Source organism: Gastrolobium bilobum, unplaced genomic scaffold, assembly GCF_033153095.1.
Source record: "Gastrolobium bilobum isolate Gb01-03AN ecotype WA unplaced genomic scaffold, APGP_CSIRO_Gbil_v1 utg11457, whole genome shotgun sequence".
NCBI lineage: Eukaryota > Viridiplantae > Streptophyta > Magnoliopsida > Fabales > Fabaceae > Gastrolobium > Gastrolobium bilobum.
In genome coordinates, this window is record NW_026895651.1 from 30,622 (window position 1) to 102,710 (window position 72,089).

General features: G+C 36.4%; 3 protein-coding genes and 1 long non-coding RNA gene across 4 annotated transcripts; 2 read left to right on the forward strand and 2 right to left on the reverse strand.

Moving 5' to 3' along the window:
• Nucleotides 1-2,962: 2,962 nt before the first annotated feature.
• LOC133286788 (uncharacterized) lies at nucleotides 2,963-4,330 on the reverse strand. The gene is made up of 2 exons (XM_061484242.1): nucleotides 3,589-4,330; nucleotides 2,963-3,342 (listed from the first exon to the last, which is right to left on the reverse strand). Exons 1-2 carry the CDS (start codon nucleotides 4,328-4,330, stop codon nucleotides 2,963-2,965), a joined length of 1,122 nt encoding a protein of 373 aa, XP_061340226.1.
• Nucleotides 4,331-17,856: 13,526 nt separating this feature from the next.
• On the reverse strand, nucleotides 17,857-18,653 carry LOC133286747 (uncharacterized). Its single transcript, XR_009748169.1, has 3 exons — nucleotides 18,450-18,653; nucleotides 18,076-18,152; nucleotides 17,857-17,976 (listed from the first exon to the last, which is right to left on the reverse strand). It is a non-coding gene; the product is annotated as an uncharacterized LOC133286747 (long non-coding RNA).
• A 2,176-nt stretch (nucleotides 18,654-20,829) lies between these two features.
• Nucleotides 20,830-23,342, forward strand: LOC133286764 (cytochrome P450 72A68-like). The gene is made up of 5 exons (XM_061484212.1): nucleotides 20,830-21,169; nucleotides 21,317-21,534; nucleotides 21,721-21,965; nucleotides 22,442-22,829; nucleotides 22,911-23,342. The coding sequence occupies exons 1-5, from the start codon at nucleotides 20,890-20,892 to the stop codon at nucleotides 23,340-23,342; spliced, it is 1,563 nt and encodes a 520-aa protein (XP_061340196.1). The 5' UTR covers nucleotides 20,830-20,889.
• Nucleotides 23,343-46,604: 23,262 nt separating this feature from the next.
• Nucleotides 46,605-52,128, forward strand: LOC133286752 (cytochrome P450 72A68-like). The gene is made up of 5 exons (XM_061484207.1): nucleotides 46,605-46,887; nucleotides 48,043-48,263; nucleotides 48,443-48,687; nucleotides 51,228-51,615; nucleotides 51,697-52,128. Exons 1-5 carry the CDS (start codon nucleotides 46,605-46,607, stop codon nucleotides 52,126-52,128), a joined length of 1,569 nt encoding a protein of 522 aa, XP_061340191.1.
• Nucleotides 52,129-72,089: the final 19,961 nt, after the last annotated feature.

Sequence of the window (72,089 nt, forward strand, 5' to 3'; positions counted from 1 at the left end):
ACCCAAACTCTGTGATTCAGTTCATAGCAGTCTTCATCAGTTAAATTTACACATTCCCTTCGTAATTATTTGGTACCAAACAATTCGTCAATATGATAATCAGTTGTTGAAAAGAAATAAAATTTAAAAGAAAACCAATATACTTCAAATTGGCGTTACTGGCACCATTGTTGGCGCTAATGGCGTCACATTATTATTATTATTTGGAATAGTACATCTCTCCCATTCTAATTAAAATTTTGTCCTCAAAATTTTGACATATCTGTTAAGAAAAATTCTGGATACTTTTGTCGTAATTCTTCTTCTTTTTCCCACGTTGCTTCATGTGGTGAAAGTCCTTCCCACAATACTTTGATTAATGGAATTGTTTTATTTCTCATTTGCTTCATATTTCTATCAAGAATCTGAATTGGTCTGGTCTTAATTGTCAGATTCTCTTTAACTTGTACTGAATCTAAATTAAGATTATGAGAGGGATCTGGGACATATTTTTTAAGCTGAGAAACAAGAAAAACATTATGGAGATTAGAAAGATGAGGTGGAAGAGCAAGTTGATAAGCAACTGGCTCTATTTTTCGGAGTATTTGAAATGGACTAATATACCTAGGACTCAATTTCCTAACTTTGAGGGTTCTACCTACACCTGTTGTAGGAGTAAGTTTAAGAAAGACATGTTCTCCTTCCTCAAAAGACAAAGGTTTACGCCTGTTATCAGCATAACTTATCTGTCTGCTTCGAGCTTTTTCATGATTTTCCTTTATCATCTGAATTTGTCTCGAGGTTTCTTGGACTAATTCTAGTCCCAACAACTGTTTTTCTACTTTTTCATACCAACACACAGGAGATCTACACTTTCTTCCATAAAGTGCCTCATAGGGAGCCATTCCAATACTAGAGTGGTAACTACTGTTAGAGGCGAACTCTATTAATGACATGTATTTATCCCAACTTCCTCCTTGCTCCAAAATACAGACTCTCAATATATCCTCTAAAGTTTGGATGGTTCTTTCCGTTTGACCATCAGTTTGACGATGGTAAGCTGTACTCAGTCTTAACTTAGTTTCGAAAACTTGTTGCAAAGATCCCCAAAATCTAGAAGTAAATCTAGGGTCTCTATCTGACACAATACTTAAAGGTATACCATGACGTTTGACAATTTCTTTTATATACAACTGAGCTAATCTCTCAATAGAATATTGAGCCTTAATTGGTAGAAAATGAGCAGATTTGGTTAATCGATCAATGATTACCCAAATTGCATCATACCCTTCCTGAGTTCTTGGTAAACCCATCATAAAATCAGTTGCTACACTTTCCCACTTCTATTCTGGTATGTCTAATGATTGACGTAATCCTGAAGATTTTTGATGTTCAATTTTTATCTTTTGACAAACCAAACATTTTGAAACATATTCAACAATATTCTTTTTCATTCCTGGCCACCAAAATATCTTTTTCAAATCTTGATACATTTTGGTGGAACCAGGGTGAACTGTGAATTTACTACTATGTACTTCATTTAAGATTTCTTTCACCAATTCTTCCTTCCTAGGTACAACAATCCTTCCTTGAAACTTTACTAAATCATCATCTTCTTTGGTAAATTCTTCCTGTTCCAATATTTTTTCTAAACTAAGATCCTCCTGCTAAGCTTCTTTAACTTTATTTACTAACTCATTTTGAATCCTTATTTCACTAATACCTAAACTTTGAGGCAATACAATTACAGATAATCTTATGTGTCGAAATTTTTCTAATAATTCCATTTCTTTGATCATTAAATATGACATATTAAAAGATTTTCTACTTAAGGCATCAGCCACCATATTTGCTTTTCATGGAAGGTATTTTAGTTTAAAATCATAATCTTTCAAAAATTCCATCCATCTCCTTTGCCTCATATTCAACTCTTTCTGATCAAACAAATATTTAAGACTCTGATGATCACTAAAAACTTCAGATTTAACTCCACATAAATAATGCCTCCAAATCTTGAGTGCAAAAACTACTGCAGCTAATTTCAAATCATGAGTGGGATAATTTTCCTCACAAGGTCTTAACTGCCTTGACCCATAAGCTACAATTTTTCTTTCTTGCATTAAAACACAACCTAACCCCTTTCTAGATGCATCACTATAAACCTCAAATTTTCCTAAAGGATCGAGAATTATTAAAATTGGTGCAGATGTTAACTTATTCTTCAAATCTTAAAATCAATTTTCACATTCTTGTGTCCAAACAAAAGGGATTCCCTTTCTAGTTAACCTAGTTAATACAAATTGTGAAAATCCTTTAATAAATCTTCTATAATATCGTGCCAATCCTAGGAAACTCCTGATTTCAGTGATAGTCTTAGGTCTTTACCAATGTACTGCAACCTCAATTTTACTAGGATCAACTTTCACACCTTCTTTGGATATAACTTGTCCTAAAAATTTAACTTCTTCCATCCAGAATTCACATTTTGAAAGTTTGGCGTACAATTGTTTATCTTTCAAAAATTTTAATACTATCCTTAAATGCTCCTTATGCTCCTCTTTATTCCTAGAATATATTAAAATATCATCTATAAACACCACTACAAATTGATCTAGGTAAGATCTAAAAATCCTATTCATATAATCAATAAATACAGTTGGAGCATTTGTTAATCAAAAAGGCACCACCAGATACTCATAATGTCCATACCTAGTCCTAAAGGCTGTCTTTGGAATATATTCAGTCTTAATTCTAATCTGGTGATATCCTGACCTCAAATCTATTTTAGAAAACATTGTGGCTCCTCTAAACTGATCTAAAAGGTCAACTATTCTAGGCAAAGGGTATTTATTTTTAATGGTGACTTTATTTAGTTGCCTATAATTCACACACAATCTCATACTTCTATCTTTTTTCTTGACAAAGAGCACTGGTGCTCCCAAGGTGACATACTTGGTCTGATGAACTGTTTTGATAGAAGTTCCTATAATTGTTTCTTTAGTTGAACAAGCTCTACAGGTGACATCCTATAAGGTGCAATAGAAATTGGCCCTACTCTAGGTATTATGTCAGTGGAGAATTCAATTTCTTTGTTTGGTGGTAAACCTGTAATTTCATCCGGAAAAACCTCTGAGTATTCTGAGACAATAGCGATATTGGTCGCATTAGGTTTAACCTTTGCTTCTGAAAGATTGAAGAGAACATATCCTTGTGCTCTACCTAACAAACTCTTCTTAAGTTGGGAAGTTGACAAGAATAGAGATTCACTGGGAAGGTCTGACTCTTTTGTGAAAATTATACTTTTATTATGACAATCAATGACCACACAATTAGCAGACAACCAATTCATACCAAGAATCACATCTATATCAATCATAGGCAAACAAACTAAATGTATCTTAAACAATTTTCCTTCGAGTTGAAAATGACAATTTTTACAAATTTGGGATGTGGTTAACTTTTCTCCAGTAGGAAAAAGGATTTCAAGATAAGAAGGTAAAATGGAAATGGATAATTTTAACTTTTGAGCAGAAGATCAAGATATGAAAGAATGAGATGCCCTAGAATCAAAAAGTACAGTTATATGAGAATCTTGTATTAAGTCCGTACCTTGAACCAAGTTTGAAGCTTGATCTTCTTTCTGACCATCTAGGGTGAAAACTCTAACTCTTGTTATAGGTTGGTTTAATGAGTTCTGACCTTGATTCTGAGGACAATTCCTCAACATATGTCCAGGCTTCCCGCACTTAAAGCACACACCTCTTCCTTTCAAGCATTCTCCAGCATGATTTTTCTTGCATTTTGGACATCCCTGAATCTGGGAATTCATCCGACCCGCATTCTTTTTCCCTCCATTGCTAGCAAAATTGTTTCCCGAGTTTTGCACCAGTGAAAACCTCCCTTTGTTATTGTCATCACTCCTTCTTCGATTTAGGGCTCTGTCCTTCTCTCTTGCATCTTCAGCCGCCTTCATACTTGCTTCTATGTCTCTGCACCTGTTTATTATCATACTTTTTAGTTCAGGTTTTAGTCCAAATTCAAATTTAGTTGTCAGCCATTCCTCATTAGGTTGATTCTGTATATAATTAGAATACCTAGATAATTCCTCAAATTTTGCCACATATTCTCCAACAGTCATGTTTCCTTGTTTTAGTTCAAGGAATTCTATTTCTTTTCTGTTTCTTATACTTTGAGGAAAGAATTTTTCCAAAAAGGCATCTTTAAAGATTGCCCAAGTTATCTCGGTTCCTCGACTTTGGAAATATCTTTTGGTATTTGTCCACCAATGCTCTGCTTCTCTAATCAACAAGTATGTGGCAAAGTATACACGAAGAGTATTAGGACAATCCATTACTAGGAATATTTTCTGAAGTTCTTTTATCCATTCCATTGCTGCCTCAGGGTTATAGTCTCCACGAAAAGTGGATGGTTTATGCTTACAACATTCTGTAAGTCCTTTGTAATCAGAATTAGGTCCTTCCGGAGCATTGACAATTCTAGGCCCACTTTCACTTTCATTATTATGGGTATGATTTCTGGTAGCACGGTCCTCCCTCAACTCTTGAATAATTTGCTGATTAGTTACAGCCTGTTCTCTAAGAGCTTCTGCTACACGGGTAAATACATCAATTACTGGGTTGACTTATAGTTCAGAAGTTGAAGAAGATATCTGCCTTGTATCTACCATAGATCTACATATATTGTTTTATGATAGTGAGTTGATCAGGCTCAGTGAAATAATTCAAAATATGCATGATCATTGATAGAATACCCAACAACTATAATAGTTTAGGTTCTTTATTCACCTGAACCGCTGCTCTGATACCATAAAATGTAACATCCCTTAATGTTAACTTTTGTAAGGAATATTACATGTTTTCTTATATGTATATGTTTTCGCTTTATGCATAATCAATGAGAAATAAGAATGGAAAGGAGTTAATGTTATTAATTAATATATATTGATGATAATAACAGTAAAGAAAATTATATAAACATCTACCAACATTACTTTATAGATAATGTTACGCCAGGTACAAAAGGAAGTTATTTTATATAGGTTCTACAGTCTACTAAATATTACATCATTTCAGTTTATATTTTACATACTGGCATCACATAATTATACAATACAAAAGTCTTATCCTAATCTAGTCTATAGGTGTAGGTCTCCACACTATCAGCATAGAATATTGAAGCATCTCCTTAAATTCCTACTACAATATAAAACTCCATGCAGTCCTCGTAAGAGTAAATATTGATACTCCATCCTTCACCCGATAAGCTTAGACTAGGCATTATGATTTTCTGGAAAGGTTAGCACAAAACAAACACACGTGAGAAAATTCTCAGTAACATTGAGGTTTTCTAGCTATAACCATTTCCAGCCGTAATAACGAAAAATACTATTCTCTCAGATAATTTAACAAAATGAAGTAATATAATAAATAATACATTGTGTAATATTTAACTGAAGCTAAATAATTTTTCAACTTTGTGGTTCTCTGCATATGAAAGATTCATTGTGGAGGAGATCAAACCACGATAAGGCGTCCCTTACCCTATAATCGTCTGAACCTAAACTCTGTGGTTCAGTTCATAGTAGTCTTCATCAGTTAAATTTACACATTCTCTTCGTAATTATTTGGTACCAAACAATTTGTCAATATGATAATCAGTTGTTGAAAAGAAATAAAATTTAAAACAAAACCAATATACTGCAAAAGAATAAAATCAAACAGACGAATATATAAAGAAAAGAGTTTGGTAAGATGACAGAGGTATTAAATTTAAACATCGTTTTTCCCAAAATGATTGGAAAGAACACGAGAGAATGTTTTTAAACCTCTCAATATTACCTTTTGTGTCGTCGCTTTCCTCCTTTTCTTTTTCTGTTGATCTCTCTTTCTCTCTCTCTTATTCACTGGTCTCTTTTTTCTTTTTCTTTTCTTCTTATGTACAACGATACACATATATATATATATATAAAAGAGACTGCTTACGTTCGAGTTAGATTCGAACGAACTAGTTAATTTGTAACTAAGTAATCATTACTATTCAGATAATAACTAAGCATGTATACGTTTATAGAAAGATTCTCGTAAACGTTTATCAGATTGTTCCACGTTTACATAATACGTTTTATTTAGTTTCTGTAATATATTTATTTATCAATTATTATATTATTATTATTATTATTTATTTTATTATTAACATATTATATATTATATACATTTATCTTAATATTTAATTACTTATTTCTTTTATTATTATTATTATTATTTATTTATTTTATATACGTAAACATATATATATATATATATATATCTATATATATATACGTCCACGTTTTTTGCGCAAAAGTTGGCGCTGAAAGAAAAATGACCCTGAAGGTCGAAGCATGTGAGAGGGAAAAACAAAATTTTTCAAGCAGAATAACACATGCAATCAAGATTCATGCTTTAAGACAACATGATGTTACCTTTGTTTGTGATTCAAACACCAAGGAGATCAGTGTCAGGTTTGAAGGGTTCAAACCCTCTAACGTTGATCCACACCACCCCACGTCAAGATGCAAGAACTCTTCTTAAAAAGCCACCAATTGATCACCACACAAGCTTGCTAGGCGTCCAATGTGTGAAGGAGGAGGCTAGGTAAAGGTGTTTAGAAGAGTGAAGTCTTCAGCATGAAAACTTCACAAAAGTGGGGCATGGATGCTCTTAGAAAAGGCTAGGTTAATTCCAAAACACTTAGGGAAAAACCTAACAAAAGTGGCGCACCAAAAGGATGAGAGGAAGCAAGGATGCAATCCGATTTTTTTCGTAAAATTTTGACACAAATGGAGCACATAAAGGGAGAGAAAGGGTTGAGTTGTTGCAATTCAAAATTCCCAACAACCTACCATACAATCCTCATGAGACTAGATCTTTATCTAGTCAAAATTATGACCTAATGGCCATCATATGGCCAGCCATCTATGCGCCCCATTCAGCCTTAAAAGGGATCCAGATACGTTGAGCAGTTGCATTCAAATTTGAACCAACTCACTCACTGATTCTCTCAACCAACCAAATCTGATTGGAGCTTATTTGGTTGACTAAATGACACTTATAATCACACCAAATCAGTGCCCCAAACAACCCTTGGTGATCTCCAAAGATCTCCTCTTGATACAAGGGATTTGTTCCAACAAGATCTTATCTTATCCTTTTGTTATGAAACAACTTTCATAGCCAATTCAAATTCAAATTCAAACATTTAAATTCAAAATTCAAATTCAACATTTAAATTCTAAACTCAAAATTCAAATTTCAAAATTCAAATTCAAAATTCAAAATTCAAATTTCAAATTTCAAATTTCAAATTCAAAATTCAAAATTAAAAATTCAAATTTAAAATTCAAAATTCAAAATTCAAATTTCAAATTCAAAATTCAAAATTCAAATTTCAAATTCAAAATTCAAAATTTAAATATTTGATAATTAATTTAACTAATTAAATTAATTAGTGATGTCTTGGACCACCCAAGCCCACTACATGATCCAAGCGCCCTTTTCCCTTTTAGGTGGGCTTCTAAACTTCTTCTTGGGCTAAGAACCATTGTTAGGCCCAATACCTTTAATGCTAGATCATCATGACAATAAGGTGTTAGTGTGTGACCCATTAGGTCCAACATAGCCACTGACATAAATGGGCTCGGGCCCAACAAGCCCACAACCCATTTAATGACAACACAGAACACTAGCAATGCTTTGTTGCCCCAGAACTAGTTAGATTAATGACTTGATCATCCTATTACACATATTTGGTTGCCATATGTATTTCCTTTCGTCTCGGTTACCTTCCCTTTAAACTTAGGGTGAGGAAATGTATCAACCCTTGCGGTTTAAGGTAAGCTTTAATTCGAAATAGGGAATCTTCAATTCAATTTACTGACTCTAAAGGCATATCATCTCATGATCTCTTTTACTATACATAGATTCCCGAGTCCTGTAAATGTCATCCCGATTTTTCCGGTTTACAGATAACCTAATCCCTTACAGAGATTTGACGAATTCCTTTAGCTTATCACCCTAGGCCTGTGCTCTTTCAGGACATGTCCAAAAGTATATCTATGAGTTTCCATGTTTCAGGCAGACGAAGTATACAATCAAAACATGCCTTCTAGAACACAGTCTAGGTGACAACTTATGGTCTAAGGAAAGACATACCCAAATATTAAGAGACTACTCTAATGATACTTTTGTAAGATTTTCTTATAGAGTCTCTTTGTGGGTCAGTTCATTGCGAGCTATACCCTTATAGGTCCACCCATGACTTTAGCTAAGACATCTCCATATCTGTAGCTCATGAGGTCTTTACCTTGTATCCGAATACAAGTAGATAAGTCGTGCTAGTCTTATCCGAGATTACTAATCCCCATTCTCAGTGTCTCTAGACTAGGAACATAAAATAAGGAATAAACATCTGGTATCCTTAAATCCTCATGATCGTGATCTCATCACAGATACTCAAGAGATACCTATTATATTCCAAGGGATTTATTCAGTTACTCATATAATCTATTAACAATAATATTGAGACAAAATATGAAACAGGATAAAGAGTGCTTATTATTTATTTGTGACAATATAAAAAGGTCTACATATGTCCTAATCTAATCAAAAGATTGTCTCTAGGACATCCATATACTAACAGGAGCGAATGGCGTCTGATACATATCCACGCTCTTCGCATGGGAATTGGCGCAAATGGCACCACTCTAGATACTCTTGGCGCTATTGGCGTCATTTTTTTTTGGGGTGCTCTTGGAGCTAAAGGCGCCACAATTAGCGCTACTGGCGCCATTGTTGGCGCTAATGGCGTCACATTATTTTTATTTTTTATTTTTTTGAATATTACACCATGCACCATCGGCAAGACGACTATAGAGAAAGTTTTATGCGATCTTCGTGCCAGCATAAATGTGATGCCTCTCACCCTGATGAAAAAGCTAGAAATTAATGAAGTAAAGCCAACGAGGATGAAGGTTCAACTGGCTAATCGCTCAACAAAGCATGCACATGGTATTGTGGAATATGTGCTCGTCAAGGTAAACAAATTTCTAATTCCTGTTGATTTTGTTATTCTTGACATTGATGAAGATGCTAGTGTGCCTATGATCTTCGGGAGGCCATTCCTAGCAACCTCAAGAGCGCTAATCGATGTACCTAAGGGCTATGATGTACCGACACTGACACGGGACACGACACAACACGCCGACACGTTAATTCTAAAAAATGGCATATTTCGACACGTTGGGACACGTTTTGATTTAAATAATATTTTTAATATATATAATATAATTTATATTTAATACATATAACAGCTCATAATAAGTCATATAACCAATCAAATATTCAAATTTCATAACATAAATATAAAAAAAATAATTTTGCGTACCTTTTTAATTTTCATGACAAATTTCATAATAGAAAAAAATTGATATATAAATAATTTTTTTTTATTTTTTGTTAATAAAATAAAATTAAGATTAAAAAAAAAACGTTTCCGAGCGTTGACCACGTGTCAGAAAAAGTTAACCGTGTGTCGGAAAAATGTGTCGAAGCGTGTCAGAGAGTTGACCGCGTGTCCCAAAATGTTGACCACGTGTCAGACGCGTGTCAAAACGTGTCGGACACGTATCCGACACGCAATGTCTTAGAAAAATCCTGTGTCCGGGTATCTGAGCCTAAGGGTGAGCTGATAATGTGCGTGGATGGAGAGCAAGCAACATTCAAGGTACTTACAATTGAAGCTCCATTACTTACATCTCAACCTAAAGATCAAGTCAACTATATTGCGGAGAAAAAGATAGAGGAAGGGAACAAGAAGGAAGTCCATCAGCAGCATGAAGAAAGCAAGCCAAAGGTTAAGATGGAAAATCCCAAGAGCAAGGAAAAACATGTGAAAACTACGTTTAAAGTTCTTGAGAACCCTCCTCCTCATCCACATGCATATTGTTGGGTTGTTTACTGATGGTGGAAAATATAAGTTCTGATGGGGGACGTTCCTCTGTTCTTGCAGAACACAGATTCGTTCCCTTAGTTCCAACCCAAGTGCGCAAGTGCACACATCAAGTAATAAAGGGAGTACTAATGCCCAAATTATTGTTCCCACGAGGATAGAGTGCTAATTATTGTTTTATCACTGTTTATAAAGAGTGAAAATGAGAAGAAAAGTTAGTAAATGAACTGTCTGGTCAAACATTCCCTACTGTCTTGACAATGTTCCTCAGGAACAGTAGGTTCAATCTGATGGCAAACAGTTGCTCGCTGCGTTATGTATGTGATCCTTCCTGTTTAGAAGAAGGTGAGATAACAATCATTGGAGTTTTTATAAGTACTAAATAAAATAAAATAAAACTACTAAAACAGAAATAACTATAATCAAGAGACAACAGGTGGTGGTTAAAACAGTTTAACAGAAGGAACGGATTCACTGCTTCACTCTTAAAGGGGCTGTTTTCTCTGCTCAAGACTTAGCACCTTTTGGCTTTGTCCCAGTTTCTTTGCCTGCCAACTCTGATTCCTCAGCTCATGGTCTAGATGCCTCACAAGTTTCCATATTCCTATGGCTCCCTTGACTCCAACAGGTACTTAGTTCAGAACCTTAAAATGGACGAGTTGGCCCCTTATTCCTAAGGTGACCAGTAGCGTTTTTTCCATGACATCTACTTTCCCCCAATGGCTAAGCTGTCTGAAATCCCTTCCTTATGGAAGTTCCTTTCTCAGTATGTACCCAATTTCCATTGGCGCACAATGAATATAGCTTACTTAGCCAAAGAAATACAAAAAGCTTCGGTCAAGAGTTTTGAAAACAGTTCTTTAAGAGTTTCACAGTTTACCCGTTCCACAGATAGTTCAGCTCATGGCTGATAGTTTAAACATAATTATTCTCAACTGAGATCACATAGACCCGAGATTCAGTCAAGAGATAACGATTGGAACGAAGAGAAAAACAATTATATTAATTTAAAAGACAGTTTACAAAAAGAAACCGAAAATGGAGAAAGATGGGTATTTGCTCGTGAGGAGTCTTGATGGTTGTTTACAGAGAAGAGAAAAGGGGTTGTCACTTAACTACAGTTACAACTTAAAATTAAACTAAGTTACTAACTACTACTACTACTAGGTGATCTTCTTCCTTCTGGACTTTAATTCCTCCAGAATCCGATGATGTTTTTGTATGAGGGTGGTCCTTTTTATAGATGGAAGGAGAGTGGAGAGCTTGTAAATCCTTTGGAGCAAGTTGCTTGAATGAGGGGACGGGACGGTTGCAGCAGAGTATGGAAGCTGCGCAAATTGTTGGATGGAACAAGGTTTGGTGATGATTAGCCGTAGTATACAGACTTTCCCATGCCTTGCTTTCATTTTTAGCCAATGAGAACTCTTGATTCTCTGCTCTTCACGTTTTCAGCTGCTCAGTTGGTGCACCGCCTTGCTTTTTAGAAGTCTTTAACCCTACGTCACCTGCAAAGTGTACAGAGGCATTAAATGAATGGAGCAGGTGCATTAAATGCGTCTCAGTCCGTTCCCCTTTTAATATATTTTAAAGGAATACTTTACCAGATGTTCCCCCACTGTGTTTTTGTCACAAATGTGTAAAACAAGTGATTTTCATGCTGAAGTTGCTCATCAACTGAGGGAACGTGTGGTATTTTGCCATCAAAATGAGCTTAGATGGGAACGAATTTACGTCCCATCACATATCATCATGGAAGGATACAATACTGGACCCAGAAGATTGGGTCATCAATGGTAACATGTTTGCAACCACCATAATCACAAGGGGTACGTCAGGCTCGTGACGTTAAACAAGCACTAATTGGGAGGCAACCCAAAACTCATTTTCATCTTCATTTATTTAATTTTGATTAGATAGTTTAAATTTCTGCAAGTTAGATAAATGGTGGAACTAAGGACAACAGGAGGAAAATTTTAAATCTGGGAATTGGCGCTAGTAGCGCCACAAGACTGAAAAGGTGAAAAGATACAGTAAGTCCGCGCTGACAGCGCCACGATGGCGCTATCAGCACCAGAATCCCTCAAAATATTCGCGCTTACAGCGCAAGATCCGCACTATCAGCGTCAGAGTGTCAAAATATTACAGTAGCTCCGTGCTAACAGCGCACAATCCACGCTATCAGCGCTAGAGTCAAAAGTCCATGTCACATACTTCACCATTTACTTTGACTTAGTGTTTTATTTCTGTTATTTTGAGATTATGGTTTGGTTATGTCTCTTCATCCATTTTACTGTTATGATTTTTCTGTTTGACGTTTAACAAGTGTGTGCGTGTTCCACCTGCGCAGAAGTAGCTTCACTCGACTAGTTTAGTTGTTGCTGAGGACAGCAACATTCGAAATCAGGGAATTGGGCACATACCATATGTGATACCTGCTAACTGCGGAATTGCACAACAGAGACGTCTAACAGAAAAATTTATCTGTTAAAAAGGGGAGACATCTTAACCTTTCAATTTTTTTATTTCTGCTGTTTTTAATTTTTTTTAGAAAAACAAAATAATCTTTCAATTTTTTTATTTTAATTTAATTCAATTTTTTTAGAAAAAAAATTAAAATAGTGAATTCCTGAACAAGCATTCCTAGATTTTTGCAAAAGCTCACTCAGCAATTAAATAGATTGAAACATAACAAGCATGATATCTATGGAGCATTAAATTTTTAGATAATCTGAGAGTGATGATTGCTCGTTTGTATAACTGCCTTGATGAATAATTTTTAGATAATGCTTGATGTGAAATTTTGAAATTAGATTATAGCTTGAATTAAACCTGTGAGGATTGAGCCTAAACAGTAAAAAAAAATTCAGAGAGGCCTCACTATAATAGTATTCTAGAACTTGATCTGTTTCTCTAGCTTGCATGCATTACTGACAAGATAAAGGCACGTTTATTATTGTTAACTTAGAGACAAATAGCCTACCTAGAAGAAATTTTCCATTGTTAAGCCCTTTTGAGCCTTAGACCAATTTATTCAAAAACCTGATGAAAATTACTTAACCTTGTTCCCATTGACACACCTTGAAGGAGATTGAAATGCTAATCAAAGGAAAAAGTCAAGGTACTTCTCAAAAGAAAAGTTAAGTAAGTTGAAAGAGGAAAAAGAAGAATGGTTTGCAAAAATGCAACTCAAAAGAGAAAATAAAGAAAACATCTGCAAACAAGGAAAGAAAAGAAAAATGTGGTAAAAAGGGAATAAGAATCCCAAAATGACGAAAAGTGGCAGAATTAAAGACTGAGAAGAAAGCATTGTCAAAAAGCTCAGTATTTCAATCTCAACAATTAATCAGCCTCTGTCCAAAAGATTCTTATCCCCAAACCAGGCCAAGTTATAACCTATCAAAGACCTTTTGATCAGTCTATGCATGTCAAATGGGTTCCTCAATTTTAGGAACTTGAGAATATGATCAAGCCTATGAAATTACTACTACACTGATGGAATGAATGTAAACCCATCAAACACTAGACTGATGAGAATGTATATTTATCTAGTGAGGAACATTCAAGTTATGATCTTAATATCTTAATAAAACTGAAAGGCATTGTTTGAAGGTTTTCAACAAGGAGTTATACATGCATAGCAGTCTGATCTCTTAAGATATTCATGTTCCATGTTTTTCTTTCCATAGAATTCATCCTTGTTTCTACTTTGATATAATACATTGCTGAGGACAGCAACGTTCAAATCTGGGAATTGTTTGATATGCCTCCAGCATATATACGATTTTAAGCCAAAAAGATAAAGAATCTTGATCAATCTTTGATAAAAAGGGCTATAATTGCTATTAAATGGATAAATCTTAATCGGATCTCTTGTCACTGATTTTCTACTAATTTTATAGGAAATGGACCAGAAAGAAACCCAAATTGGAAGCACAAGCCTGAAGCCCCGCGCTCATAGCGTGGGTCTGGCGTTATCAACGCCAGCATTACTTTTCAACCAGAAGCACCACGCTACTAGCGTGGCAGTGGCGCTCCCTGCAACAGCCAATTTTGTCAACCGCGCTATCAGCGCGAGAACCACGCTAGTAGCGTGAACATGCAGTAGGCTGAACAACACTCCCACGCTATCGGCGCCAACCTGGCGCTAGTAGCGCGGTAGGTACGTGAGAAATTTTTAAACAAATCTCAGGCTGTATCAGATAAAGATTGGACCAAGATACACGATGACGATTTGATCAAGATTTCTAAGCTAGGGTACAAAGTCTATAAATAGAGACTCAGACCCCAGAAGACAGACATCTTTGGCTCAAGCGAATTATGAAGATCAGAGAATTGAGAGAATTCTTGGAGACTCGCGCTGAAGATCAGGATTCCACCGGAGTTGAAGACTGAAGACAATTGATCCTTCATCTTCTTCTTCTTTTCTTTTTCTTTCATGAACAATTTTTCTTATTTTAATTTGTTTAAGTCATACATGAATATGTCTGGCTAATTTCTTTTTGTAGTTGAGATCACGGACCCGATGTGAATCCTTTATATTTCCTATATTGTTTTTATAAGTTAATTAGTTTGTTTGTTTTATTCTACCTGTGTTAATTTTTCCATATCCTGATTAGAACTGGCCACTCTAATTATAAAGCTTTGAGGGTTAGAGCTCACAATAGACATATCGGAATTTTAATCTGGACAAGGGTAGAATAACAATTTGTGCATTACCTAGACATATGCTTACATAGATTGCAGACTTTTAATTCATTTGTTTAATGCTTAATTCAAGAGGAATTACTAGGACACTAGGATTCTAGTTGGGTTAAAAGGTTGAAATCATTAAGACATTAGGGTTCAACTATTTTATAAGGAAATAATGAATTGTCTGAGCAAACGAATTAGTTAATTATAAAATACAATATAGGAATATAAGGGAGGATCGGAGGTGAAGTGCATCCTGGCTACAATCTTTTTACATTTTTTAATCAATCTCATAATTTCTTGTCATTCTTGATATTCTTGCATGCGTTTGAATTTAATTGCTTTTAAAATTCTATTTTTAAATTACGACAATCAATCAAATTCACAATCAAACCTATTTTTCTTCCAAATCAAAGGGAATAGTTAAATTAGTACTTGGTGCACTAATCCGTCAGGGAACGATCTTTACTTATCACTTTATTACTTGAAACAAACGGTATACTTGCAAATTTTGCAACAGTGTCATCTTTAATTTCAGACTACAACTTAAAAGATAAAGTCTCAATTCATAGTGATAAGAATACAACCATAAGATAGGGATATGGAGGTTCTAGTAGGCAGAAGACTGTGTTTGGTGTTGATTCGAAAAGAACTCAGAGGCTTCTGGGTTTAAATGCTCATATAGTACTATTGTTGCAAATTTGAATCGTGTTTGTGAGAGATAAAATATGTCAAATGAGGTGTTATTGCGTAGATCTCAAAAATTTATGTGTAATAAAAAAAAATGTACTTGATTCGGATACCCCAGTCAAAAGTTATGGCCTCCCAAAGTTTTACGATTTAGCTGTTAATTTTTTGTGCTACGTGTCAACACTAAATTAGTCACGCCTAACTTAGGCATCAATAGTCATGCCCAATTTGGGCGTGAATGAGTACAGTGCAATAGATCCGTAAATAATTTCAAAACATCTATATATTAATAATTATTTATTAAAATAGCAATATTTTTTAAAAAAAATTCCAAACAATCTAACATAACCATATGGTCCTGAATTTTGAAGAACATAAACAAAAAATTAACCAATGAAGCAATAAATATCCCAAGAATTCAACTGAAGACTGAGGATGCTATCTAAGCAATGAATATCCCATTTGCTCATCTCATCACTATTAATCAAACAATAAACATCCCAATCTGGAGCTAGCAGCAGAAAGAGACGGAGAAAGAAAGCGAGATTGACCTGAAGTTGAAGAAGAGGAACAGAGAGATGCTATGAGGTTAGTTCAGCTAATAGAATCACATAAGCAGAACAAAAAAAGGCATGGTTTGAAATCGTATAGGTGGTTCTTGTTTTATAAGTATCACTATAAATATTTATTGAATTGTGTAGTATGTACTTTGAATTATTGATGTAACACCCCGTTCTAGAACCGGTTTGTTAACATCGCATTATGATATTAAGCGCAGTTACAATCACATGGGTTCAATTAAAATCCGGATAAATTTTTCATTTTAAAACGTACCGAACTTATAATACCCAATTTCGTGATCATAACCATATTACCTCGCGGAAACAGATAAATTAAGCTTAACATCATGTTCATTTCCCATTTTTAAACCATTAATTTACTTCTTGTTTAATTCAATACTTCTACTATATAGTAGGTTTCTTCATTAGCTACCCGTGGCTTCAAACCGTGCTCAAATCGGAGCACTGTAGTCCAAGTTAGGACAATTTGAAGCAACACAAGAGAGTGTTGGTCACAGGCCCAGCGCGCTTCAGCGCGCTACCGGGCGCTCAAGCGCGCGCTATCGGGCGCTAAAGCCTCCATCTGGGCGCTTAAGCGCACGGAGGCAGTAAGCATCAGGCATTCCAGTGTGGATGGGCGCTTAAGCGCGCAACAGGGCGCTCAGGCGCGCTAGCCTGGGCGCTCAAGCTCCCACTGGGACGTTTTAGCGCGCAGAGACAGAAGCATCTCCTCCTTCAGTGGCGAAGGGCGCTTAAGCGCGGACCAGGGCGCTCAAGCGCGCAACCCCGGGCGCTTAAGCCCCACCCTGGGCGCTAAAACACGAGGGGGCAGTAAGCCACCCAACTTTCTGCAGCAAAGGGCGCTTAAGCGCACGCCAGGGCGCTCCAGCGCGCAATCCTGGGCGCTTAAGCCCCCACTTGGGCGCTCCAGCGCAAGGAGGCAGAATGCATTGGCACTCGCAGGGGCAGCAGGGCGCTTGGGCGCGCTCCTGAGCGCTTAAGCGCGCTGCCAGGGAATTCCAATTCCCATATTTCTCAAGTCCAAGCCTAGGGAAAAATGCATCCCCATTACAAACCCCAAATGTTCATGCCCCAAAACTAAATCCTAGCACTCATCCAACCTCTCCTCATGAGATTTAGCTAGAATTTGGGCAGCATGACCTTTGTTTTCTCATCGTTTACCAGTTTAAACGAAGAGGGTACCTAATTGATTTTCAGACCAACCAATTCAACAACTCAATAAATAACAAGCATGCATATATGGAATTCCAAGTAGGCATCATTTACATTACATATCCTTTACAAATCATAGAACTTAGCTTACAAAACACTATGATCATTCCCTTGGCTCCCATCAACAATAGGTGTAACCAAAGGCATGAGCATAGGCTAAGTTCATCCAATGAATCAAGATATACAAATGATCATGGGCTTTCCAAATAAAATCCTATACATGTCAACTACAAAAGGCATGCATAAACTCAAAGAAGTGCCATATTTCACGCATAATCTAGGTATGGCCACTTGCCACCAGAGGCTCCTGCAGCATCCTTACCTGAAAGGGGGTCCCCACAACACGGGGTGAGATATACGAATATATCCAGTAAACCAGGGGTCCTTGGAGCATCTCTCCACCCCACAGTTCCATATCAGTGTAATAGCAATAACAATAATAATGCAGTAAATACATATCTATGCAAAGTGCAATACATCTCCAGGAGAAATCCCTCGAGCTCTCAAGCTGTCCTAAGGAAACTCAGATGCAAATAGTCCTACTGGCCAGCTAACTACCAAGTATGATTTACGCATCGTCATGCCACATACCAACATAGGGAAACACCATCCTATGCCACACCAAATGCATACACATACGTATAACAAAGCATTACACTATTTTATTGCATTTATATACACAATCACAACCTCCACCCTTTCAGGGCTTGGTAGAACAGTCAAGGGAATTACACCCAAGGTCCGAAGGCTTACCTCAATGCTTCAGTCGACCTTTGTTCTTCACCAACAGTTTCAGCAATCAACTTTTACAAACATACACCTACACATGGTGTAATGCAATCAACACATTGCATCCAAGAGTATTTCACAATCAACCATCAATTACTCAATTCAAAGCACAACACAAGTATGAGCTTACCAATTCCAATGAGCTATTCAAGCTCCATAGCTTGCTCCAATGGTTGATCACTCACGGTTGATCCAAATGTCTCAATCCTAGACATCACAAGGATCCAATCAATCATTCAACTCACTAATTGTTCAACATGCTAGAATACTAACCAATCCAAGCATGAATTTTCCAATATTATGAACAATTATCAAATGATTATCTAGGCTCATTTCCACCGATTAAATGACATTCCTAGCATTTTCCATAACATGCTCTAAGCTCCATTCTTCCTAGAACATAGCTAATTCAACTACATTTCATAAAAATCCCAATTTACTATTCACAAACCCTAACTCATGCAAATTTCAAGGAATCATGAGGTTCAAGGGTTAGAATCTTACCACCAATGGTCACACAACCAAGCAAGGAGTGTTCCTCAAGCTCCCATGGAGGTTGAACTTCCCAAAACCCCAAATTTCTCCAAAGGGCCGAATTTTTGAGAGGCAATATCCCTCTCCACAATGCTCCCCACTCAAAACAAAGCTTGGATTATGAAAGAGGGCGAGATTCTAAGCGATTTAGGCTTTTGAATCACCCAAAACCGTTGGGATTTGCTCCCTCCTCTCTCTCTTCTTCTCTCTCCCTTTCTCCTCCTTCTCCTTCTTCTTCCTTTCTTCTCTGTTTCTGTGGACGGGAAAGTGGGGGTTTGGGGTTCATCTTTTGGCTTTTAGTCACTTAACATTGGTTAAGTGGCTTTAAGCGGGTATTGGTTCATCTATCTATTCAACTCCAATAATTACCAAACTTTACCCAAAAGTCTGGAATATTATTCTAGGAATATTACTATTTTTATTTTTATATTTTGGGTACTTTTGACAGTACCCATTTATACCCCTTAATTTTCACTAAGTACACTTTTTAACTCCAAAGTGACTCAGATTCATTTAATTTAGCATTATACTTAATTTTACTCACTAAAACATGTTTAATTAATTAATTACACTTGATTTCCTTATTAATTAATATGGGCTATTATAATTGAACTTAGACAACGTCTTTGCCCCCTAAATTTTATATTGAAAACATGAAATGATTATATGTACTTTTTAGAATATATTTAATCAAAGGAAAAACAAATAGAGCATTATAGACCGAAAATAAGGAAAGAAGCACAGAAAATTTTCCGCAGCTCATAGGCAAAGAACCTGAGCATTATATTAAGAACAAGGAAACAATCTATAGGACAAAAATAAATCAAATGGGTAAGCAGTATAACATCAAGAATATATTTATTTCAAATTCGTTAGAGTCGTGGTTGATGAATCCAAAAGCAAAGATTTTGGTGGGGGATGAGAAAAATAAATAAAAATATAAAATCTAAAAATAAAAAATAAAAAATAAAAAAATATAAAAAGTGAAAATAAAGATAAATAAGAGAAAAAAAAATACAAAGGAATAAAATAAAATAAAATAAAAAATCAATAAAAGGGAAAAATAAATTAGTAAGGGCAATAATTAACTAAAGAATTGAATGGAAAAATAGGAAAAAATATTAGAGTGTCTAAAATAAAAGAAGAAAAGCGGGTCTATCCCCTATAATATTTATAGCTTTACGTACTCCTATTAATCATCCTAAGACACAGTATTCGCCAACCTAATTTCCACCTTCATTAATTCTTGTTTTATTATTTTCCCTCAAGAAGTTTCAGTCAACCTCTTATTCTTTTCTTGTTAAGTTCTTAGTAACAAAGCATCTACTGTTCTTTGCATTATGTATCAAAACCATTTCAATATATATTCTTCATCTTATCAGATATCTATATGACATGAATTCAAATATGTAAACATCCATTAATTGATAAAAGACCAATTAGCAACTAACCCAAGTACATTAACTTAGTGAGACAAAAATAAGTTTATTTTATCCCCTATAACAACCCTTCTTCCACCTCATTTTCTCACATTTTTTAAACGAGGATTGAAGGATTTTAGCTGTGAAATTCTCTTACTTTTAATGTACATATTTCTCTGTGTCATTTCGTAAGTTAAATAATAATCACCTAGAATTCTTAAAATGTTTTTCCTCCTTGTAACATGGAATTCCCTAATACAAGGAAGTAGTTGGTCATAAACTAAATAGCCAGCCGGCTTTCATCATGAGAGGTAGGAGAAAGAAAAAAGCAGTAAAATAGTACAAGTTGCAGATTACACAGGGTCAAAATCAGAAGATAATCTATAAAAAATTATGCTAAACAGAAAATGCAAAAACCGAGAGCAATCAAGGACTAAAAAATTGTCAAAGGAAGCAAGTCAAAGCATGAAAAAATAAATAAAGCAACGAAAAGTTAGAAACTCAGAAAGTTATAGGCATGCTTGTGCATGCTATAAAAAGATTCTTTATAACGAACACATGTACTACAAGTTGCAGATTAGGAAGGTGTGTTTAGGAATGTTTTGGTCTCTTGTGTAAAAGGAGAGACATTAACCCCTTGTTATTATGGGTTCGTTGTTTCTTCTTTTGCTGCTGATAAGAAAAATTGCAGCAAATTATTAACACTAGGATACGGGGTCGTATCCTGGCCTAAAAAAAAAAAAACATATCAGGATCCGGACGCGTATCCTGATAAAAATAAGTGTTGCTGCACTTTTTCCCATCTGCAGTGACAGAAGAAGTATATAACCCTATTATTATTACATGGAATAGTACAAGACCTCGTAGTTTTTGCCACTTAAATTCCATCAGATCGACTAGTTCTGATTTCTGAAAAGTGTGGTGCTTTGCTTCCTTTGGTTTTATCATCTTCCCCTGTTTTCTTTCCCCTACCAATCACGGAGACAAAAATGGAAGCAACATGGGCCACTAAAGCAGGCATAATTATTACAGTGATATTTGCTATGATATGGGGATGGAGGATGCTGAACTGGTTGTGGCTGAGGCCAAAGAGGCTAGAGAGGCTGCTAAGAGAACAAGGCCTTCAAGGCAATCCATACAGGCTTTTGGTTGGAGACTTAATGGATATTCTGAAGATGCAAAAGGAAGTAAGGTCCAAACCCATGAATCTTTCTGGTGATATAGTGTCCCGTGTGTTGCCCCATGACCAACACAGTGTCAACAAACATGGTATCACTATGCTTCCCACTCTTATTTGCAATTGTCATCTATTTGCCTCTTTCTTTACACTTGTTGTTATTGAATAACTCTTGTAATTTCCTTTTTTTGTTTATCTGTTGTTTAAACCATCTTTTAAAGTTTCTAGTGGTGATGCAGGCAAGAATTCTTTTATTTGGATGGGAGCAATACCAAAGGTGACCCTCACAGATCCAGAGCTAATAAAAGATGTACTTAACAAGAATTATGATTTCCCAAAGCCTAATGTCAATCCTGCTTTCAAGTTACTAGTTACTGGCCTTGCATTTCATGAGGGAGAAAAGTGGAGCAAGCACAGAAGGATAATCAATCCTGCATTCAATTTAGAAAAATTGAAGGTTAGATTCCCTTTACTAAATCTGGATATTATATAATCGACTTTTGTGCCTCTTGAAAACATGTCAAACACACAGCTTATGCTAGTTTAGCCAGTGACATATACTTTTGCAAGCGATCTGCATGTTTTTATGCTTAGTTTGACACTGGGAATGTTAACTCCATCTTGTTTCTTTATTACACCACAGATTATGCTACCAATATTTTTCAAAAGTTGCAATGATCTGATTAGCAAATGGGAGGGAATGTTATCTCTAGATGGTTCCTGTGAAATGGATGTATGGCCTTTCCTTCAGAATTTGGTGAGTGATGTTATTTCTAGAGCAGCATTTGGTAGTAGTTATGAAGAGGGAAGAAGAATATTTGAACTTCAAAAAGAGCAAGCTGAACTTGTAACGAAAGTTGTAATGAAAACTTTCATTCCTGGATGGAGGTAAGACTAATCTGTGTATCTGACTACTCGATGACTAAAGCAAGATCAAGCTTCTTTTATATGAGATTTATTTAACTGAACTAAACTTACCATATTTTATACAGGAAACAACAATTAGCAAATAATATTTATCATTAAGAATCAAAGAAATTTGTTTTTACAATGAGCAATTTACCAATTATTGTGATAGGAATATGCGGTCCCTAAATAGCAACATGAATAGGAAAAAATTTCATTTAGATAAGTTACATTTATCACAAAGAATAAGAATCTCTGTTATATACAATATCCACTTATTTACTAAATATTGTGATGGGAATATGAGATGCAGTGTCTGAATTGCAACATGCAACTGTAAAACTCTAACATATGGAAAACAAAACTACGTTTACTGCTGACAGAACAACCACTAGAAAGGTAATTAATATTTGAATGAGCATTCCCTTTTAATCATGATAACTTATTTTTATTTGTAGGTTTCTACCTAATACTACCCAACGGAGGATGAGGCAAATTCACAGAGATGTAAATGCTTCACTTAAGGGTATGATTAACAAAAGAGAGAACGCATTGAAGGCGGGTGAAGCATCTAAGAATGACTTATTAGGCATACTTTTGGAGTCAAATCACAAGGAAATTGAAGAACAAGGAAACAATAAGAATGTTGGAATGAATCTTGAAGATGCAATCGAGGAATGCAAGCTATTCTACTTTGCAGGGCAGGAAACCACTTCAGTTTTGCTTGTTTGGACAATGATCTTATTGTGTAGGTACCCTGATTGGCAAACACGTGCAAGGGATGAAGTCTTACAAGTCTTTGGACACAACAAACCAGATTTGGATGGGCTCAGTCACCTTAAGATTGTAAGTATTTTATTATTTTGATTTTGATACTGAATAGTATGTCCTTGATACTTACCCTTAGCATTAATCTTTTGGTAACAGGTCACCATGATTTTGTATGAGGTTCTTAGGTTATACCCACCAATACTTGAGCTTGTTCGAACTGTTCACAAAGATATGAAACTTGGAAACGTGACATTACCTGCTGGAGTGCGAATTTCCTTACCAATAGTTTTGGTTCACCATGACTGTGAACTCTGGGGTGACGATGCTGAAGAGTTCAATCCTGAGAGATTTTCTGGAGGTGTTTTGAAGGCAACAAATGGCAGAGTTTCATTTTTTCCATTTGGAGGGGGTCCTAGAATATGCATTGGACAAAACTTTTCCTTGTTAGAAGCAAAGATGGCTTTATCGCTTGTTTTACAACATTTCTCATTTGAACTTTCTCCGGCTTATGCTCATGCTCCAGTTTCAGTGATTACTCTTCAGCCACAATATGGTGCTCATATCATTTTACGTAAATTTGAAATATAAAATAAATAATAATAACTCTTATTGTATCTGCTGGAAGAAAAAATATAACATGCTCCAGGCCCACCATTTATTCAGTGGTCCATTTTCTATAAATGAAATTTTTTTTTCCATTTCTATTCTTTTCTTTTTGATTTTTTCCCCTCCGTCCCTCTTTTTTTTTCTATTTTTGAGAAGGACCACTATAGTCCCGTCCCACAAAAAAATTTCTCCTACTGGAAAGCTTGTAATTTTCAAGATACTATCATGTGTTTGATTTCATTTACACACATAAATTGAATCCCTTGGTATGTGTTTGGATTGAATTTATGAAATTTAATTCTGGTATAACTCTGCAATAATTTATTTTGTGTAAATTGCGTGGTTAAAAATCATTTTTAAATGCTTGATTACCATTAATAATGTGATTACACTTTTTTTTTTTTTTGTAAATAAAAGTTTAAGTGGGGTTAGATACCGGTATTCCACTAGGGTCAGGGAAGACCTCCCAACCTCTTTGAGGATTTTTGGGAGGGATTACATATCACCCACCAACAAAGTCCTCACATCGGTCAGTAGAATTTGAACCCACGCCCTTGAGGAGTATGGACCAAACCCTTAGCCAACTGTGCCCACCTTTGTTGGCAAATGTGATTACACTTATTAGTACACATGAAATACTCTGTAGCTTGAGGTTTCTCCTTAACTGGTCTTTTGAGTTTCCAAATTCAGTGGAACATTTATAAAGTTAAATTTGCCAGTAAATGGGTATTTCCAAACTCCAATGCTGCAACTAAATCTTATATTTCTATAAAGAACTACAAAAAAAATTGCAAATGCTCTCTCAATGTGCATGTTCCTAATTTTGAGGATACTCAAAAACCTTATTCTTCAAAATCTTATGAATTATGAACGAGTTAAATGTAAATTAAAAAAATAATAATTGTTGGTCCAATTCAATCTTTGTAAGCTACATCCCTGTATGATCCCTTCTGAAAAACCGGTACTTTTGTATGAGAATCTGGGAAATGAATTCTGAACTTCCCTTTTAAACCTTTCACATTCTAATTAAAATCTTGGAAATAGATTCAAAGTTGGAAGAATTATCTTGCTATTGCCTTTCAAATGAGTGATATTAATTAATGAGTGATATTTGATAAAAGTCGATATAAGTGTTCTCTGCCATCGCACTGTATAAGCTATATATAAAGATGGGAAAATGTTTTTTTTGCATTTGTGACAGAAATTTTTTATAAGAGAAAGAAACTAATAAAGAGAGAACATAATAATTAATGGACCTCATTTTTGTTTTCTCTGTAGCAGATAAAAAATTTGTACTACATATGCAGAAAACATTTCCCATGTAAAGATATGTTTTTATTGTTGGGAACTCGATTCTCTCAAGTCGTCTTCTACAACCTTTTGCGAAAGTCAATTAACAAGATCCTGAATCTCGGATCTCAGCAATCTCACCTCAACCTGAACTTCACAAGGTCGGGCAGCGCAACGGAAAATCAAAAACACAAACAGGAGAGAGAAGGAGAACACAAACAGTTTTAACGTGGGAAAACTTTCTCCAATGAAAAAGTAAAAAACTCACGGGACCTAGTCCAGATCAAACGTCCACTATGAAAATGATGGATACAAAGAATCAAAATTCATCAATGTGGTGGTTAACTCAACCTCTTCAACAATGGTGATAATCAAACTACCCTAGAGATATTTCACTCAAACTCTCTCTAGAGATCTCTCAAATACAAAGCTCAAAGCTTTGCTCACAAATTTCTCAAATATTTTTCTCTCAATCTATTCTCTAACCTAGCCTCCACCCACAACTAATGAATATATAGAGGAGGTGGAATCTAGGGTTTAAGGTTTAGGGTTTTTGGGCAACCCCTCAATGGGCTTGGGCTTAGCATTGAAGGAGGAAGCCCAACAAATCTCCCCCTCCGACTTCAATGCGTCGGCTTCAGCATCAACCTGGCTCCTTCACAGCAGTCTTCAAATTTCCTTGCTGGAACCGGCTTCGTCATCATGTCGGACCAATTATGGTCAGTGTGCACTTTGACGAGTTCGAGCTCTCCACCTTCCACCACATCCCGGATCCAGTGATACCTCACATCAATGTGCTTAGTGCGGGAGTGATAGGTCGAATTCTCCGCAAGATGGATTGCGCTTTGATTGTCACAACTCAGCTCGTACTTGTCTTGATCATAGCCGAGTTCCATGAGGAACTTCTTCATCCACAACATCTCTTTGCTTGCCTTAGTAGCGGCAATGTACTCAGCCTCGGTTGTCGATGGTGCAACACGCTTCTGAAGTCTTGATTACCAAGAGACAGCTCCTCTATAATATCCCTAACCTAATTAAATAATAAATTACATGTAATTAAGTAAATTGGCATGTATTAGTGAGTTGAAATAAATAAAAGGCCTAATTAAATTAATCAGGGTCACTTTTGAGATAAAAAGTGCAGTCAATGAGAATTAAGGGGTATAAATGAGTGTAGGCAAAGTACCCAAAATATAAAAGTAAAAGTGAAAATATTCTTAGAAAAATATTTCAGACATTTCGGTAAATTTTGAAAGAGAACGGAGTTGAATAGATAGATGAGCTCATACATGGTTAAAATCACTTAACCTGTGTTAAGTGACAAAAACACAAACCAATCTCATATTTCTTCTTCTCCTACCCGACGCCAGAAACAGAGAGGGAGAGGGTGAGAGGCAAAAAATGGAACCCTAAGCCACCATTTCTCCATTTCTTACTCAAATCCTTCCATTCCAAAGCCAATCTTGCTTCAAATCTTCCCCTCTTTGTGAATCCAAGCTTGGTTTTGAGTGGGAAGCATTGTGGATTGAGATTTCTCCTTCCCAAAATTCGACCCATTTGGTGATTGGAGTAGTTTGGGGGCATTTCATTCCATGGGAGCTTAAGAGACCTTCATTCCTTGGTTGTGTGACCTTTTGTGGTAAGTTTCCCATTCCTTAACACTAGCTTTCATGGAGATTTCAAAAGGGTTGAAGATGATGAATAGTGTTTTGTGGGTTGTATGTGTTTGAGTTTGATTTAAGCTTAGCTACTTTGTAAAATTTGTTAAGGATGAAACATAATCGGTAGAAACGAGTTTAGATAGTCATTTGTTATGGTTCATTATTTTGGAAAATTTCATGCATGAAATGTTGAGTTTCTTGCATTGTTGAGCCATGACTTGGATTGGTTGTGTTGATGGTGTCCATGTTATTGCTAGGATTGAGGCAAGTGGACCACATTGAGTGATCAAGCATTGGTGGAATCCAAGGAGCTTGATTAGGCTAATTGTTTGGTAAGTTCATAAGCTTGTTGATGGAGCATGGATTTTTTTATGTTGGTGATGAATATAGAGGATCCATGGATGTATGTTGATTGATTTCACACTCTTGAATAGGGTGTATTGGTGATTGGAAGGAATTGCCAAGTGGTCATACCAAGAAAGGCTGGTGTGGATAAATGAGCTAGAAGAAAGCTTGCAAAAGGAGGGAAAGCATCCAGAGATAAACCTTTGGATCTTGGAGGTTAATCCCTCTTGTTGTTCCACCATTGCTTTTATGGAAGTAATGGTTAATGAATGGATGATTGTGTGGTAATGTTAGTATTATGGTATGTTTGCATTCATATAGTATTGTTGTGTCATTGGAGAAAGGGTCAATGGACAAGCACTAGGGGCTAGGTTGTATGCTTAGTGGAAAGGACTAAGATGCAACTGAAGCGTGTGTGATGATTTGATTGTTTAATTCTTTGGCTATTTGAATGCACGAGTATGCTTTAATTAAATCATTTCTGTTATTGCCTCTGGATATATGATGTAGTTCATGCCATGTGTATACTAATCCTTCGTGCAGGAAGTGAACTCTGGGGTTGGAGCAACTCTCCAAGAACCCTAGGTTTATTGAGTTTTATCTCACCCCGTTTGGGGACTGCTATTTTAGGTGATAGCAAAGATGATACTAGGCGAGGCAAAGGGCACGAGTAGCTTGCATATGATAGATGATATTTGAGATATTTTGATGCATTAGTGATAAATGAATGCAAATAGGACTTAGAAGTTGATCATTGATGTTGTATTGCCCTGATGGGACTTTGATCACTTGTCATTTCTATGTCTTTGGTATGTAATCATTTTGATGCACATTGATGTAATTGAACCTCTTTTGATATCATGGGAGCCTTGAAATGGCAAGAATTATGCATTGAAATTGTTATGTAATGTCTATTAGGTGAAAGAAAACCTTTGGGATTAAGAATTAATGTAAATAAAAGGATATTATGGCTTGTTGTCCATTATTCATATCCTATATGATAGATTTGGACCCTTGTGTCTTAATGGAAGTTATAGATCTTTCTCTTAGCTTTCCAAAGAGACCAAGATTGCATCATTTGGATAAGTATGTCTCCAGTTAGGGGCAAAATACTAAGGCTAGGTGTAATCTCCAGTACTTTGGCACTATTAGCGCCGTGGTGGCGCTAATCGCGCCTAGATACAGTGGAAAAATGCATTTTTGGCGCCGTTCGTGCCATGTTTGGCACCGTTCGCGCCAAATGTCTGGAAAGCTTCTTTTTCGTGGCGCTAATCGCGCCAGGCCCAGTGGGTTCAACATTCGTTTCGTAGAAAATTCATAACTTGGGCTACGGTGCTCCGATTTGAGCGCGATTTGAAGCTACGCGTAGCTAACGAAGAGATCTATAATATATTGGAAGATAAGGACCATATAAGTAGTGTAAAACTTCTTAGGTAAATAAAATGTGGAGGTGTTTAGTGTTGAATAACAATAAAAATGAGTTTGTAAGCCTTGTTGGTCTAAAGGGACTACTTGGCACACTATAATGGTAACGTATGGTTTAAATAAAATTACATTAGGTGTTCCACACATAGTTTAAGTTATGATTACAATTATTGAAATTGTTTTAATTACAGATTTAATTTTAAATATAAACGTTTATAAATAAAAAGGAAAAAGTTTATCTGTATTATAATTCAATATCTGTGATTGTAACTTCGCCTAATGCCATACGTAATGTTAACAAACCGGTTCTAGAACAAGGTGTTATATTTTATGGTATCAGAGCAGTTTTTTTTCCAGGAAACTTGGGGATTGTTATTGTGTCTGCTTGGTGTTTAATGCTTTATAGTTGTTTTGGTACTCTTTGTGATTGTTGCATGTGTGATCACTGAGTGTGGGCCTGATCAACTCACTCCTTTGTGAACATGTGTAGAATCATGACGAGGACTCGAGGCAACCCCGAGGCGAACGAAGCCAATGATCCGTCAAATCCGGTGTTGGCGACATTGTTGAGGGATCGTGGTGGCCAAGCGGCACCCGATTCGAGTGACAACCTGATCCCTTAGCGGCTACTCTATTAGCCGTGCAAAGGGAGTTGACTGTTAGTCGCCAGGCTAATGAAATATTGATGAAGACTAATGAGGATACGCGGAATGCTATGACCGCGATGATGAATGAATTGAGGACCTTAAGGGGTGCTAGACATTAGAATAGACCACCCACTCCTCCTCCTCACACTGCCACGCCTACTACACATACTCTCCACGAAGAGGGTGGAGCTGGTAAAAATGATGGTGAGGCTAGTCACCATCCTGGTAGTCATAGACATCACACTGTGGTTCGTCAACCACATGTAGAGCATGTTGATGAAAATGAAGCCGAAGAAAGGTGATTGACGGCTTTCAGAAAACATAAACCTCCTTCTTTTGATGGAGGCTACGACCCGTTGGTGGAGGCAAAATGGCTCCAAGCTATAGAGAAGATCTTTAGGGTGATGAGATGCCCCGATCTGCTGAAGTTGGTTTACTCGGTTTACATGCTTGAAGGCGAAGCCGAGGATTGGTGGACGAACATCGTGCAACCATTAGAGGCTGAAGGCCAGGAGATCACCTGGCGATTGTTTGAAACTTTGTTTTGAACAATTATTTCCCTAGGGAGGCTAGCGAAAGAAAGCAGAATGAGTACAATGACTTGAAGCAAGGGTAGATATCGATTGACCAATATTTTGCCAAGTTCAATGAATTGGTGAAGTATGCTAATTATGGGAGAGCCTTACCTACTTCGGCTGAGATGACATCCAAGTTTCAACGGAGTTTGAATGAGAAAATATCTCGGAAGATGTCTAATTGTGATATCCGTGAGTTTAGCAAGTTTGTGAACCAATGCCGAAAAGTAAAAGAAGTTTATAGTGTGACTAAGGCCAAGAGGTCTTCTGAGGCACAAGCGTTAGGTGCTAGTGGAGCAAATGGCTCTTCTTCAGAAAAGAATAAGAAAATGGATGACAAGAATAGGAAGAAGAAATTACAAGCGAAGCAATCTGATGATAAGTTTAAGAGAAAAGGCAACCAAGGAGAGACGGTTGTGAGTAAATTCTCCTTGTCTAAATGTGACACCTGCGGCGGGAAGACAATAGAGGCACATGTTGGGACGAAACAAATTCGTGCTTCAAATATGGCCAACTGGGTCACTTTGCTAATGTATGTCCAACCAGGACTGATCGGATTTTAAATGTACATGCAATTGTTGGATCTTAAGCAGGAGGTCAAGATTATACCTTAGAGCCGCATGATGGGGAGGAAACTCTCAGGAAAGTTGAAGGTATGACATAAAAAATCCCTTTATTGTAAATTGTCCACCAAGTGTGGTGATGATAGACGTGTTGTTGCATAAGGTGTAAATGTGAAAGAACCTGCACCGTTAATTAAGGTATTTAATTAATTAATTATGCAAAATTAGGAAATGATTCCATAATTGACCCTAATAATTATTAAGAGGCTTTAATAATTATGGTAAGTGATTAAGAATGCTGAAAGTCACTTTTCGAAAGAAAAGTGCAGATACCGGTTCTGCTAGTCGGTATAAATGCGTACCAAAAAAGTATCCCGGAAAATTAAAGTAAGTGCATGATAATTACTAGAATAATATGTAGGACTTGTAAAACGAGTTTCAAGTCCAAATAATGAGAACTGGTACTAGAAACCGGTACTGGCTTTGAAAAGCGCGTACCGGAAAGGTGCTCAGAAAAATATAATAAAAATATGATAATTCTTGGAAAAATGTGTAGTTTCATATTCCAAAGTTTGGGATTAAAATGCTAAGCGTAGCAATTAAAGTTAATATTGTGTGTTTTAATGAGTTTTGGCTATATATACCCTTTGTAAGGGCACAAAGCCCTAGAAAACTGATTTGCTGCGTGGCTTTTCTTGGAGGCTGACCAGAAATAGTGTTCTTAGGCTTCCTTCTCCATTTCTCGAGCAAGCATTCACCTTTGATGCTTGTTCTTCCATTCACACTTGGTGAGGGTGAGGGTTGGCCTTGGGACTGCATTGTGGTGCTTTTTCTGAGTTAGAGAACCTGTGTGAGGAGGGGTTGAACTGCTGAGTTTGGTGTTTGAAAGGTGGGAGTCTCATTCTTGACATTTTGATCTTCAGAGTGTCACCTTTGTGAAGAAAAACCTACTTGTTGCGTATCTAGCAAGTGTACTAGTCGTACAAGTAATAAAATGATGAGTAAAGATCGTTCCCACGAGGATTTGTGTCAAGCACCAATGAACCATAGAAAACTAATTTGAATTAAACAAAAGTTTGTAAAAATCATGAATGTTTTGTCACCATAAAGTTAATTTGAAAGTAAATTAATTTAATACTAACAATTTGAATTAAGATTTATAAAAACCAGTAGTCAGAAAACAACTTTCCTCAACAATGAACTCAAGTAAACTGATCATATGATGAATTCTTTTTCATGTGATGTTAATCAAGCTTTTACTTATCCTTAAGATGTAATCTCTTACTACCCTGATAGATACATTAATCAGAGACCCCAATCTCTTGGTGATACCTTTCTTAATATATGCATGAAATATTAAGGTCTTAAGACTACATCAGAACTATAGCATCAATTCCTTGAGTACTATAAACCTAATGATGAAATTGTCAAATATAGGAATAGTGTAAACATTCCTGTTCTACACTCTTCCCTTAGTAGAAAGAATTGAATCAGAAAATCTCATATCAACACATGAAAAACACTTCATCATATTAATCAAATATACATAAGAATATCATTGAGTTCCATTGAATTCAGACTACAATGACTCTACTCAGACATAACAAAAGAAGATAAAAGAGAAGAAAGATCAAACTCCATTTCCATGTAGTGAATCTTCAATCTCCAAGTGCAATTACAATAGAGAAACTAACTAATACAAAGACTAAGTCTAAGAGTTTTAGAGAGAAGTCAGATCAGAAATTCTGATGTAAGAGAGAGAGAGAGAAAGACTCCAGATTTTTCAACTTGTGAAGGCCTTTGCCTTATATAGTTTTACAATTTAAAACAGAATTTTAATATGGGCGCTAAAACGTTCATAATGAGCGTTTTAGCGTCCATGCTTGACGGATGCCAACTGCTTTAAACTAACTTGAACCCTTAAACGTTCATAATTAGACGTTTTAGCGTTCATGCCTCGTGAATACTCAACTGTCTTCAACTGACTCCAGCGCTAGAACACTTGGTTTGGACGTTTTAACGTTGGAGACCAGAGATTTTTAAACATTGGGGCGCTAAAACGTTCGTTGAAGGAAGTTTTAACGCCCAAGACCAGCAACTTTTCGTCCTCAGAATATAGCAGCGCGCTAAAACGTTCTGTGTGGCCGTTTTAGCGCTCAGCACCAGCACGTTTTGGCCTCTTTCTGCAACAGGGCGCTAAAACGTTCTGTGTAGACGTTTTAGCGCTCAACACTTGGGCATTTTTCTCCTCTTCAAAATCTCCTTCCTTCTCCAATTGCCTTTTTAGCTAGCTTTTCTACAAGAACAATACAAATTCTCAATAAAGCTTCTTGAACTTGTAGTTGAGGAAATTCTAGGACATTAACCTCTTTTTCCATCATTTAATCACAAAAATTGATACTAATTCATGCTGAAAAACTTGATGAACTAAGGGTTTATCACAATTCCCAGATTTGAATATTGTTGTCCTCAGCAACAACTTTTAAAAATAGAGGAGGATTGAGATTCTTTACACATGAAACTTATGAGGATGGATTTGAATTATGATAGATCAACCTTCATTAATACAATCTTACAACCAAGCAATCTATCATTTCCTATGACTTGCTCAACCTCATGACATGACTTTCAACAGATCAGTAAGATGAAATGCAGAGGCTTTCAACACAAAACACCCCCTCACTAGGAATTTCTCAAAAATTGTGAGAATTTTAACACTCTTGCACACTAGTGTTTAAGGATGTACGTATCACACAATTTTCACTGCACTAAACTACCATAAGCTTGCCCATCTTCTCACTCTCCACAGTAAATGTTCTATAAAGTAGATCAAAAGAGGCTTTGGTGGTATGGCTTGGCTAGGAATATGATTCTGTATAAGAGGAGGGAAAAATCTTGGCATGTGGTTTGGCTAAAGGTAAGATTTAATGTTGCAAAAAGGGTTCAGATTAGATGAATCAGAGTCAGATAAGAGGAGGATCACAATTGAATTTATCTATATGCTCCTTAATCCTTCTCATTCCCTTCTTCTTTTTCATTCATCTATTACACCACATTTTCTACAACTTTTCTTTTTCTTAAATTTTCTTCCTCATTTTCTTCCAAACACTTTGTGTTTTTAACTCCCCCTTTTTCTTGTTTCCTTTTCTTCCCCTTTTCTCAACCAAGCACTTTGTGCCTTTACTTTTCTTTCCCCTTTTCTTCCTTTTTTTCTCCAAATTTCCAACACTTTGTGTTTTTATACATTGCAGAAACATGTTTTCTCCAAACAGAACTTTCATCCATTGCCCCTTATCTGAACATGTAATCTGAAAAATTGGGATAGAAGTAGGTTCTTGGTTTTATCAAACAACAGGCTTAGGCTCAAGAGTTTCATGCAATAGGAATATTTGGTTCAAAAAGGAAATGCCTCAATCAAATCTACCCTACAATCGTGAACCATTTCAAACAAGAAACAAGGAAAGTTCTAGAGTTAGTCATGCAATGAAGTGCTCTCTTGAACAAAAATTTCTGTATAGGCTCAAATTCTCACAGATCAGAGTGCATGCTTGACTACCTCTATATACATCAAACTGATCTCTCTACTCTTCACATAGAATGAGTCATACAATCATGTCTTTTAAGAAAACATGCAAGGATTCAGAATTGTATCCTAGACTTTGATGAATCATGTAAAACTTTGATTATCCTATCCTCATAAAATTTCACATCATATTACTCCAAATCCAACTTCTATACATACACAACTACACTACCTAACTACATCACACAAGAAACTAAAAAGAAAAGATTAAGGATGTTTCCCTGTTTGTGGCTCATCAACTGTGTGTCATCATCAAACTGTGTGATATCTCCATGGAATTTTTCATGTCATTCATTCACACCCCATTCCCAGATTTAAACGTTGCTGTCCCCAACAACTAATTTAAATCTAAAATAGTAGTTGATCATATCTGAAACACATTCACATATAAGCAAATAATATCAGTACTATTTCAAAATGTGCATCATTCAAAACAGAGAACGACAATGTACTTAACCAATTCACAAAATTAAAATCAATATTAAAATATAACCGAATAACCCAAAATAAAAACAGAAAACAGAAAATCTAATCAGTTGACTCCGCATCAGAAAATAGCAAATCAGATCCTGGGTCGGCAGTGGGTAAGGGATTGTATTCTGCATCAGCATCCCTGTCCTCATCCATAGCAGCAGTATCACCAACTGTCAGGTCATCATCAGCAGCGGCATCAGCAGCAGTCTGGGCAAAAGTAGCAGCAGTAGAAGGCTGGGTAGGAGGTGCACCATCAGTAGTTACACCCATAGGAGCCACAGTGTCATAATAAGTGCGAACATCTGTTTCAAATGCATCTTCCTCCTCAGAATATGGATAAATAGGAGGTTGGAATACAGCTGACTCCAAGCCCTGGGCCGCACAGATATCAGTCAGCATCTTTATCATATGAGTCTGGAATGAATGCTGACTTTCTTGCATGAACTTGAGACGCCGGCGTAAATGACCCAATCTAATGTCATTATTAACCAGCCACTGCTCTCCAGATCGAATCCTTTGTTCAAGGTCAGAATCCTCTTCAGAAGCCTCCTCAGTCATGGATTTCCTGCCAGGTTGTAATCCAGAGGGTCTTTGTCCTCCAATTTTCAACTGTTGTCTGATCATCTTTGCATCAATTGTAGGATGCAATTTGATTGACACCCCATTAACAGTAACATCTACTCCAGCTTTCTGGCATAGAAGCTGGATCAGAGAACAATGACCCAAAGCAGAAGTGCTACTATCAGAATGAGCCATATCATAGATATTGTCCTGAAGAAGAATAGGTAGCTCCACCTTCCCTTTTATCATGATAGTATAGATCAAAATAGCTTTCATCAATATTTACCTTTGCCTGGTTGGAAGAGGGCATAACATTGGAATCCACAAAATGGAACCAGACTCGGGCCTCACCATTCAGATGCCTTAACCACAATAATTTAGGATTGACCTTATCTTTGGTCATCTCCCATGTTTCACCAGGCTTGGCTATTGTCTGCAGAACAGGCGCAGCTGCCCCAATCTTAGTCCAAGTATCAAATGCTGGATCCTGTCGCCTACGTGGTATTTCAATCTTCCCCCAGTTCTTCTTAAAATCACAGCTGGCTTGGACAATATAATCACAGTGCCTGATTTTCAGCAGCTTTTGTATGGTATGAGCGTCATATTTCACTTTCTTGCCCCTCACCCAGCTGGTGAAAGTCCGCTTACCACCTTGATCCCCGTTATATGCATTAGCAAAAAATTCCCTAGCTATATTAGGGCTGCTGTCCACCAGAATTTTACCAAAAGTAACCCAGTCCCTTCTTTCCAACTGGGACTGGAACTCAGGGTATTCATCCTTCTCCAGAATGAACTTCCTCTCCCTCACGAATGGTCTGGAAGAGGTTTTAGTAGTGTAACGAGCCTCATGTCGGGCCCAGTGGGTTCAACATTCGTTTCGTAGAAAATTCATAACTTGGGCTACGGTGGTCCGATTTGAGCATGGTTTGAAGTTACGCGTAGCTAACGAAGAGATCTATAATATATTGGAAGATGAGGACCATATAAGTAGTGTAAAACTTCTTAGGTTACTAAAAATTGGAGGTGTTTAGTGTTGAATAACAATAAAAAAGAGTTTGTAAGCCTTGTTGGTCTAAAGGGACTACTTGGCACACTATAGTGGTAACATATGGTTTAAATAAAATTACATTAGGTGTTCCACACATATTTTAAGTTATGATTACAACTATTGGAATTGTTTTAATTACAGATTTGATTTTAAATATAAACGTTTATCATTAAAAAGGAAAAAGTTTATCCGTGTTATAATTCAATATCTGTGATTGTAACTTTGCCTAATGCCATACGTAATGTTAACAAACCGGTTCTAGAACAGGGTGTTACATCCTCCGGCAAATCTCATCATGTATCCCGTCGTCGACTTCCTCGAATCAGAATCTCCCCCTAAATCAGAATCCGAGTAGCCTTGCAACTCGACTTTGCCTTCTCCAAATCGGAGACATAAGTTGGTCTTACCTCGAAGGTACTTGAAGATCCACTTCACTGCTTCATCAAATCTCAGACATTGCTTCTGGTTCAGCTTTATGTGTCCGGCTAGGAGGGTGCTCACTGTTTTGGCTTTGTCCATGCTGAATCTCTTCAGAATCTTCTCAATATACTTTTCTTGACTTAGCCACAGTAGCTTCTTTTGTCTATCTCGGATAATCTTGATTCTGAGTATCTGCTTTGTAGGGCCGAGGTCCTTCATTGTGAAGGACGAGCTTAACGTCTTTTTCAGGGCGGCTATCCTCGATTTGTCTTTCCCTACAATAAGCATGTCGTCAACATATAACAACAAAATCAAAAAATCTCCGGCCTCATACCTCTTGACAAATACGCAATGGTCGGCTTCTGTCTTCTCAAACTTATGATCACTCATGAATGATTCAAACTTCTTAAACCACTGCCGAGGTGCTTGCTTTAAGCTATAGAAGCTCCTCTTCAACTGACATACCAAGTCTTCTTGGTCTGGAGCTCGGAACCCTTTAGGTTGCTCCATATATATCTCTTCTTCTAAATCACCATGAAGAAATGCCGTCTTTTCGTCCATTTATTCTACCTCAAGGTCCATCGAAGCTGCTATGGCTAACACGGTTTGGACCGAGGTCATTTTCACCACAGGAGAAAAGATCTCCTCAAATTCTACTCCTTTCTTCTGATTGCAGCCTTTCACTACAATCCGGGCTTTTTATCTCGGCTTCTGCCCGTTCTCTTTATTCTTAATCTTGTAGACCCATTTATTTTTCAGAGCTCGTCTTCCTTCAGGCAACTCAGTTAGCTCATAAGTCTGATTCTCGTGCAGAGACTTCATTTTGTCTTGCATTGCCTTTTCCCATTCTTCTTTCTCTGAGCTCGTCACAGCCTCATCATAACTCTGAGACTCACCATCTTCAGTAACAACGGTGTATTCATCAGATGGGTACCCTGTAAAGGGTCTTCTTTCTCGAGTTGGATATCTCGGCTGTTCTTCAGCTTGAGAACCCGATTCATCATTCTCATCTCGGATCTCATCATCAACTCAGACCTCATCATCAGCTTATTGCTGGTCATCATTTTCTTTGTTTTCTTGATTTTCTCCCCCTGCATCAGCTCGAACAGGAGGGATGGGTTCTTCACGTCTGAAAGTAACCCGGACTTTGGGCTTCGAGATGTCGTGAATGGTCTCTTCTTCATGAAAAATCACATCTCAGCTTCTCACTATCTTCTTATTGATTGGATCCCAAATTCGAAACCCAAGCTCACATCTCGGTGAACCAAGATAATGCATTCTTTAGTCTTCGTATCAAGTTTAGTCCTTTCATCTTTAGGGATATGCACGAAAGCTCGACATCCAAACACCTTCAATTGATTATAGGCCGCTTTCCGACCTGTCCAGATTTCTTCTGGAATTTCTCCTTCAAGTGGCTGTGATGGTGAGAGGTTGATCAAGTCAACAGCAGTTTTGACGGCTTCTCCCCAGAATGATTTCTTCAATCCGACATTGGATAGCATACTTCGGACCTTCTCTTCAATAGTCCAGTTCATCCTCTCAGCAAGTCCATTCAACTGTGGAGTCTTGGGGGGCGTCTTCTCAAGTTGGATCCTAGTCGCTCTGCAATATGCATCAAAAGGGTCGCAATACTCACCACCATTATCAGATCGGACCACCTTCAATTTCTTTCCAGTCTCCCTTTCAACCATAGCATGAAACTCTTTAAAGGATTGGAGTACCTGGTCTTTAGACTTCAACAAATAAACTCACACTTTGCCGAAGTGGTCATCAATGAATGAAACAAAATACTAAGCTCCTCCAAGATATCTCTCTGACATGGAGCAAACATCAGTCTGGACGAGGTCAAGAATATACCTGCGTCTTTTGGGTTGATCCGGTCTCACAAATGAAACTCGGTGCTGCTTTCCAGCTAGGCAGTGCGTGCAGCTCTCCAACGCTTGGCCTTTCAACCCGGCCAGTAATCCTTTCTTGTGTAGGATTTGGAGCCCTTTAACGCTCATGTGGCCGAGGCCCTTATGCCGTAGCTCCAAGCTAGGTCCATCTTGGACAGAATTGGCTTCTCCGCCATTGATCTTTCCTTGCATCACGTACAAGGAACCTTCCTTCTTACCTCGGGCCATGACCAAGTTTCCCTTGGCCAGCTTCCATCTAACACTACCGAAGTAGTTCACTAACCTGACATCATCAAGCTTGCCTACTGAGATTAGGTTCAAACGCATGTCAGGTACATGCCTCACATCCTTCAACACAAGTCGGCATATGACATCTGTGGTCAGAGTTACATCACTGACACCAACAATCTTGCTGGTCACCTGATTTTCCATCTTCACGACTCCAAAATCACCACCTCGTTAAGAGGAAAAAAACCTTTATGTGGAGTGATGTGGAAGGAGGCACCGGAACTAACAATCCAAGTGCAATCATCATATGCAACATTCAAATAATTATCCTCACCAATGAGGAATATCTCAACATTCGAGTTAACAGCCACCGCAGTGGTGCTCTTTTCTTGGGAATAATCTGATCCGGCTTCACAGAGTCGTTCTTCTCATCATTCTGCAGAGTCCAACAGTCTGGCTTCTTATGACCTGTCTTCCCACAATAAAAGCATTTCAACTCATATTTCCACTTTGACCGACTTCTGGACTTTCCTCTTCTGTCACGATCTCGACCCCGGCTTTTGCTTCTACCCCTGGAGTCGGATTTTCCTTTGTTATCAGTAACGTTGGCCTCAGACGTGCTAGAAATACCTCGTTCTATTCTCCTGACTTCTTCGCTTAGGAGACTGTCTGTCACGACATCAATCGTCAATTTTCCTTCAGGAGCCGAATTACTCAAAGTCACCAGCAGAGTATCCCAGCTTTCTGGCACCGAGCTCAATAGCAACAAAGCCTGCATCTCGTCATCAATTTTAATCTCGGCTTTTGATAGCTGATTCACAATACCTTTGTAGACGTTTACGTGCTCAATCATGCTCATGTCGTCCTTGTATTCAAGCTTCACAAGTCGACGAACCAAGTATACTTTGTCCCTGGGAGTCTTCTTCTGAATCATGGACTCCAGTTTCTTCCACAACTCGTACGCGTTCGTGAACTCGGACACGTGCTCAAAGAGGCTTTTGTCAATATATTTCCTGATTGTAGCTACCGCCTTACGACTCAAGATCTCCCACTCCTTATCGATCTTGTCTGTCGGTCTCTCATCAAGGATAATGGGCTCATGTAAATCTTTGCAGTAGAGATGTGTTGTGTGGTTTGCTGATGGTGGAAAAATATATGTTCTGATGGGGACGTTCCTCTGTTCTATACTATTAATAGAAAACAGATTCAATCCCTTACTTCCAACCCAAGTGCGCAAGTGCACGCATCAAGTAATAATGGTTGTATTAAGGCCCAGATTATCGTTCCCACGAGGATAAAACTCTAAACAATGTCTTAAAGTATTTTATAAAGAATGAAAATGAGAAGAAAAGTTAGTGATTGAACTGTCTGGTCAAACGTTCCCTACTGTCTTGACAACGTTCCTCAGGAACAGTAAGTTCAGTCTGATGGCAAACAATTACTTGCTGCATTATATATGTGATCTTTCCTGTTGAAAAGAAGGTGTGATAGTAATCATTGGAGATTTATAGATACAAGATTGAACAAAGTAAAAATAAAACAGTGATAACTATAATCAAGAGACAACAAGATGGAAGGTTTTAAAAACAGTTTTAACAGAAGGAACGGATTCACTGCTCCATTCTTAAATAGTTATTTTCTCTGCTCAAGACCTAGCACTTCTTGGCTTTGTCCCAGTTTCTTATCTGCCAACTCTGATTCCTCAGCTCATGGACTAGATGGCTCACAAGTTTTCATATTCCTATGGCTCCCTTGACTCCAGCAGGTACTTGGTACAGAACCTTAAAATGGACGAAGTGGCCCCTTATTCCTAAGGTGACCAATAGTGTCGTTGCCAAAACACTACCTTCCCCCACTGGCTAAGCTGTCTGAAATCCCTTCCTTATGGAAGTTCCTTTCTCAGTATGTGTTCAATTTCCATTGATACACAATGAATATAGCTTACTTAACCAGAGAAATACAAAAAGCTTCAGTCAAGAGTTTTGAAAATAGTTCTTTAAGAGTTTTGCATCTTATCCGTTCCACAGATACTTCAGCCCATGGTTGATATTTTAAACATAATTATTCTAAACTGAAGTCCCATAGACCTGAGATTCAGTCCAGAGATAACGAGTGGAAAGGAAAGAAGAAACACTTATATTAAAATAAAACAAGAAAGATTACAACAAAATATAAAATGGAGAAGATGGTTGATACTCGTGAGGAGTCTTAGGGGATGATACAGAACAAAGGAGAAGGGTTGTCACTTAACTACAGTTACAACTATACAAAATTAAACTACTAACTAATACTAGGTGATCTCTTCTTTTAGGACTTCAATCCTTCCAGAATTTGATGATGTTTTTGTGTTTGGAACGTCCTATTTATAGGCAGAATATGGAGTGACAGTCTTGTAAATTCTTTGCAGTTGGTTTCTTGACTGAAGGGACGGGGCGGTGGAAACAGTGTTTGGAAGCTTGCAATTTGCTTGATGGGACATTTATTGTTGATGGTAAGCCGTTATCTTGCAGCCCCCCACACCTTGCTTTCTTCTTAGCCAATGAGAACTCTTGATTCTCTGCTGTTCACGTTTCTTGGTGCTTAAGTGGTGCACCACCTTTGCTTTTAGAAGACGTTTCCACGTTTCCTGCAAAATGAACAGAAGCATTAAATGAGAGGAGCAGGTGTAATAAATGCTCTCAATCCGTTCCCCTTTTAATATGTTTTCAAAGGAATACGTCACCATCCGTTCCCCCACTGTGTTTTTGTCACAAATGTGTAAAACAAGTGATTTTCATGCTGAAGTTGCTCATCAGATGAGGAAACGTAAGGTATTTTGCCATCAAAATGGACTTAGATGGGAACGAATTTACGCCCCATCAAGATGATCTTCCATCATCGGTCTCCAATAGGTAAAATTTTCTGCGGTCAGCTTGAACATATCTCCATCATGGGTTATACCACTGGTCTCCATCTCGTCTCCCTCAGAACCCGTTGAACTCGGGCTCTGATACCATTGTTGGGAACTCGATTCCCACAAGTCGGCTTCTACAGCCTTTTGCGAAAGTCAATCAACAAGATCCTGAATCTCGGATCTCAGCAATCTTACCTCAGCCTGAACTTCACCAGGTCGGGCAGCGCATCGAAAAATCAAAAACGCAAACAGGAGAGAGAGAAGGAGAACATAAACAGTTTTAACGTGGGAAAACCTTCTCCAATGAAAAAGTAAAAAAATCACGGGACCTAGTCCAGATCAAACGTCCACTATGAAAATAATGGATACAAAGAATCAAAATTCATCAATGTGGTGGTTAACTCAACCTCTCCAACAATGGTGATAATCAAACTACCCTAGAGATGTTTCACTCAAACTCTCTCTAGAGATCTCTCAAATACAAAGCTCAAAGCTTTGCTCACAAATTTTTCAAATATTTTTCTCTCAATCTATTCTCTAACCTAGCCTCCACCCACAACTATTGAATATATAAAGAAGGTGAAATCTAGGGTTTAAGATTTAGGATTTTTGAGAAACTCCTCAATGAACTTGGGCTTAGTATTGAAGGAGGAAGTATAACATTTATTACACGCCATAAACAGCATGAAACTAACAGCAATCATGCCTTATATTATAATATTATAGTATTCTCCTTTTTTTACTTATGAGCCGTGAATTATGTCTCTTTTCATGACGTTTTATATTCATTGCTGTGACTTTTGCTTGGAGATATAGAAATACATTTGGTTCTCTTGCTTTCTCCTTTAAAAAACAGTACACATATCCTATAATTATAAAAATGTTTTTTATGAAACAACTCATGGTCTCACGTTGTTTATTAATAGATATAACATTGATATTTTGACACCAAAAGAAACAGAAAGCAAATGGATTATTAATACCAAAAACCAGAAGAAAAATCTTTACCATTTAATCCAAAGTTCAGTAAGAAAAATGAAATACTTATTTCTCGTATAATATGGACAGAAATGATATTTGCACATTAAATTATTTATTGTTTTTTATATTTTTAAACAATAAAATAAAAATCATATATGGTAACATATTTTCCCTATTTTTGCCCCGCAAAGAGTAAAAATCAATGTAATCAGTCAATACAAATTTCTCTCTATAGATAATTTTAAAGAGGCAAGTTATATTTATAAATTTTTTTGTTTACAAACTCTTACAAACTATACTATATTTTTTTTCGAGAGAACACTAATTTCACTATATTCTTCCAGAAAAAAATAGTATAATTTATAAAAAAAATTCAAAAAAAATTTGTAAACAGATTTTCCAATTTTAAATTGACTTACAGTTGTCTGAAGCTTTCTTCTTGAAATTGATTGATGTGCTAAATTTTAACGTCACCATAAAGAGTCAAAGACAAAGAAAGCTACGCGGTATCTAGAGCTTGGCTGTCAGTCTGTTTTCCATTAGTTTAGTTAAAATTAGTAAAATAATTCTTCTTAAATAATTAAAAAGATCATGTCAATGTCAAAGACGTGCTACTATACGTCAATACCAATATTATTAAATCTGACTCAGTTAAACTATTGATTAATGGATCATTGAATCAACCAATAAATTACTGATTCAATCTCTTAAATTAAATTTATATAAAGATATATAATAAATATTTAAATAAAAATAATATGATAATCAAAATAATTTGATGTAGATAGAGATTAACATGTTGACTATTTGACCCTTTTGTCCCTTATTAATTAATTAATAATCATTTTGTCCCTTACTCAAAACTATCTACCAATATGTCTCTCTTTAATCGATTAAATGAAGATTTAATCCATTAAATGGTCAAAACTGAAAAAACGGTTGAAGTTAATCGATTAAATCTCTCTCTTAATTTATTTAATCGATTAAATATCTCAAATGAGCGTGAAAACATTGATAAATGACAACTCTTAATAAAACGCAATAATCTCTTACTAAATACAAAACACAATCAACTCCTATTATTAAATACAAAACACAATCAGCTCCTATTAAATACAAAACACAATCAGCTCCTATTAAATGATTGCGTTTTGTATTTAATAGTAGCTGATTGTGTTTTGTATTTAATAGGAGCTGATTGTGTTTTGTATTTAATAATAGAAGTTGATTGTGTTTTGTATTTAATAAGAGCTGATTGCGTCTTATTGAGAGTTGTCATTTTACGAGTTGGTATCAATGCTTTCACGCTCATTTGAGATATTTAATTGATTAAGTATAAGTTTTAATCGATTAAATAAATTAAGAGGGAGATTTAATCGATTAACTTGAAGATTTAATCGATTAAATCTTCAAGTCAACCATTTTTTTCAGTTTTGACCATTTAATCGATTAAATCTTCAAGTTAATCGATTAAAGAGGAGCAGATTGGTAGATAGTTATAATTAAGGGACAAAATGATTATTAATTAATTAATAAGGGGCAAAAAGGTCAAAAAGCTTTAACATGTTACTCCGGTTTCCTTATATTTCAAGTTTAAATCCAAGAAATATTAGCACTGGTTGAACCCTGAACCAAATAATCTTAAGGGTGTGTTTGGTTGCAGGATTTTGATAAGATAGATAGGAAAATGGAGAAGTGAGATTGTATGTTCACTTTGTTTGGTTGAACGGTTTCACAAATTTGTCTACCTAAATGATTGTGCCAGCTAACAATATGCATGTTTTTTTGAGCAAAATAGCTGGCCAAATTATCCCAATTGAGAGGTGGTATCTTCAGTTATCTACATAAGTGGTCACACTGTGCAATATTAAGATGACGAGCGTACCTTCCATTTCTCTATCAATAACATTTTCCAATTATTCAAAGCAAATTTTAAAAAAGGGTTATTTTTGTAATAGCAACTTTTTTTCCATCTATATTTTACCTACAGCCAAATATAGACTTTATAAATGTTACCTAATTTTTCCGGTAAAATTTTTTCCAACCAAACAAATTTTTTTTTTTTATATTTTCCTAGCGAACTCACTTCCCAACCATTTCCCTATCAATAATATTTTTCTATTATTCATAAAATTTCTCCTCAACCAACCACCCCTAAAAGAACTGCCGCGAGGTAAATTTGATAATACTTGAACCATTAGTTCGGTAATCAATGGTGCGATGAATATATCTAAAACAGTGGCGGAACCAGGATTATCAAAATTATAAGTATTATTAAAAATATTAAGATGGACTAATTATTTTTTAGGGAGGATCTAACTATTAGTGCTAATAAGTATTTTATACAAACAATAATGAAATGATCCAAGTTTAAGAAGAGATAACCATCAATACTCACCCCTCCCTCGGTTCGTCCCTTATCCAAAAGGAAATGCTAGTATATATGATATAGAATTATTTGTAATCGTCGTACTAAAGATTTATTTATAATTGAGTTATGCTATGTTTTTTTAACTTATTCTCTTACATCATTGTAGTTATTTAAAATAAAATATTATAATGTATTTAATATCTTTTTCTTTAAGTAATTAAGGTTTTTATAAAAATAAAATATGGATAGGATATAAAATTATTCTTCGAAATTGGATACTATTATATCCTCTTAACAAGTTCTCTATATTTTTTAACTACTTCAAATTGTAGGATATTTGACCCTTTTGTCATTTATTAATTAATTAATAACCATTTTGTCCCTTACTCAGAACTATCTACCAATCTGCCCCTCTTAAATCGATTAACTTGAAGATTTAATCGATTAAATGGTCAAAACTGAAAAAAATTGTTGACTTGAAGATTTAATCGATTAAATCTTCAAGTTAATCGATTAAATCTCCTCTTAATTTATTTAATCGATTAAAACTTATATTTAATCGAATAAATATCTCAAATGAGCGTGAAAGCATTGATACCAACTCGTAAAATGGTAACTCTTAATAAAACACAATCAGCTCTTATTAAATACAAAACACAATCAACTCTTATTATTAAATACAAAACACAATCAACTCTTATTAAATACAAACGCAATCAGCTCCTATTAAATACAAAATACAATCAGCTCCTATTAATTACAAATCGCGTTTTGTATTTAATAGGAATTGATTGTGTTTTGTATTTAATAATAGCTGATTGCATTTTATTAAGAGTTTCCATTTTACGAGTTGGTATCAATGTTTTCATGCTCATTTGAGATATTTAATCGATTAAATATAAGTTTTAATCGATTAAATAAATTAAGAAGGAGATTTAATCGATTAACTTGAAGATTTAATCGATTAAATCTTCAAGTTAATCGATTTAAGAGGGGAAGATTGGTAGATAATTCTGAGTAAGAGACAAAATGATTATTAATTAATTAATAAGGGGCAAAAGGATCAAAAAGTCTCAAATTGTAAGTATAAAATAATAAAATCAATATAATAGGAATATAAAAATATTACTATTTTCTTCATTAGATAATTCACAAAACTATTAGTACAATTCTATAATAAAATATACCTCAAAACGAATAATTTATTAGAGGGTAATGAGCCCAATCAAATTAAATTATAAGTTTCGTCTCACTTAATATATTCCAATAATGGCAAAAATACATAAACCTTAATTAAATTTGAAAATAAAGAAATATATTAACTAGCACACGTATTATATAATAACACTCAACTAAAAGAAAAAAATGTGATGGTAACGTAAGTTAAAAAGTAAAGACAATTTATGATGCACTGACACTTCAAAAAATTTAACGTTTTGTGTCTGACACTTCAACATGCGTTGTAAAGACTCAAAAAATAGTTCGAAGATTGCGTTGCATTTTTAGTTCCAACTATTAGATTTGTTGAATTATGATTACCATCTTATTGAGTTTACTATAAATATGTGAGATATCTTATGTTTCTTTGTAAAATTAACGGGTATTATAAGTTTAACTTTATTTTTTTATTAAGTTATTGAATATTAAGTATAATATACACTATATAAATTAAAAATATTCTTTAATATCAAAACGTATCCTAACGTATGAAAATCAAGCATTTTTAAGAATTAAAATATCGAGTATCGTGTCGTGTGTGTCCTGTGTCAATGTCAGTGTCGGTGCAACAGAGTTAGATCATTGAAATTTTATTATTTTATTAAAACAAGTCAAGTTTGAGATCTTAAAGGCTAGGTCTTTTAAAATAAGTTAGTGACTTAATACTTTAAAAGATGTTTTGATAAGTCTAAACCTGTATTATTTTTAAAATAATTAGACCAAATCAAGTCAAAGACAAATTAGACCACAGGCCCTAATAAGCCACTTCACTTATTTACACTCTAAATTATTTGCTTTAATAAGCCACTTCACTTATTTACACTCTAAATTATTTGCTTGTAAATTAATAATCCTGTTCATGCTAAATCTGAAGATAATAATAATAATAATAATATTATTATTATTATTATTATTATTATAGAGAATAGTACAAGACCTCATAGTTTTTGCCACTTAAAATCTATAAGATCGACTAGTGCTGATTTCTGAAAAGTGCAGTGCTATGCTTCCTTTGGTTTCATAATCTTCCCCTGTTTTCTTTCCCTTACCAATTACAGAGACAAAAATGGAAGCAACATGGGCCACAACAAGTGCAGGCATAATTATCACTGTGATAGTTGCTGTGATATGGGCATGGAGGATGCTGAACTGGTTTTGGCTGAGGCCAAAGAGGCTTGAGAGGCTGCTAAGGGAACAAGGCCTTAAAGGCAATCCATACAGGGTTTTGGTTGGAGATTTAATGGATATTCGGAAGATGCAAAAGGAAGTAATGTCCAAACCCATTAATCTTTCTGATGATATAGTACCCCGTGCGTTCTCCCATGTCCAACACAGTGTCAACAAACATGGTATCACTATGCTTCCCACTCTTCTTATTTGCGATTGTCATCTATTTGCCTCATTCTTTACACTTTTTTTTTTTTTTTTTTTCATAATATCTTTCTTTACACTTTTTGTTATTGAATAACTCATGTAATTTCCTTTTTCTTTACACTTGCTGACTTAATGACTTTGGTACTCCATGTTCCTGTGCTGTATTTAGAATGACATTGCATAGCAGGGAATTTCCTGAATTGGATTTTGGATACTTTTTTCAAGACATTTGGCGGAGACACTTGTATGTCACCAGATGCCTTGGCACCACTTAATTTTAAAAAATCATACAGATTTTCTTCAAAAATTGTATTACAGCCTTAATACTGATTGAGTTTTTAAAAATAAGACAATATTGACATTGGCTGAATTCTACCTGGTGGGTCTTTTGGCACTGGTTGCATTTTTCTTCGGGCTCCGCCACTGTTTCTGTCCTTATAATATTTTAAGAAGGTGATGCTGAATTTCTTGGAAACTTATTCTTTGAAAATGAAGCTGAAAGCTGGGTCAGAAATCATCAACCAGTTCATGTAGTCAAGAGTGCTTCATGTAGCTAATAAACAGCTCATAATTTTTGTAATCAGAGTCTATATAATAAGAGTGCCTCATGTGGCTATCCAATGATTGTTTTATTTGTTATTTTTTGTATGCCTGCAAAAAATGGTGCTATTCTGCAGACCTTGCGATTAATTTCCTCATAGCTCACATCACAAGGAGAACAGATGTCTCACTGCCTGCCCATCGTATAAACAGAAGAGGAAAATAATTTTTTATTTCCTTTTTCTATAAAAGAAGCAATTCATGTCTAAACCTCACAACATGCATGATTTGAGCATCTCATCAGAAATTAGAATAATATTCTCATGTGATTGTCAAAGAGTATGTTGCTAGCATAATATTGTCTTTAACAATTTGTATGTAACTCTGGAGAGCATATGTCAGCTGTTATCATTAGAAATTAGAATGATATTTTTTCTACCCGTTACTTTTTTGAAATTGGTTTGTAATTAATTTCAATTTCAAATAGCACACTCTTAAAGTTTCCCATTCTCTTCAACTCCTGAATTTCTTTTCTTTTTTTGTTTACCTTTAGTTTGAAACCTTCTTATAAAGTTTCTGATGGTGTGCAGGCAAGAATTCTTTTATTTGGATGGGACCAATACCAAGGGTGACCCTCACAGATCCTGAGCTAATAAAAGATGTACTTAACAAGAACTATGACTTCCCGAAGCCTAATATTGTCAATCCACTTGTCAAGTTACTAGCTACTGGTCTTGCAAACCATGAGGGAGAAAAGTGGAGCAAGCACAGAAGGATAATCAACCCTGCATTCAATTTAGAAAAATTGAAGGTTAGTTTCCCTTTACTAAATCTAGATATTATACAATCGACTTTTGTGCCTCTTGAAAAATACTCTTCCCAAAAATACATTAGCCAGCGACATATACTTTTGCAAGCGATCTGCATGTTTTTGTGCTTAGTTTCACACTGGGAATGTTAACCCCTTGTTGTTTCTTTATTACACCATAGATTATGCTACCAATATTTTTCAAAAGTTGCAATGATCTGATTAGCAAATGGGAGGGAATGTTATCTCTAGATGGATCCTGTGAAATGGATGTATGGCCTTTCCTTCAGAATTTGGCTAGAGACGTTATTTCTAGAGCAGCATTTGGAAGCAGTTATGAAGAAGGAAGAAGAATATTTGAGCTTCAAAAAGAGCAAACTGAACTTACAATCAAAGTTGCAATGAAAGCTTACGTCCCTGGATGGAGGTAGGACTAATCTGCGTGTCTAACTGCTCGATGACTAAAGCAATAAGATCAAGCTTATTAAACGAGTTTCAACAGCAATTAGAATTAATATTTTATCGTTAAGAATCAAAGAAATTTGTTTTTTTTTTTACAACGAGCAATTGACCAAATATTGTGACTGGAATATGTGGTATCTCAATTGCAAAATGAACAGGAAAAAAAATTCATTCAGATAAGTTACATTTATCATAATGAATAAGAATCTATGTGTTATATACAATGTCCACTTACTTACCAAATATTGTTATTGGAAGATGATATGCAGTGTCTGAATTGCAACTTGCAATAGTAAATCTCTAGCAGATGGAAAATCAAACTGTGTTTACTGTTGACAGAACAACCACTAGAAGGCTAGGTTATATTTAGGGCTCTGCATGGGTCAGGTCGGGTCAGGTTTTTATCCGACTCGACTCAACTTGGTTTTTATAGGTCAGGTATTTTGACCCGACCCGCTTTAATTTGATCCAAGTCAGGTCTGACTTGGATTGGATTTTGTTGAACTAGTTCAGAACCAGTTTGGATCTGACCTGACTTGGTTTCTGAAGTGGGTCTGACTTGGTTTCTAAACTGGGTCAAATCTGACCTGACCCGTTTTTGACTTGGTTTTCTCACAAAATTTTGTCGAAATTTTTACGTTGCAAAAGACGAAAATTTTGTTACAAAATTATTTTTTCGTTGAAATTTTTACAAAATTTTTTTTTTATTGAAATTTAGTTTCCGTCAACAGTTTTGACGAAAATGATTTCTTCCATCAAATGTTTTAAACGAAAAAAGAATTTTGTCAAAAAATTAGACGGAATGTTTTTCGTTCAAAATTTCGATGGGAATGTCTTCTGACGAAAATTTTGTCGAGGGAAATGTGTCATTTGAAACTTTCGACGAAATTTAGATTCTCTAAAGAATTTTGACAGAATAATTTTTTCGTCAAAATGTTTTATGTCAAAAAATTTTACGAAATTTTTTTAAAGAAATGTGTTTCGTTGAAATTTTTGATGGAAATTTTTTATCAAAAAACTTGAACAAAATATTTAGTTGAAAATTTTCGATGGAAATGTGTTTCGCTAAAAATTTCTACGAAATTTTTTATTTGTCAAAAAATTTAACGAAAATTTTTTCATCGAAAACTTTCAGCGAAATTTGAAATCTGTAAAGAATTTTGATGAATTTTTTTGCCGTCGAAATTTTTTGCGTCAAAATTTTTTGATGAAGCAAATGTTTCCGTCGAAAACTTTCGCCAAAATTTGAAATTTGTAAAGAATTTTGATGAAATTTTTTGCCGTCAAAATTTTTTGATGACGAAATTATTTCAGTCGAAAACTTTTGCCGAAATTTAAAATCTGTAAAGAATTTTGATGAAATTTTTTGCCGTCGATATTTTTCGCCGTCAAAATTTTTTGGTGACGAAAATGTTTCCGTCGAAAACTTTCGCCAAAATTTGAAATCTATAAAGAATTTTGATGAAATTTTTTGCCGTTAAAATTTTTTGCCGTCAGAATTTTTTGATGACGAAAATATTTTCGTCGAAAACTTTTGCCGAAATTTGAAATCTGTAAAGAATTTTAATGAAATTTTTGCTGTCGAAAGTTTTTGATGGAAATGTGTTTCGTCGAAATTTTCAATGGAAATTGTTTTGAGGAAAATGTTTCATTTGAATATTTCGACGAAATTTAGATTCTCTAAAGAATTTGGACAAAATATTTTTTCTGCCAAAATTTCTTATCGAAATATTTTTGTCAAAAAATTTTAGGAATTTTTTTTACAGAAATGTGTTCCGTTGAAAATTTTGATGGATATATTCTTTATCATAAAACTTGACGAAAATATTTAGTCGAAATTTTTTGATAGAAATGTGTTTCGCTAAAAATTTCGACGAAATTTTTTTTTGTCAAAAAGTTTAACGAAAATGTTTCCGTCGAAAACTTTCGCCAAAATTTGAAATCTGTAAAGAATTTTGATGAAATTTTTTTCCGTCAAAGAATTTCGATGAAAATGTGTTTCGTCGAAAGTTTTTATGAACATATTTTTTTGTGAAATATTTTGACGAAATTTAGATTCCGTAAAAAAATTTGACAAAAAAATATTCCGTCAAATTTTTTTACCGATATGTTTTTAGTCACAAATTTTGATGAAAATATTTTTCGTCAAAAATTTTTGCGAAAATTTTTATGAAAATATTTTCCATAAAAAATTTTGACGTAATTGTTTTACGTTAAAATTTTTCTTTTAATGTAGTTGTGATTTTTTTTGTTTCACATAATGGGTATGAGTCAAGTTTTGGGTCAGTGAGTCAATATTAAAACGAGTCAGGTCTAAAACTGACCCAAATAAAAGTGGGTCAGTATTTAAACCAGTTCAAAAAATATGGATATTTATGGGTCGGGTCAAGGTCGGATCAAGGGCACGGCAAGTGAACCAGTTTTTTTTTGCACACCCCTAGTTATATTGAAAGAGCATTACCTTCGTATTATGATAATTACAGGACTGGTTATGTTTGTTTGTAGGTTTGTACCTAATTCTACCCATCGGAGGATGAAGCAAATTTACAGAGATCTAAATGCTTCGCTAAAGGGTATGATTAACAAGAAAGAGAAAGCAATGAAGGCAGGTGAAGCAACTAAGAATGACTTATTAGGAATACTTTTGGAGTCAAATCACAAGGAAGTTCAAGAACAAGGAAACAGTAAGAATGTTGGATTGAATCTTGAAGATATAATCGACGAATGCAAGCTATTCTACTTTGCAGGGCAGGAAACCACTTCAGTTTTGCTTGTTTGGACAATGGTGTTATTGAGTAGGTACCCTGATTGGCAAGCACGTGCAAGGGATGAAGTCTTACAAGTCTTTGGCAACAATAAACCAGATTTTGATAGGCTGAGTCACCTTAAGATTGTAAGTATTTTATTATTTTGATTTTGATACCGAATAGTACGTCCTTGATACTTACCTTTAGCATTAATCTCTTTGTAACAGGTCACCATGATTTTGTATGAGGTTCTTAGGTTTTACCCACCAGTACTTGGGCTTACTCGAACTGTTCACAAAGATATGAAACTTGGAAACCTGACATTACCTGCTGGAGTGGAGGTTTCCATACCAATAGTTTTGGTTCACCATGACTGTGAACTCTGGGGAAATGATGCTAAGGAGTTCAATCCTGAGAGATTTTCTGAAGGAGTTTTAAAGGCAACAAATGGCAGAGTTTCATTTTTACCATTTGGATGGGGTCCTAGAATATGCATTGGACAAAACTTTTCCATGTTAGAAGCAAAGATGGCTTTATCACTGATTTTACATCGTTTCTCATTTGAACTTTCACCGGCTTATGCTCATGCTCCTATTTCAGTAATTACTCTTCAGCCACAATATGGTGCTCATATCATTTTACGTAAAGTGGAACTATGAAATAAATAATAATAATAATATCTTATTGTAAGATTTTTATTATAGCACTGCTGTAAAGCTTATAGTGTAATCATAAAAACCTCTTTTAGATAATATCATACGTTTGATGTCATTTATAAAGCTAAATTCTATCCCTTAGTATGTGTTCAAATTAGATTTTTGTTTGATTTTGTTTCATGTTATTCATAATTTACGTTGTCTCAATTGTATTGCTAAAATTTATTTTTTTGGTAAATAAAAATGTAGATCCGGGAAGTCAGTACTCCATATACAAGGACTACCAAACTCATTCGAGAAAAACTCTTTTCTCCCGGTTTCTCTATCATTTGCTTTGAGCAAGCCAGAATCTCTTGAAACTATTGATCGGTAACTTTTTGTTTTTTCTGGTATATGATAAAGAAACCGACAAAACCAGAAAACAAACAACTTAAAGATGTGCTAGCTACAGAAGAATGGTTGGTGACTATAATAACCTCATAAAATAAGTAATTAGGAATTTTTCATAAATTATCGTATACTAATTAGATCAGAAATCTAATTATGAGATAAATTGGTTACAGAATGTAAATTTTTACAATTAAGTCACTTTTCAAATAAAAGTGAAAATTACAGTGAGTTTTGGGGTAAAATACAGAATTTACCTAAAACTTGTAATAAATTAGTGAGAGACTACTTTATTAAGATTAAGAGATAAAAACATATATTTAGAAATATCAAGTTTTGGCTAGAAATGAGTAAGAAAGTAAAATTAAAAGAGTAAATGGCCAAGTGATGAATTATTGAACAAAGTCAACTAAGTTTACGTGAGTTAACTAACACCAATATTAGTCACCAATAGAACAACCATCGATCGAGTCTTCTCTCTCACAAGCCGTGAACCACCATTTTCATAAAGAAGAAAAGCTTGAAATCATAACTCGAGCTAGAACTTCAAATAAAGGTTGATTAAGTCCAACAACAACAAGACTAGAGATAAATGAATGCGTAGCTTTAGAGTCAAACAAAATATCTACATCATAATTATCAATATAAATCGTACCTTTCACAAGGTTAGGAGATGTTCTAGACTCTTGAGGATCAAAGGTAAAAACCCGACCTGTAGTTGAAGTATCTTGCACTGAAGAGGTATTCAGAATTACTTGCAAAGGGGCAGCTTGATAAGGAATAGCCTGAAGAGGAGCAACCTACATAGGCGTACCCTATATAGCTTTATCAGGACAGTCTTTAATGAAATAACTTGACTGGCCACACTTAAAACATAGGTTCTAAGCCCTCCAACAAACACTGAAATGATTCTTACCTCACTTGGCACATTTTGGAATAGGTTTAGGATTACCATTATGTGGTTTCCAAGACCTTTTAAATTTATCACCCGGTGATCTTGTTTGAAATTTTTTGCCTTTATTTCGTTTCCAGAAAGGAATTTTTCTCGGTCCAGCTTTAGTATTTGCTTCCTTCACCTTAGTTGGTTTCTTATACGCACCATAAACTTCTTCTATAAATTTGCATTGCTTAATTAGAGTAGGAAAGTCTCTAGATGCATAATCTGAAATCTTCTTTGCCAACTTCTTAGATAAACCCCAACTTCTTAGATAAATCCCAACTTCTCTAAGAAAATACTTTCTCCAAAGGTTGTGAAATATTCATCCACCGGTCATGTGCATCATCCTGTAACATATAAGTAGCAAACACCAGTTTCTGTGGATCTTTGCATCTCATAACTTTAAAAATCTTATCCATGGCTTGCAACCATCTAGCAGCTTCTGTTGGATTATATCCACCCTTGAACTAGGAAGGCGATGTTTCTTGAAAGCATTCAACCTTCTTTCGATAGCTTCATAATCATCCTCAATCATTTATGGTTGTATAGCACATGCATGTTGGTTAGATTCATCATGTCTAGCATTTCCTTGATGACTTGCTTCACCATCATCACTTACCATAGGAAAAGTATGATGAGATGGGGGAGGTGGCGGCGGTTGAGGTTGTGGAGGTAGTGGCAGATTAGCATTTCCACCCATTCTGAACTCTTCCAGAATAGCTCGAAACATATTCTGATTGTTTACCCTGTTCTCGTTCAGCATAGCTTGATATGCCTGCCTGTTGACTTCAGCTTCAGCCTGCCTATTCGCTTCCATTACTTGTTGAATACTAGCCAAAGCTACAAATATTGGATCTAGCGACGGATCAGATGTTCCCTGAATCCCCGAGTCCTTAGCTCGATTTCAGGATCAAACTGTAAAGGTTCGTTGTTAGCTTTACCTCACATAAAAGAGAGAAATCAAATCAGTAACAAAATAAAAATAAAATTCCAATCTTAAAGATCGAAAGTTAAAGCTAATATTGGAGTAATTAATCCCCGGCAACGGCGGCAAAAACTTGTTGCGAATTCGGCAAATATACCGTTCGTTTCAAGTAATAAAAGTGATAAGTAAGATATCGTTCCCTCAAGGATTAATGCACCAAGTATTAATTTAACTATTCCCCTCAAGTTGGAAAAGAAAATTTGTTTGATTTGTGAAAGTGATTGATTGTTGGAATTTTTAAAACAAGAATATTAAATCGCATGCAAAACAAGATCAAGAAAGTCACGAAAAATATAAGTTATGAAGATTTGTAAAAAAGACTGTAGCCAGGATGCACTTCACCTCCGATCGTCCCTTATATTCCTATATTTTACTTTATAATTAACTAATTTGTTTGCTCAGACAATTCATTATTTTCCTATAAGTTAGTTGAACCCTAATGTCTTAGTGATTTCAACCCTTTAACCCAATTTCAATCCTAGTGTCCTAGTAATCCCTCTTGAATTTAGCATTAAGCAAATGAATTAAAAGTCTGCAATCTATGTAAGCTTATGTCTAGGTCATGCACAAATTGAATTCTACCTTTGTCCAGATTAAAACCCCAATATGTCTATTGTGAGTCCTAACCCTCAAAGCCTTATAATTAGAGTGGCCACTTCTAATCAGGATATGGAAAAATTAACACAGGTAGAATAAAACAAACTAACTAATTAAATTATAAAAACAATACAAGAAATATAAAGGATTCACATTGGGTCCGTGATCCCAACTACAAAAAGAAATTTGCCAGACATATTCATGTCTGACTTAAATTAACAAATTCAAATAAGAAAAATTGTTCATAAACGAAAAAGAAAAGAAAGAGAAGAAGAAAGCTCAATGGTCTTCAGTCTTCAACTCCGGTGGAATCCTGATCTTCAGCGTGAGTCTCCTAGAATTCTCTCAATTCTCTAATCCTCACAATTCTCTCCAGCCAAAGATGATTGTCTCTGGGGTCTAAGTCTCTATTTATAGAGTTTATACCCTTGCTTAGAAATCTTAATCAAATCGTCATTGTGTATCTGGTCAAATCTTTCTTTGATTCTGAATGGGATAAGTTACTGATTTTCCCGTACCTCCCATGCTACTAGCGTAAATCCCACGCTGATAGCGTGGGAGTTTTGTTCAGCACACTGGAGGTTCACGCTACTAGCGTGGTTCCCACGCTGACATCGTGGTTGGCAAGATTGGCTGGCGCTTCTAGCGCAAATGCCACGCTAACAACACGGGGCTTCAGACTGTTACTGTCAATTTGGGCTTCTTTTTATCTTATTTTCCTACAAAATCGTAAGAAAATCAGTGACAAGGTATCTGTTTGAGATTTATCAAATTAATTATAATTCTAGCCCTTTTTATTCAAGATTGATCAAGATTCTTTCTCTTTTGGCTTAAAATCATATATATGCTGGAGGCATATCAAACAATTCCCAGATTTGAACGTTGTTGTCCTCAGCAATGTAATAGATCAAAGTTTAAGCAAGGATTAACTCTGTGGAAAGAAAAATATGGAACATGAATATCTCAAGAGATCAGACTGCTATGCATGTATAACTTCGTCATGAAAATCTTCAAACAATGCTTTTCAGTTTTATAAAGAAATGCAGATCATAACTTGAATGTTCCTCACTAGATAATTATCTAACTCTCATCACTCTAGTGTTTGATGGGTTTCACACTCATTCCATCGGTGCAGTAGTGATTCCATAGGCTTGATCATATTCTCCAGTTCCTAAGATTGAGGAACCCATTTGACATGCATAGTATGATCAAAAGGTCTTTGATAGGTTATAACTTGGCCTGGTTTGGGGGTAAGAATCTTTTGGATAGAGGCTGATTAATTTGAGAGACTGAAATATTAAGATTTTTGACAATACTTCCTTCTCAGTCTTTACTTCTGCCATTTTCCGTCATTTCAAGATTCTTATTCCCTTTTTTCACTACCTTTTCCTTTTCTTTCCTTGTTTGCAGATATTTTCTTTCTTTTCCCTTTTGAGTTGCATTTTTGCAGACCATTCTTGTTTTTCCTTTTTCAACTTACTTAACATTTCCTTTTGAGAAGTACCTTGATTCATTTTCTTTGGATCAGCATTTCAATCTCTCTCAAGGTATGTCAATGGAAACATGGTTAAGTAATTTTCATCAGGTTTTTGAATAAATTAGTCTAAGGCTCAAAAGGGCTTAACAATGGGAAAAATCTTTCTAGGTAGCCTACTTGGCTCTAAGTTAACAAGAATAAACGTGTCTTTATCATGTCAGTAATACATGCAAGCTAGAGAAATAGTTCAAGTTCTAGAAAACTACTACAATGAGGCCTCTTTGAAAAAAAAATATTTTTAGGTTCAATCCTCACATTTTTAATTCAAGCTAAAATCTAATTTCAAAATTTCACATCAAGCATTATCTAAGAATTTTCACAAAAACAGTTATACAAACGAGCAATCATCACTCTCAAATTCTCAAAAAATTTAATGCTCCACAGATATCATGCTTCTTATGATTGAATCTAATTAATTACTGAGTAAGCTTTGCAAAATCTAGGAATGCTTGTCCCAGAATTCCTTATTTTTTTATTTTTTTCTAAAAAAATTGAATTAAAAAAATTTAATTAAAAATAGCAGAAATTAATAAAAAGAAAGGTTAAACTGTCTCCCCTTTTAACAGATTTTTTTTTGTTAGACGTCTCTATGGTGCTATTCCGCAGTTAGCAGGTATCACATACGGTATGCCCCTAATTTCAAGATTTAGAATCTTGTTGTCCCCAGCAATAGACCAAACTAGAAAAGTGAAGCTACTTTTACACAGGTGGAAGACACACACTTGTTAAACGTCAATCAACATACTAGTAACTCAGCATGTAAAAGAATAGGAGACATAATCCAACCAAAATATCTAAACAAAATACTCAAAACAGCAAAATAAAATGCTAAAGTCAAGGTAAATGGTGAGAACACTGGCGCTGACAGCGTGGAGTTCGGCTATTAACGCTGAGCTACTATAAGATTTTGACCCTTTGGCGCTGACAGCGCGGATCTTGCGCTGTTAGCGCGAATATTTCGAGTGAGTCTGGCGTTGATAGCGCTATCATGGCGCTGTGGGCGCGAACTTACTATTTCGTTTTGTTCTTGTGGCGCTGCTAGAGCCAGGTTGGCGCTGATAGCGCCAATTCCCAGATTTAAATTTTGTTTCATAAGGTCATTTATTCAGCAATAACTTAACTTGTTAAAACTTAAACTAGCCTAATCAAAATAAAATGAATAAAATAAAAACAGAAAAATGACTATTAGGTTGCCTCCCAATTAGCGCTTGTTTTTACGAGCCTGACGTACCCCTTGTGATTACGGTGGTTGGAAGCACTCTACCATTGATGATCCAGTCTTCTTGGTCCAGTATTGTGTCCTTCCATGATCATATGCATGTGGGTGAGGAGGAGGTTTCTCAAGAACTTTAAACTTAGTTGTCACAAGTTTTTTCTTACTCTTGAGCTTTTCCATCTTAACCTTTAGCTTGCTTCCTTCATACCGTTGATGGACTTCCTTCTTGTTCCTCTCCTCAACCTTTTTCTCCGCAATGTAATTAACTTGATCTTTAGGCTGAGATGCAGGTACTAGAGCTTCATTTGTAAGTACTTTGAATGTTTCTCGCTCTCCATCCACGCACATTATCAACTCACCTTTAGGTACATCGATTAACGCTCATGAGGTTGCCAGGAATGGCCTCCCGAAGATCATAGGAACACTTTCATCTTCATCAATGTTAAGAATAACAAAATCAACAGGAATTAGAAATTTGTTTACCTTGACGAGCACATCTTCCACAAAATCATGTGCTTGCTTTGTTGATCGGTCGGCTAGTTGAACATTCATCTTCGTTGGCTTGACTTCATCAATTCCCAGCTTCTTCATCAGGTTGAGCGACATCACATTTATGCTGACACCAAGATCGTATAAGACTTTCTCTATAGTTGTCTTGCCGATGGTGCATGGAATACTGAAGCTCCCTGGATCCTTCAGCTTTGGAGGTAAATTTTTCTGTAGGGTTGCATTGTACTCTTCTGTTAGTGTAACAGGTTCATCCTCCGTGAGCTTCATTTTCTTAGATAATGTCTCCTTCAGGAACTTGGCATACAAAGGCATTTTCTCCAGAGCTTCTGCAAAAGGAATGTTAATTTGAAATTTCTTAAAAATATCTAAAAATTTAGACTATTGCTTCCTTTGCTCATGTTGCTTGCTCCTCATGGGATATAGAGGTTTCTCAAAACGTGAGAAATCCCATTGCTTCTTTTGAACTACAGGAGGTTGCTTCTTTGCTTCTTCCTTATCTTCTTGGGTGTGCTCATTCTTGCTTGTAGGAGCTTCCACTTTTTCTAGATCTTCGCTTTTAGTAGTGATGGCATTGCAGTGCTCCCTTGGGTTGATTATGGTGTCACTGGGGAATGTTCCTGGATTTCTCTCAGCTAGCTGCCTAGACAATTGGCCTATCTGATTCTCCAAGTTCCGGATGGAAGCATCTTGATTCTTATGATGGGCTCTTGTCTCATCTATGAAAGCATCAGTTGTCTTTGTCAACTGTATCAGTGCTCTCTCTAGCTCAGATGGTTGACTCTGTGGAATTGGAGGAGGCTGTAAGTAGTTGTTGGATTTGTAATCCAAAACTCCCCCTTGAATTCTCCTTCGGAAGTTGTTTCTTGGAGCATTGTTCTGGTTTCTCTGGAAGTTCTGCAGTGGTTTTGGTTCATACCAGACTTCGTTAACTTGTAATGCATCTGATCCTACCAAGGCTGGACACTCGTTGGTCTCATGCGTTCTTTTGAAATACTCACAGTTAACCGAGTTAACTTGATCTGTAGAAAGTTGCATCTTGTCCAACTTAGCATTCAAACTGGCAATCTGTTGAGGTAGGATCTTTTGTTCTGCTAGCGATGCATCATTATTGTCCAATTGCAGAAGTCCCCTATTTGGTTGAACTGGTTGAACCGCCATTGATGCGTTCTCGTTACTTGCCATGAAGTCTATTAGCTCTAAGGTTTGAGCTGTTATTTTCTTCCCTATGGTTCCACCGGCTGCACCATTGACCATCATTCTGGAGTCTGGTGTCATTTCATTGTAGAAGACTCTGACCTTCTTTTCGTCTGGCAAATCATATTGAGGGCACTTCTGGTCCAAGTTGCGCACAACGTCTCTCCTTGCTGTTGAGTGAAGTTGGTGATTTCATTCACCAACTTGTTGTATTTCTCCCTGGAGAAGTGCTCTACGAAGAATTTGGCTGCCAGATCATCCCACGTTCTGATGCTGTTGGGAGCTTGTCTATCGAACCATCTGAGAGTTTTTCCTGTTACGGCAAAAGGGAATAGCCGGAGTCTAATTGCATCATCTAACACCCCGTTATACTTGGTTGTGTCACAGATTCTCAGAAATATGTCCAAGAAATCATGGGGGTCTTCATAATCTTCTCCACTGAATGGATTTTTCTCAACCAAGGATATCAGTGTTGGCTGGATATCAAAATTGTTAGCGTTGTTTGGTGGTCTGACGATGCTAGAATTTGGCCTGGTGAAAATAGGAGCCAGGATTGACTCAATCAATTCCTCCTCTGGTGGTGGTGGATTGTGAGCGGCCATCTCGGGTTCTGCTTTTGGCTCTGAACTCGAGGATTCCTCTTGCTTCTTTAGTTTGGTTAGCTTCCAGTTCTTCTTTGCAGTCTTCTCAATTTCTGGATCAAACTGTAAAGGTTTGCTGTTATCTTTATCTTTTGAAAAACAAAAAAGAGAAATCAAATCAAATCAAATCAACCCCTTTCCAGAAGCATCACATTAGAGCTCAAACTGCTCCTCGGGATCAGGAAGGATCAACACAGGTGAAGTAGTCAATCTCTCCTTCAACTCCTGAAAGCACGCCTCACACTCGTGAGTCCACACAAATGGAGTCTCTTTCCGGGTAAGGCGAGTCAAAGGGAGAACCATCGTGGAGAAACCCTTGATGAACCTCCGATAATAACCTGCCAAACCCAGAAAGCTCCTCACTTCCGTAACTATCTTGGGCCTCTCCCAATCTAGCACGGCCTCGATCTTGTTGGGATCCACTGCAACTCCATCCGCTGAAATCACATGCCCAAGGAACTTAACTTATTTGAGCCAAAAATCACACTTAGAAGGCTTAGCATAAAGTTTTTCTCCTTCAGCACTTGCAGAACAATCCTCAGATGCTCCGTGTGCTCCTCCTCAGTCTTGGAGTAAATCAGAATGTCATCAATAAAGACGATCACAAACTGATCCATGAACACCGCAGGTGCTTTTGTGAGTCCAAAAGGAATCACCAAATACTCAAAATGACCGTATCTCGAACGAAACGCGGTCTTAGGGACATCCTCCAGCTTCACCCGAATCTGATGGTTTTCGGACCGGAGATCAATCTTCGAATACACGCAAGCACCCTTGAGTTGATCCAACAGATCATCAATCCGAGGAAGGGAATACTTGTTCTTGATCGTCACCTTGTTCAACTGCCTGTAGTCGGTGCACAATCGCATTGTCCCGTCCTTCTTTTTCACAAAGATGACCGATGCTCCCCAAGGAGACACATTCGGTTGAATGAAATCTTTCGCCGAAAGATCCTCAATATGCTTCTTCAGCTCAGCCAACTCCTGTGGCAACATCCGATATCGAGCTAATGAAATAGGCCCCACACCAGGCAACAAGTCAATGGAGAACTCTATCTCCCTCTGTGGCGAAAACTCAGGAATCTCCTTAGGAAACACCTCGAGCAATTCCCCCACCACAGGAATGCCAGTGATATCCTCATGTTTCCCACTCACCAAACCTCCCAACATGACATAACCGAATGCCTTTGGTCTCAAGGCTTTCCTAGCCTGCAGCAATGAAATAAATGGCGAGGAACTGGCTGCGAAATCACACGGAGACATCACCACGCGCTTTGCACAGCAATCAATCAATGCACAGTTTCTGGACAACCAATCTATGCCCAGAATAATCTCCAAGTTGGCCATCGGCAATCCTATCAGATCTACCGAGAACTCACGGCCGTCCCACTAAAATGCTACATCGCGATGTATAGTGGAGGTCTCACACTTTTCTCCGGTGGCGGTAGTCACCCGCAACGGTGGAGAAAGCACAGCACTAGGCAACTCAAGCCCCAAAGCAATCGGAGTTGCAACAAAAGAATGCGTAGCCCCAGAAACAAATAAAACATCAACAGATGAATCACAAATAGACACAGTACCTCTGACAAGGTTCAGAGCTCTGTCCGACTGCTGATGATCCAGGGTATAAACTCGCCCAGTAGCAGGTGGCACTGCAGGTGCGGTTGTAGGTGCTAGGGGAACCATCTGCAACAGAACCGCCTGCACCGCAGTAGCACTCACTGTCGCCGATGGACAGTCTCTAGAAAAGTGGCCCTCCTTGCCACACTGAAAACAGATCAGCTGACCCGTAACATCTCGGAGTGGAAGGAGGCCTAGCAACACCACTCTGCTGAGAAGAAGCCTTCTTGAACTGACCAGGCGCCTGCCTAGTCGCAAACTGTTTTCCCTTGCCCTTCCCAGCAAACTTCCTGTCTTTCCAAGAAGTGGAACCACCTGTTCCCTGGGTCTCATCAACCTTGGTCCTCTTGGCCTTACTCGTAATGCAGACATCCTCAATGTCCTTACACTGCTGAACCAGTGTACCGAAATCCCTCGATGCAGCTCCAGCAATATGCTCAACAATCACCTCACTAAGTCCTCTACGGAACATATCAGCCAAGAAAGTCAGAGTAGGCACTGCCATCCTAAAATGTGCAAACTTCACAAGCTCATTAAACTTGGCCAGGTACTCGTCAACAGACATCGAGCCCTGCACCAATCTATCAAACTCCCACTGCTTCCTCTCCTGCGCATCGTAAGGGAAGTATCTGCCCAGAAAGCAATCCTCAAAGAATGGCCATGTCATAACATAACCCTGCATCTCATACGCGTGAGAGGTGTTCATCCACCACTCATGTGCATCACCCTCCAGCATGTAGGTTGTAAACATCAGCTTCTGCGGATCAGTACACTGCATGACCCGGAAGATCTTATCAAGCGCCTGCAGCCATCTTGCCGCAGCAATAGGATCCAAAGACCCATCAAAGGAAGGTGGCTTATGCTTTCTGAAAGCGTTCAGCCTACGTTCAATCACATCATGATCCTCAGCAGGCTCCATAAAGGGTTCCATCACCCTAGTGACATGAGTAACACTATCAATGTGACTCAGGCTCTCATCCTGAACACTAGGTGGAGGCGGCGGCGACGGCGGCGGTGGAGGTGGTGGCGGAGGATACTGACCAACAGCAGGGCCATCCCTCATCTCCTCTAACATAACCCTCATCAAGGTCATGTTCGCCAGCCAATTTGCCTCAAGAGCATCCTCTGTGGCCTTCTAGTTCGCCTCTCTAGCGGCGTCCATCATTGCCACATTGGCCAATCTAGTGGCCTCCTGCATCTCGGCCAATGCAGTCAGGATTGGGTCGGGTTGACCCTCAGCAGTCTCGCGGGTTCTCCCGGGTCTTACCATGACTCTGCACAAGTTACACAAATTATGAGTTGATCAGGCCCACGCAATGTGATCACATATGCATCATCAAAATAATACTCAACGGAGTAAACACGCAACACAGACACAACCAAACATCCTAATTATTGCAATACATACATGCTTATCCCTCGAACCATTGCTCTGATACCATAAAATGTAACACCCCGTATATATCTGGTAATATTATCATATCATCGTATTAAACCGTGCTTAATTAAAAATGCGGAATATCTTTTTCTTTTCAGTTATGACGTCATTATCATTACCGACTTGCTTACTTAATCATTTAATAAAACATTGCCTGTTTGTAAATTGCAAAGGACTGCTAACTAAAATACCTCATTAATTAAAATAACAGATATAAGTCTCTAGTCACGGAACTACAACACGTAGACCGGACAACCCTGATAATTTATACAACTCAACTCAAAAGTACAAACATCAAAGTGGCATGGACAAACCCCATGTTCACCCAAATAAGGGAACAAGCCCAACATAAGTCTCAACAACAACAACAACAACAACATAACAATATAAAGGCAGAAAACATAAACAGCATACATACAAGTCAGCATATAATATCATAATCAGCTAAGCTCTGGCCTCCTGCCGCTAGAGGCATCAGACTCCAAATTACCTGAACCTGAAATAAGCGTCCCCAAACGTGGGGTGAGATCTCTAAACAAGAAATCTCAGTAAGGCAAGGGGTCCTCAAGGATCTCCCACCCCAAGCTCACTTACATGTGCAATATAAGTTCCAAAAGTAGTTCATCAATATCATTTCTAAAACAGTGCAATGCAGCAGATAATCATGTCATGTGTGTCAATACTATTCTACTGGCCAGAGAAATGCAAGATTTATATACGTCTATTACCCACAATTAGTGCAAGACGCTACTTGCATCCACCATAGTCTCACCATCTTGTATGACGCTACATACTCAGGCTTACCGTCAAAGTGGAACAACACATGCATATTATAAGCCATTACACATAAAGCTCAACAGCATTTCAAATATTAAAGCATGTAACACATCATGCATATAAACCATTCCCCCATGGGGTATGGTGGAACAAACAATGGCTAAACCGAGGACACGAAAGCTTACCTTGCAAGCTAACTATCCAATGCCAAGAGTCCACACAAGCTCAAGGCTCACAAATAGCACAATCACAATCTGCCCATACCATAATTAATCATCAATAATCATAGCTCAGATTTCATTAAGTGATTAAGTCTTTCTTACTCATTTTAACTCATTACATGTTGTTTCTGCAGGAAGTATTCGAATACTCAACGAGTAGTAATCGAATACTCCAGCTCTCCAGAAAGTATTCGATTACTTTCATTTAAGTATTCGAATACTACCAAGTATTCGAATACTTTACCCATCAGTATTCGAATACCATAGTATTCGAATACCAAATCTTACTGTATTGGAATACTTTCCAGTATTTGAATACTTCTTCAAAGGTATCCGAATAATTTTCTTCCCAGAAAAGTATCCCCATACTTTTGCAAGGAGTATTCGACTACCAGTGAACAAGTATTCAAATACCACTCGAAAAGTATTCGAATACTTCTTCACTAGAATGCAGAAATACGAACAGTGATATGCATAATCCTATTTTTAAGGGACCAAACGCGATTGGGAGTCCAATGACTCCCTAAACAGATGAACACCAACATGTTATGAACTCAGAAACACCTTCTTTTACTCAAATGGTTAGAGTTTCACTTATTAATCGATTAAACAAGCTTAAAACTCCAAAATGACAAAGAGGTGATCATGACTCACCTCAAGAGCTCCAAACTCCGAAAATGAAACAGAAAGGAAGCCTTCAGCACAACACCAAGGTTCTAACTTCACAAGGCCACAAATTAAACCAAAAGCTTGGACCTTTCACCATCCAAATGGCACCATGAAGCTCAAAATGCCAAGAAGATTACCTCTCACACCAAAACTAAGAAAATAGCCCTTAAACCCTACCAACCAGTGACTAAAAACTCAGAGTAAGGTTATCTACTCACCCTCAAAGCCAACTGCTCAATGTTTACAAGGCTCAAGGTGTATAAGCTCTCATAAATATGGTGTCTTGAAGGATTTTGTGAAGAAAACTCAATGGAACAGTGAAAAGGGAAAGAGGCAGCAGCTACACACACACAACCCACGCATAGAATGGCTGAGTATCAGCCTAGGGTTGTGTGCAAGTGACTATATATAGTCCACTTAACACTAACCACACAATATTAGTATTAATAGCTACGCTTAAAAGTTTAATCCCAAACTTAGGATTCTGAACCTACTCAATTTTACAAGATTTATCATATTTTTATATTAATTTTCACAGCACCTTTCTGGTATGCGCTTTTCCATAGCCAGTATCAGTTCTAGCACCAGTTCTCATGATTTTAACTTTAAACTTGAAATCACAGTCCTACGTATTATTCTAGGAATATTCATGCACTTATTACAATTTTTCGGGATACTTCATCGGTACGCATTTATACCGAGTAGCAGAACCGGTATCTGCACTTTTCGTCAGAAAAGCGACTTTCAACATTATTACTCACTTTCTATAATTATACAAGTCTTATCATAATTTTTAAGGTCAATTATGGAATTATCTCATTAATCTCATAATTATCTAATTAATTACCTTAATTAGCGGTGCAGGTTCTTATATTTTCACACTCTTCACCTTCCTCCTATTGTTCAGCAATCTGAAATCCCTTTCTTATGGAAGTTTCTTTCTCAATAATGTTTAATTTCCATTGATACAAGATATTGTTGAAGAATCAAAGTGATGATGTGGTTGCCACGTACTCAAAGTTAATACATTTGATGATTCCACGTCAACATAGTTTTGATGATAACAAAAAAACTCAAAGAGGAAAGCTCAAGGACAAAGCAACATCCAAAAGCAATTCAAGTATCAAGTCTCAAGCAACATGCCAAGTTCAAGATCTCAATGGTATATTCATCTAGGATTTAGGAAAAATATGTAAAGGTGTATAAGTTCTAGCATTTAATGAGCTCAAGTCATTCATATAATTACCTAATCGAAAAGTGCTTAGAAACCTCGATCTAACAAATTGCATCAAAAAGGTTTGAAATAACTTAAGCACGTTAGTAGCATTGCAAAGTGTAATCACATATATTCATGGCCCTAAATCACTCATGTGTTTTAAAAAGAATGCATCCTTAAGGAAATGTCAAAACAAATGGTTTAATATGTTCAATATTGGTTTGGAAAATGTACCTACATGATATAAACATTCCTATATAGTTTCCACAACCAATTTCATGCATTACAAGTATTAAAAACCATTTTGAAAGAAAAAGAACTCAGAATTCGTGCAAAAAAGGATGCTGCCATGAAATATCCGGATATTGTACTGAGAATATCCGGATGTTCATATCTGGATGCAATATCCGGATATCAATATCCGGATACCATATACGGATATCAATATCCGGATATGTGCCCGATAAATATCCGAATATGTACGGATTACAACGGCTAGAAACGGCTAGTTTTCAAAAGAGGTGTCAATATAAATACCCACATCAGCTGTGACGAACAGTACACGACTATAGATCAATTATTGAACCTTTCTTACTCTTTCTAGCCTATTATTTCTCATTAATTACTTACTTTGATCATTGCATACACTTGAGCTCATCTTTCTTTTAAAGCTACACACCTATTAGTTCTTCAATTTGTAAAATCTGTACTTTGAGAGTACTTAGCCATTCTTAAACACTTCAATCTTACTTCTTGAATTGAGAGGGGAGTGAACCCTTGTGTAAGTAAAGGAAAAGTGTTAGTATCCAAGTAACCGAAGTCTTGGAAGAATATTGTAGCGATTTGTTGATTGTAACACCTCGTATATATCCGGTAGTGTTATCATTACATCGTATTAAGCGGTGCTTAATTAAAAATGCGGAATATTCTTTTTCTATTCAATTATGACGTCATTATCAATTACCATCTTGATTACTTAATCAATTTCATAAAATAATGCCTGTATGTAAATTGCAATAAGATACATACTGAAATACCTCAATATATAAATAAAGTGTGTATCTAAATCACAGATCTACATCACGTAGTCCGGACAATATCCTGATACATTATTACAACTCCAAATCAAGCTAAGTCATAACTAGTCTATGTGTCATGGACAATCCCCATGCTCACCAAATCAACAGCGTCTCAACAAGATAATCATAAACATAAAATGAAGCTCAAAGCATAAAGCAGCATGCATATCCAGCATCCAACAAGTCAGCATAATATAACAGCAAATCTAACTCAGCTCCGGCCCCCTGCCGCCTGAGGTCTCAACATTACCTGACCCTGAAATAAGCATTCCCCAAACGTGGGGTGAGATCTCTAAACAAGAAATCTCAGTAAGACAAGGGGTCCTCAAGGATCTTCCACCCCAAGCTCACTTACATGTGCAATATAAGTTCTAAAAGCATTTATATCAATATCAGTTCCAAAACTATGTAGTGCAACAGATATCTATGGCATGTGTGTAATCACTATCTACTGGCCAGAGAAATGTAGGAATACGTCTATACCTACATGTAGTACAAGGAACACCGCTTGCACCTCACCCACAGCCTCAGCCTCTTGTATGTTCCACATACTCAGGCTTACCGTATAGGTGGAACACCTCCATGCATATCAATAAGGCACTAACATACAATAGCTCAACAGCATTTCCAAAACATCAAAAGCATGTAACACAGCATGCATATACCATATCCCCATGGGACATGGTGGAACCACAACATGGCTAAACCGAGGACACGAAAGCTTATCTCTAAGCTAGCTATCCAATGCCACAAGCTCAAAGTCCAATCACAGCATATCACAATCTGATATGGACCAAATATAAATTAATAAACATGTACCACATGTATACAAATTAAAGACAACGCCTTTTCATTACGTTTTATGTCCTAAAGCTTCTAACAAAGCTACAAGCCTTTAATCACATGATTCTGGCTTAGTCCACTAATTACAGAAGTTCAACTCCATCAATCTAGGGTCCACAAACCCCCAATAGCCTACTGTACACACAACACAGCTACTGTTCTACGAAATCCTAGAATATCCGGATATTCCACGTGGACATATCTGGATATGCAATATCCGGATATCTCACTGTCCTTATCCGGATATGTAATATCCGGATATACAGATTCTCATATCCGAATATCTGGATATCCAAATCACCATATCCGGATATCCAATATCCGGATATTTCACGGGCAGATATCTGGATATTTCACGACAGAATGCAGAAACTGCATTTCGTGAAGATATCCTTCCGAGGTTGGGTTTTTACCGATTTTAAACACTTAAACATGCATTTCTAGGTGTGTTAAGCATTACCCAACAACAAGTTATCATCTTTTAGCCTTAACATGCATCAAGCTTCCATTTTTAAGCCTTAAAACTCAAGTTAAAGGTTGGTGATCATACCACAACTCAAAAACAAAAGATGGAGATGCTCTTGGAGCTCAACACAACCCCTCAAGTCTGGCTCAAAGATGTGCACGAAAATAGCATCACAAAGGTAGGTTCTTTAACACAAAAGGTCACCACTTGGACCTCCAAAAACCAAAACCAAGCTTCCCTCAACCCAAAACCAACAAGTCAGCAACCAAACCTCCCTCACACTGACTTCACAATTCAGAAACAAGACCACCAACACACTCCCAATGATGATCCTCACTCACACCAAGTGTTTAGGAGAAGAGTTTGTGAAGGAAATGGCCACAAGATCAAGAAATGATGAAGGGAAGGCAATGGAACAGTAGCCAACACTCAGCCACCAAATGAGTCACGTAGAGAATTCTGGTCCTAGGGTTTTGTGCCCATAATGGGAGTATTTATAGCCAAAACTCACTTAAGTACACAATATTAACTTTAATTGCTACACTTAGCATTTTAATCCCAAACTTTGGATTCTGAAACTACACATTTTTCCAAGAATTATCATATTTTTGTTATAATTTTCTGAGCACCTTTTCGGTACGCGTTTTTCATAGCCAGTATCAGTTTCTAGCCTTAGTTCTCATTATTTGGACTTGAAACTCGTTTTACAAGTCCAACATATTATTTTAGTAATTATCATGCGCTTACATTAATTTTCCGGGATACTTTTTGGTACGCATTTATACCAACTAGCAGAACCGGTATCTGCACTTTTCTTCTGAAAAGCGACTTTCAGCATTCTTAATCACTTACCATAATTATTAAAGCCTCTTAATAATTATTAGGGTCAATTATGGAATCATTTCTTATTTTCACATAATTAATTAATTAAATACCTTAATTACCGGTGCGGGTTCTTACATTGAGCACCCTTGAAGCTCAACCGAATAGTGAAAGTTGACAAAGCGGCTTCAGTCTGGACGTAGGTCACAGTGGTGGTGACCGAACTAGGATATATCTCGTTTGCAATATTTCTAACCCTTATCTTTGAATAAGCATTGTTAGATTATTTTAGCATATTTAATTTCATATCTTCCTAATTATTTGCTTGAATTATTTGCTATTATTTAGTCTCTACGTGTAGTAAATTATTTGAACTCAAGAAAATTACTTTCAAAAAGAAAAGTGAGGCATTTTACGAAAATATTTTTAAAACTCAATTCACCCCCCCTCTTGAGTTTGAGGCCACTTGTCCAACAATTGTAACACATAAACAATAGAAATCCAATCAATTAAATCACAGAGATTCAATTGCAGATTCACATCTTTTCCATTCCAAAAAGAAATTAGCTCATGCTCAAATCATGGCTAAAAATACATACAAGATCTTAACAACATGAAATCCCCTAAACCTGAGATACAAATTGATGAAGACGAAGTAGAAAGAAAATAAATTACAAACTCAAAGTAAAAACACAAAAATAGTGACTCAATGTAACAATGGAGGAATACAAATGGAGACTTGGTGAATTTCTTAATCGTGGGAAGACTTGATGATAAAGAATAGAAGATAAGGGTCTTGTTATTAGAGTTAAAACTCTCTTGCCAAAGTTGTTGTTCCTTCGTTTGATCTCCTATTTATAGAGCAGGTGCAGTGGTGGCATTCTTGTGATTAGTTCAGGTTGTTCCCTGCACCATTGGATCGAGTATGTTTCCTCATTTCTTTGATCAGGTTATGAAGTTTGATTTAAGGTGGATAAGACTAGGGCTGAGATGTTTCATCTACTCTGCTTTTATGAGGATGATCTTCTGACACTTAGATATGTTCAACAACATTTTCTGCTTTGTTGTGCACATTTTCTAGTCTGTTGTGCATCGTGTGTCCTTTTAGGTGTGTTTTTTTACCGTACTTTGCAGAAAAGAAAAAAGTAGATTTTAGTGATATCAAAAAGTAAAAGCACTAGACAACTCGTACATGTTATTTTCTTTTTCTTTTCTCACTTTTCCAAGTTGGCAGTCGTTCTTCAAACAAGTTGACATTTATTGCAAACATACTAATATTTATAACATAAGTGCACTAAAAAGGGAGGAATGATTGGTTATTCCAAAATAAAAACACTGCAGATGGGAACGAATGTTCATGTCATCGAATACCCCAAAACTTAGCTGTTGTTCATCCTCGTACAACAATCTTGCAACTAATCACGTTATTCATACAATATAAAAGCAACAATCACAAATTAAAATCAAGATACAAAATTTAACAATTAACATATTCTTGTCTAGTTCATAAGTCAAGCAAGATTTCAACCAAAGTCATGTAAGTTTATTGATCCATACTTCACTAAACACTCATAGACACCGTTTCACTCATTGTTCCTGAGAATTCATGTTACCATGAACTTGAGTATCCTCTTCTTTCCTAAGAATCACTTGTTCTATTCAATTAGATGGACTTTTGAGGCTTGTAACAAGGCTTAGGTTCAGGTAGGAGTGTTTGGACTTGGATGATTTAAAGTGAGGAACGTTTGTTCTTTTATTTCTTTTTAGGAACAACTTCTTCGTATTTGTGGGAACGTCTTTGTTGTGACTGTTCTTCTATCTTAGTTTCCCTTTTGGTAGCATTTTTTTTCTTTTCTTTTAAAAATAGTTTCTTTCTCTTCATTTTTGACATTCCTTAAAAGTCTTTTAACTTCTTCAATGTTGGTGTTCCTGCTTTTGTCGTTACTTGATTCGAATTTCTTGCTTCTTGGAATAGGTTGAAGAACTGAAATGTTTCTTAAGCTCAAAGATGGTGACTATGGAAATAATACAAGTGTTGACTTTTGCCTCAGAGTTGGTGGCATACGCGACAGTGACATGAAGAAGTCGGTTGTGTTCTTGATGCCATTGCCGGCAACGAAGAAGATGAAAGAGCAGTAGAGCTCATGGAGCATTGTGGTCAATGGAAAACCATCGGCGAATGGTTTCGCGGGTTGCGAGAAGGAGAAGAAGGTGTCGGTGTCAGCGCAGTTGAAGAATTGATGGTGAATGGTCAATGGCATTGTTTGTGACATTTCAAGGGTTTTGTTGGGAAAAATAAAAATTATTTTTGTTATCTTATCCTACCAGTTGCTAGCCCAAGCCCCCTTTTGGTATAAGTTATTATGCTCTGGGTAAGATAATATTAGCCAACCTGACAACTTTATCTTATCCGTTGAACACACCAAACAACTTAGGTGTGCCAAACAGGCCCTAAAACTCATAGTGTTAGTTGGTACAAAAAAAACTATGTGTAAAAGTTGTAAAGGCCTAATTATTGAAAAATATTTTAGATTTAAAAAATGTCTTTAGTTATTTTATCATTACACATAAATGCATGAGAAATTTTATCCTTTCAAATTTGAGCTTTGGCTAACCAATTATTAAGTCTTTATACATCGATTTGTTTAAGTGACTCATACTAATGTATGTTATTCTTAAATGCTATAACCATGAGTCATTTTCCTTGCTAACCGAGCAATTAGTATCATTTGGAGGAATAACGTCTTGATCATTTAAGTATATAGGCTAAATTATAATTTACCACCTTGTACTTAGACACTTTTTCAAAA

Excerpts from the sequence above, each read along its gene's own strand:
- LOC133286788 (XM_061484242.1), bottom strand. The coding sequence starts at position 4,330 with ATGGATTGTCCTAATACTCTTCGTGTATACTTTGCCACATACTTGTTG. Across the intron at positions 3,343-3,588 it reads AGCTTCAAACTTGGTTCAAG|ATGTGATTCTTGGTATGAAT; the intron begins GTACGGACTTAA and ends TGATTGATATAG.
- LOC133286764 (XM_061484212.1), top strand. The coding sequence starts at position 20,890 with ATGGAAGCAACATGGGCCACTAAAGCAGGCATAATTATTACAGTGATA. Across the intron at positions 21,170-21,316 it reads ACACAGTGTCAACAAACATG|GCAAGAATTCTTTTATTTGG; the intron begins GTATCACTATGC and ends GTGGTGATGCAG. Across the intron at positions 22,830-22,910 it reads GGCTCAGTCACCTTAAGATT|GTCACCATGATTTTGTATGA; the intron begins GTAAGTATTTTA and ends TTTTGGTAACAG.
- LOC133286752 (XM_061484207.1), top strand. The coding sequence starts at position 46,605 with ATGGAAGCAACATGGGCCACAACAAGTGCAGGCATAATTATCACTGTG. Across the intron at positions 46,888-48,042 it reads ACACAGTGTCAACAAACATG|GCAAGAATTCTTTTATTTGG; the intron begins GTATCACTATGC and ends GATGGTGTGCAG. Across the intron at positions 48,264-48,442 it reads TCAATTTAGAAAAATTGAAG|ATTATGCTACCAATATTTTT; the intron begins GTTAGTTTCCCT and ends ATTACACCATAG.